This window comes from Spermophilus citellus (assembly GCF_964194105.1).
Source record: "Spermophilus citellus genome assembly, chromosome: 3".
Classification (NCBI taxonomy): Eukaryota; Metazoa; Chordata; class Mammalia; order Rodentia; family Sciuridae; genus Spermophilus; species Spermophilus citellus.
In genome coordinates, this window is record NC_138184.1 from 25,639,130 (window position 1) to 25,695,670 (window position 56,541).

The window sequence follows — 56,541 nt, forward strand, 5'->3', positions numbered from 1 at the left end:
AATCTTTCACTTTCACTAGAACAATGAATATCCTTGAACATCATTCTTTGGAGCACACATAGGAGTGCCCCTAGGTTCCAAGGAGTGGGAGAAATTCATTTCCATTTCCATCTTCCTCATTACAGGTAAAGTGCATTGCTGCTTCTATTACTAAAAGACATGCATAATTCAAGTAAGGCTTTACAAACCCATTGGATGTCTAATGTAGAAGTCACTCTTTGTCCCAACATAACATGGCACCCACCACCACTATTTCTGTGATCCCCAGGAGATGGAGTCTGCAGGCTGGTTTTTCTTGCTGTCCTCCTGACTTACCCTACACTGTCTAATGTGGGCTGGTCTCTAGAGCAGCCTCCTGTTTCTCGGAGACACTTGTCTCAGAATTTGGATTCTCTAGCAAATGGAAATGTTTGAGCTGGTGTGAATTGTTTAGGATGTTGCAATTGGAGGTGGGGCGGGTATGGCTACTGTAAGCTGTATTAATGTTTGGCTAAAGCTCAGGGCCCAAGAAATTGCTCTTAATTCCCCTTGTGATGCCTGCTCACAGTAAATAAAATAGCCTCAGATGCTACAAGCTAGACGGGATGATTTTTTTCATTATATTCTGCTTTTCTCAGATCACAACTAGGGAGCTGTGTGACAGGTGGATCTAGGCAAGGCTGGATTAAACATTAATGCAGCTGCCACTGCTGTCCAAAGGAACAAGTGCACCAGAGCTAATCTCCAGAGTTACCTGAGGAGTGGTGAACAGCAGCCATGGCTCAATTTGCCCAGGTTCTAGCTGAAATAGGTGACTTTGGTCGCTTCCAGGTACAGTTGACAATCCTGATGAGTATCCCCAACTTCCTGTCCCCCTTCTATATGTTTAGCCAGGTCTTCATGGTCCTGGATGAGGCCCACTACTGTTCAGTGGCCTGGGTCAAGAACCACACGCTCAACCTGAGTGCAGCTGAGCAACTGACACTGAGTGTGCCTCTGGATGCTGAGGGCAGACCTGAGTCCTGCCTCATGTTCCGGCCACCCCCCAATAACGCTAGCCTGGAGGACATCCTCAGCCACCGCTTCAATGAGACACAGCCTTGTGAGACCAGCTGGCACTATCCTGAGGACAAGCCCCAATCGCTGTTGAACGAGGTACGGCTGGCCTTGTGCCTATCTGTCCACTTGTCTTGGTCCCTCTGCCTGACCCTGCACTATCTGTTGCTATCTGTAACTCTTCCTGTGTGGCTGACCATTTGTATGCCTGTTTTAACTTTTGCAGTCACCTTCTTTTTTCTCTTTGTCCTCTGCCTTTTGGTCCATCTAGTCTCTATTTTCTCTGTATGCTCTGCCTGCCCAGCTCTCTGTTCAGTTTTGTCTGTCCTTTTGTCTCCAGGCTTGTCCTTCTGTCTGTCTGCCCAGTCACCTGCCTTTATGCCTGTGCCCTGTTTTCCTGTTCTGATGCTGCCTCTCTCTACCCCGTGTTCCTAGCTGTCTATTTGCCCTTGTCTTTCGGCTCTCCCTTGCATGTCGGCCTGATTACCTGTCCTGTGCTTTCCTAACTCATAGGTTGTTGCTTTCTCTGTCCACTTGTTTTCCATCCTGCTTGCTTGACTTGGCTTCCTACTTTCCGGCTTCTCTCTGTAGGTCCCTGCCTCTGGGATGCTGGAGAACACTCTCAACTCTTAAGACTCGTCCTGTGGATAATTAAGCACTTGCTCCTACTGACTTCATTCTCTTAGGAGAGACTTGGGTACATTTACAGAAAGATGCTCTCTCTAGCCACTTTGAAGTAAGAGGGGCCCTCAGAAACATCTAGCTCCTTGCTGTTGTGGCTTCCCGGTTGTTAAGGTTTAGACACAGAGTCCCTCTCCAAGGACCCCTGGTGGTCAGGGAAGATCTGGATCCCTTGTACTGGAGTAAAGGGCTAGGTGGCCTCTGAGGCCCAGAATTTGCTTTCTCCTGAAGACAACTTTCTAAATGAAGTGGTAATGTGAGCTGGGTAACAAGATGCTCAAAAATGTTGACAGAGAAGAGGTTTTTTTGCAGAAAGAGTATCAAAAGAAAGGCCTGGAAGCCAGAAACAGGTGGTTTTCAAGGAGTAGGTAACTTGGTATGCCTGGAATAGGGGTGGCAAATGTAAACTAGGATTTGTAGGGGATATTTTCAAGGATCTGGCACCTGTTTTGCTGTTGCTGTTTGTTAAAAAGTAACTTCCCCTTTAAAAAACCAGCAAATGACAAACAAATTTTCTTGATTGCTACCTGAGTTTCATCAAGCACTGGATCTACTCAAGGGGGAAAAGAAAAGGTACCTGTCAAGGAATGTTATAGTTTGGATCTCGAATGTCCCCCAAAACTCATGCTTTGAAGACCTGGCCCCCAATGCAGTTCAGAGGTATAACTTTGGGGAAGTGATTGGGTCATGAGGGTTCTAAACTCATTAATGTTCTTCTAAACTCATTAATGTTCTTCTAAACTCATTAATGTTCTAAACTCATCAATGTCCATTGATGGATTCCTAGCTAAATGGACTCCTATGGAATGGTACAAATTGTAGGAAGTGGGACCTAGTAGAAGGGAGTGGGTCCTTGGGGGCATGCCTTAGGGATCATGAAATAAATGAGTTTGCTCCACCACATGACCCTTATCAGAACATTCTGCCTCACTACAAGCCCATAGCCTTGAGTCCAAATGATTGAAACCATGAGCCACAATAAATCTTTCCTCCTTCAAGTTGATTTCCTCAGGTATTTTGTTATAGCAGATGGAAAATTGACTAACATGAGGAATATATTAATAAATGACAGCACACACCTGAAGCCCTTCTTTAGCTATAAGAGGCTCCAGGGCAACAAATATTACTGTGTCTAACACATTGATTAGGCCTTTCCATGTGAGTGAGAATACCCCATTTGACAGCCCTTTGGTCAAGGACAGCTTTTCTGAAGTCTTCTATTTGCTCTTGGCAAATTTCTCAATAGGAGAGGGGTCATCCCTGAGATCAATCTGTGTCTCAGCAAGCAAGATGGTAGATACATTATCTCAGGCACCCCATTTTCTTTTACTTCTAGTGCGGTCAGAGACCCCTGAAAAACAGAAAAGAAACACATTCATTTGTGGATGTTCAACTGCCATGATCTCTCATAATTGGCTTGTCCTACAGTGTCAAAAAGGTCAAGAGTCTGTGGCTCTCCACCAATCCTGTAACTGCATACTTTTCAAAAACAGCACATACTCAGGTGGAGATTTGTTTGTTGTGTTGGAGTCAAGTGTCCCCAATGGCACCACGGCTCCCAGCAACACACTCAGTGGTCTGCCTCACTGAAATTGTTTTGTATCCACTTGATCCGACATGCACAGACCTGAAACTGACTTCAGCTTCTTCAACAACCTGTGGGCAGCACTCAGAGGCCTCAATTCAGCCTCAGTCAGCAGCCTAGTCCATGCTGGCTGGGTTGGGCCTTGGACCTCTTACCCTTCCACTTCCAACCCTTCCAAGAACTGTGACTCTCAAGGGAGTGTACAACATTGGGACTTTGTGACCTGTGCCACAGGACAATCTAAGCTTGGTTCTAGAGCAGAGCTCCTTTGGAATGAGATCTTATGCTTCTGCTTTTTTTTTAATCTATGAAAAAGAGCTCTGCACACTGATGCAGAAGGTCCTCTCTAAGTGGACACCCCAGTGTCCTTAGTATAACCTGGGCTTCATATTCAAACCAAAATAAAAACCACACTAATCTGAAAAGAAAGAACATGTTTCCTTAAGGCCACATGCCCTTGAAGGTCATCGTACCTGTCTATTTCTTACCTTATCAGTGTAATATTTCCTGGCTCTGTCCATATAGAACTCTGAAGGGGAGGGAAACAGACTGTCAACGAATAGCAGAAACAGTAGCACTTTTCCTGGGATTGTGGACAACGTTGGAATGGCAAAGAATGAGAATCAGAAAAAACAGTCATTTTTAGGGTCTGGAGGTATAAAAATGTCTGGCATCTTTGAGGAATACTCAAAAAATGAAGTTTGGAAATTCTTGTAGGGTTACAGGTACAGTGCTGAAGAATATGGGATTTCTGCTAGAGATCCAAGAGGGCCTTGACGGTTTTAGAATAAGGAAGACATGCTCTAGAAATGAGGGTGGAATTCTGCAAGCTACTCTGGCTGTCCCTGAACAGAACCAAACACTATTGGTGTTAGGGCTGGGGAGGTGGATAAATGGCATCCCAAGTGCAGTCCTCTTCATCTCTGCGCCATTTGCAACATGATGACACTATGTGAGTTTGGGTGTACTTTGGCACCTCTCCAAGACACAGTCTCTGCTGCTGCTGAACAATGGACTAAGCGTGAGAATTTAATGATATAAGGGCTATAAACTAAAGGGAGGTAGTAGAATTGTGACTAGTGACTAGAGGTGCCAGACTTGGAAGACCCCCATAGCTTGGCATTCATGCCTGCAGAACACTATAGCCCTGAGAGCCTGGTAAGCACAGGGCTAGTATAGCCATCCTACAGAGCTTTACTGAGCACGGCCTGTGTAACAGCCACCAAGCCACGTATGTCACATGTGTTAGTTCCTTTAATCCTATCAGATGATACATACCATATAGCAGGTTTTATCACCAACTTTGTATGCGTTGAAAACCAAGACACAGATGGATAGACTAACAGGCTCAAGGTTACACAAAGTCACTCAGTTCTGACCCTAGAGTTTGGCAGTTGCAAACCTTTATTTATTTTAAATGGTATGTTGCTACAAAGGCAATCCATAGTTACTAGGCAAAAACAAACAGGATGGACCAACAGTTAAGAGCCCTTCAGTGTCCCATGTCATTCTCAGGGGTAATCAGTTAATCATTTGACATCTACTGAAAGTCCTTAAAAATTAACAGTTGTCCTTGAGAACGGAAGTGTGAGCACAGTGGTAACTCCTGGATTGTTTAATTTCTTGCTAAAGGTTATTTAACTGATGGTGATTGACTGGTCATCCATGTGCTGGCCTTGGTTCCTTTGCTCGTTTTCAGCAAACATTCCCTTAGACTCCACTCAGTTTCATTCCCGGCCTAGAGCAATAGAAATGTGTCAGTTCCACCAGCTGCCATTCAGCTGTGGGATGCAGGATTAGCTGCTAACCTCCCTCGGAGGAAAATAACAATAAGTCAGTGGCTGTTGTGGCAATGATCTGAAGTAATACGTATAAAGCGCTTAGCACCCTGTGCATGGCACAAAACAGGCACTCAAAGGCAATCTCACAGGAGGGAAGCTGGAGGAGGGTTCACATGGCACGTTCCCCTACAAACATTCATGTGTAAGCTGAGTTGTGTGCAAAGGGTGCAGAACGCCCATGAGGGGGTCATGTGTACTGTACGTGCACATGTAGCGGACATGTGTGCAGAGCTGTGTGGATCCACATATTTTCTCCACTTCATTTCCTAGACTGTGGATTAGGCTGTCTCTAAATCTCCAGGTGGGTAGGCAGCTTTTGCCCAGATGTATCTCCCACTATGTGTGTATGTTCCTCTGTCCCAATCAGGTGTGTGTGAATGCTCCTTATTGCCTGATTGCCTGTGTTTGGTGAGTGTTTCAGGGGATTTTGCAGCCAGATGAAAAAATTTGGAGAGGCCCAAGTGGGTCACAGGGATGTCTGAGCCGTGGGGAAGAGACCCTACTTGTCAGGATGCAACCATCAGTGGTAGGTCATAGGCTCTCAAATTTTATATCCTTAATGTGTCAGGGATTATACATGGTACCTTTAGGCTAAAAGAAATATGGTTCTATGTATTGTTAAGTCCAAAGAATAACACGTGTTTATGTCCTAACAATTTACTAGTGGTTTCAAAGAATAGTACACCTGAATTCAAAGAAAAAACATTTTATTTCATTCTTAAAGAAAGGCAACAACTTATTAATGGGGTGTATGTGACTCCTGAGCACACATAGCTTCCCAGCCCTTGGATACTGCCAGGTCCATTTTTGGTTCCCTGCTGATTTGTACATGGTTTACTTTTTTTTTTTTTTTCTACAGCTCTTACCCAAAACAGGACTTCACAGACATACAATGTCATTGACAGAAAAGAAGGGTGATCTCATGTTGAAGTACAAACTTATCCTGGGCTGGTAGTTTTGTGTGATGTCAGACAGATGTTAAATATCACTCTATTTGTTTCCCTTTGAATATACTCTGCTGTGCCCAGTGAGTTCACTGTGGTACCCTGGGGTACATTGGACACAGTTTGGAAACTATAGGCATGATCCCTAAGAGAGCTGTCAAGGGCTAGGTGGTGAAGAACTTGCCCTCAGCACTTCCCCCAGACTCACATCTGCCCGTATTTGCCTCAGTTCAACCTGGTGTGCCATCGGAAGCACCTGAAGGAGACCTCGCAGTCGGTGTTCATGTCCGGACTCCTTGCTGGGGCCCTCATCTTTGGGCCCCTCTGTGACTGGTATGAACCTTGACCCGCTCTCCCCTGACCTAGCATGTGTTTAGGCTCCTTAGGGCCCAAGTTTCCCCAAGTGCCCCTCATGCCGGCCTCCAGGAAGAGGCCTGGTTCCCACCACCCTCCATGGGGCTCCCAGAGAAGGGCCAAGTCTCCTCCCTCAGACAGCCCAGGTGAGGCCTGTGGGGTTTTCCCTGCTTCCTCCCCAGCAGGGCCCCTCCCCTTACCACACACAACTCTGCTTCTTTACCTCAGGATTGGCCGCAAAGCCTCTCTCCTGGTGCAGCTCCTCCTGACTGCCTTCGTGGGCCTGGCCACGGCCTTTGTGCCCAGCTTTGAGTTCTACATGGTCCTGCGCTTTGCTGTGGCTACCGCTGTCTCTGGATTTATGATAAGCACTGTTACCCTGCGTGAGTATCTGGCCCACGCCCGTGGGAGCCTTGTCAGGCACCCCATACCTGAGGCAGTCCCAGGGGAGCTTCTCGTGCAGGGACTGAGACCCCCATGCTGACCTGGCAGCATCTAGAGAGTAGCGGGGAGTGAAGGGGCAGGGTGTGGTCCAGTCTCAGCTTCTCTGTCCCCACAGTTTCAGAGTGGGTGAGCCCCTTGTGGAGGACTCGGGCCGTGATCCTGGCCCAGTTCACCTTCGCCTTGGGACAGATGGTGCTGGCCGGACTTGCTTATGGTATCCGCAACTGGAGGCTCCTTCAGATTGCTGGCGCTGTTCCTTTTTTGCTGTTCTTCTCGTACATCTGGTGAGGAGCCACTTGCCAGGAGCAAACCACCCCTAGGCCAGCTTTGTGGGGTGGAATGCAGTGGTCACACTCACCCCCTGGGGCGGTCGGAGGCTGGCCTGGGAGAGGAAGTCTCCAAGTATGGAGGTGCGGAAAGGCTAGGAAGGCTCCACGGGACTTCAGACCCCAAGGTCACAGCTGCTCCCGGCCAACAGGATTCTGCCAGAATCTGCTCGGTGGCTCCTCACCCAGGGGAGGATAGAGGAAGCCAAACAACTAGTTCAGAAGGCAGCCTCAGTCAACAAGCGGAAAATCTCCCCAGAGCTCCTGAACCAGGTACTTCCAGCAGGCCAGGGCTTGTCCCTGCCCCTGACGCTGACCCCCGCAGAGCCTCTGCATGACCCCTCACCCTGCATCTTCTTTCAGTTGGCCCCAGAGAACTCAGCCTCCTCAGGGAATGCCTTGGATCTTTTCAGACACCCCCACCTCCGGAAGGTGACCCTGATTCTCATCTGTGTCTGGTGAGTTGCCCAGGGCTCATGCCCCTTCCTGAGGACGGTGCCAATACGCTGCCCCTTCCGTGGCCACTTTTCCCATGTGTCCACCAAGCGGTGGGATGGTAGCTCTCAGGCTGTGTGCTCTCTCCCTAGCTGTGCCAGTGTCTCCTTTTGTGACACTGACCAAGGCAGACTATTCCTCTGGGTGTGATGGTGTTGCACACTCAGCAATGACAGGAACCCTTGGGTGCCTTACAGGTTTGTGGACAGTCTCGGGTACTATGGCCTCAGCCTCCAAGTGGGAGACTTTGGCCTGGACATCTACCTGACACAGCTAATATTTGGAGCCTCTGAGGTGCCTGCCCGCCTTCTCAGCATCTTCATGATGGAGAAGTTGGGCCGCAAGTGGAGCCAGATGGGGACTCTGATTCTGGGTGGCCTCATGTGTATTATCATCATCTTTATCCCAGAAGGTATGACTGGATGTTTCCCTCCCTCCCTGAACCCTGCTGCAGGGGCTGGACCAATGGCCATCACTCTCCTGTCGGGAGTAAAGGTTTCCCCAGGGTTTGGGTACAGAAGAGGTGAGGAGTTTGGGTGGACAAGGTGGCGGGCAGGGCCCAAGTGGTGGGCGGCCTACTTTCCGTGTGCTTGACCAGCATCTTCCAGCAGATATGCCCTTGGTGGTCACCGTGCTGGCCGTGGTGGGGAAGTTCGCTACTTCTGCTGGCTTTACCATCTCCTACTTGTACACTATTGAGCTCTTTCCCACTGTTGTCCGGTAAGAGCTGCTGATATGACTCTTGCTTTTCTGCTTCTAGGGCCCTGATTTTGGCCAGTCCTCTGCTACCCTCACCACCAGCCCACAAATAGTTAATGAGGCTGGTTCTGGGGCCCTGACAACCAGGGCTGTAGTGCAAGTCCCCAAGTATCTCTGGGCTGGCAGAGGATAGATATGGATGTAGGCCATGGCCTGGCCTTGTCAAGACAGGAATGTGGGAGAAGTTTCAGAACGAATGACCCAGGAGAAGAAACACTCAGATGAGGGAAGGGGTGGTTGGGAGCCATAGCCTTTGACCTTAGATGGGACAGGTCAGACAGGGAGCAGGCAGACAGGGAGGTCTGGAGGTGGGAGGTACATGCAGGGGCAGGAGCACTAAATAAGCCAGAGGAGACTGGAGACTGTGCTGGCCTTTGGCTGGGGGTGGGGGGGGGTGTCACAATTAGGGGTCTGGGGGTAGAGCTGTGGCCTCAGGTTGAGGCCAATTCTGCTCAAATTTTACTGGCCTTCCTGCAGGCAAACAGGCATGGGGCTGGTGAGCATCTTTTCAAGAGTAGGCGGCATCCTCACGCCACTTGTGCTCCTGCTGGGCGAGTACCGCAAGGAGCTCCCTATGCTCATCTATGGCAGCTTCCCCATCGGGGCAGGTATACTCTGTTTTCTGCTGCCAGAGACACGTGGCCAGGCCCTGAAGGACACCATCCAGGACCTGGATCAGGGGCCCAACACACGGTGAGCAGCTTGCTAGCTCTGAAGCCCAGGACCTGGGCCCCACATCAGAGGCCCCTCCACCAGAAACCCAGACCTCTTCTTCACCATTAGTCCATCATTGCTTAGTGGCCAATATGGATCCCTGTGGAACCCGACATCTTACTGACCTGGGGTCAGATTTCCCGTATTTTCAGGAGGGAGATGGTGAAGGGTGATGCCATGGGACCAATTTCTGGACAACCAATGACAGCCTTCTTTTCCCTGCAGATCTCCAACGGCCGTGCCCCCAGAGAAAGAAATGGAGGCTACGGGAAGTTCTACTCCAGGGGTGACCACTGTGAGCAGCACATATTTCTGATTGTGGTCTCTAAGAATCAGACCACCAGCAGCAGGAAGCTGCCTACCCATCCCTTTGTGTCCCCAAGAGGACACAGATCAGCCTTGTTTGTAGAGGCAGCACACAGGATACGGCCCCAGCCCCTGCCACTGCTGAGTCCAATCCTGGAAGCATCTGGGACGGGACTTCCCTCCTTCCTTCACCTCGCTCATTCCCAGAGCCCCACTCCAATGCCCCAAGTTAGGGTCTTGGGTGTGTCATGGGCTTCATTTGTTCTCTGATAGTTTGTGGGGCTGTGGCATCCTGGTCCCTCAGTCTGGAGCACCCCCTGCCCCCCAAACTCAGTCAAATCCAGAGCAGAGTACTAGATAGGGCCTTTCTGAGTAGTGGGATCAAGTGGAGAGGAAATAAATTTCGAGGTTGTGGACTCTACGCGGCAGGTAGATAAAGGGCTGTCAATGAGGAGAAGGTTGTAGTTTCTTCCAATGGCTGGACCAGGCCCCTCTGGCTAAGGTGCTAGGACCTTCAATCCTGCTAAGAGAAGACTGTCCTACATTCTCTTTGAAGTTGCCGCATCCCCTGCCCCACACTTAGCTCTTGCCTAACCTACGTGAGGCTCAGGGATGAGCTCTGCAGAGGGAGACTACATGGCTCTGCCCCTACCCACTGTGCTCTGCTGCTTCTGGCTCTTCGAGGGCCCAGGCAGGGAAGGGAGAAGGGCAGAGGTCTTTATACTTGGCCACCAGTCACTGTTTCCAGGCTTCTACTGATCTTCCAGTGCATTTTGACAGGCTTCTTACCTCTGGCTCTTCCGTGGGGCCATATTCATGAGCCTTTCAGAGATCTTCTCTGGGTCACTGTGTTGTTCCTTAATATGAGCAACCTCCTCACAACTGACCTCTTTAGACCCTTCTTCAGTTCCCACCATAGCATTGTTCCATATAGTATTACTGCTGGCATCCCCAGACTTTAGAAGACCACCTTGTTGGGTGGTGGACTCCCAGCAAGCTACTTCAAGCCAGGTTACCTTCCACAGCATCTTTCTGGCCCACAGAACACCATGTATCATTGCTCCACCAAGTGGTGGAAAAAGAGCTTGCTCATTCATTTTCCCCAATCCTTGCTCCAGCTCACCTCCTGCCAAGCAGAAGATTTTAGTTTTCTTTCTCACAGGAACCCCTTAGAAGGGTTTTGTATTAGTCTCTTTTCCATTACTATAATGAGATACCCGAGGCTGGGTGATTTTATAAAGAAAAGAACTATATTGAGCTCACAATTCTGGAGGTTCAAGGGCATGGGTGTGGTAAGAGCCTCATGGCAGATGGCATTGCAGTGGCAGGAGTGTGGGGGAGAATGAGAGATCACATCACAAGCCAGAAAGAGCAGAGGGGCCACTAAGCCCCATCTTTGGAAGGTGTTGTCATCTCTCACATTGCCACACTTTGGCCCAAGATCCCAAAACATGAACCCTTGGTGGGGACGACACTGAAACCATTTCCAAACCATGGCAGGTTCTTCCAGAAACTAACTCCCTTGCATTCAACTTTTCTTATATAATGTATAGAGGTGGTCAGTGATGGACCAGTTCTTTGTGCATCCAGCATGGAAGTGTCCAGAGCCTCTCTTTCAAATACATGGATATTTCATACAGTTTTGAAGTGATGGGTGAAAGTTCTATTCAACTTCCTACAGCATACAAACTCATCAAATACCAAGCTAAACTCTCCTTGTAGGGACACACACAGTCTTCCTTGATATAATGTGCCACCCAGGTTGAAATTTCCAATATGTGACGGCAAAACAAAACAAAACACACCCTGAATAGATTTAGGGAAAGGACCGTTTCAGAGTTGTAGGGAGTTTCCTCCCTAAGATTCTAGACACATGCTCCTCAAAGGAGGCAAAGTGCTTGTCATTCCTGGAAGAGCCTTAAAGGGGACCCTTTGTTGACACCAGTGTAAATGCAGAGATTCACCTAATGCTTTTGGGAGTCTTTCGGGATTTTTATTTTTAGGGATTATGGGTGCTTGGAGACAAAAGATCTTTCTCTATGTATTTATAAGTATCCCCAGGCTTATTCTGGTTAGTGGGTAAATGTTTGTCTTTTTGCAGTTGCTGATGGGAGGTCACTAGCTGGTACCTGTCGGACGCCTGATCTCGTCTTAGCCCTGAGGAGCACAGCAGAAAGGGGATCTCACTGTGCCAAGCAGTGGCCAGCATGTGCCAAACGGTGGCTGTCCTCCAGAGGGTGTTATTGAATACAGAATAACCCATATTTATGGCACATGTTAGCAATGAATCTACCAATATTATGGTTGGTTTTGTAGGGGTTGGTGCAGGACTTAGATCTCAAGCCTAACTTGCAGGAGTACCTCCCATTCTGGGTCTCAGCCTTCTTATTTTAGAATGCTAGCATGTATGAGGCCCTGGGTTCAATCCCTAGCACCCCACCACCCCACAAAAAAGAAAAAGAATGGACAATTTCATAGGTCCCTTTGCACTAATCTTCCAAGATTATAATATTGGGAGCCCTGACTGGGCATGGAGAGCAAAGGAGTCTAGCAATCTGCCCTTGTCAGGGGGACCTCTGAAATTAAAACCACCATTCTTCTCATCTTGTGTTCTCTGCTTCCATTTCCAAAGCCTAAGCTGTCCCCATATTTCCCCAGCCAAACTGCACCTCTGCCTTGACACTGTCCCCTATAAACTATCTTCCACCTCACCCAGTTCTATCCACAGGTACAACTTGTGTATGTTAGTCAGCTCTGTGTGACAAAATACTTGAGGAAAAAAAATTACAGGAGGCAAAATTTATTTTGGTTCATGGTTTTAGAGGTTTTAGTTCTTATTTGTGGGCGTGTGGTGAGGCAGAGGAAGCATGTGGCAGAATAAAGATACTTACCTGACAGCAGCCAGGAAGCAGAGAGAGAAGAAACAGCTGGGGACAAGCTATTGTCCCCAAAGGCACATCCCAAAGCACTGGCTCTCTTCAACTAAATCACACCACCGATAATTCCTTCATCTCCCGATAATGCCATCAAGTCACAAATCCAACAATGGATAGACACATTGATGAGGTTAAAGCCCTCATGATCCAATCACTTCCCCAAATTCCCACCTCTGAACATTGCTGGGGACCAGGACTTTGACATAAGTCTTTCACAAAAGTCTTCATATTCAGACCATGACACTGTGTCTCTGGAACTGCCACTCAAAAGCCAGCAGATGTCCCCACATCTTCAGCCCTTCCTGGAAGGTTTTGCATCCCCAGCCTCTTCCTCTGACTCTGAGCTTGCTCACAGCTGGGGAGCTGTGGGAAAGGGCTCTTTACTCTCCACTGCTTCTCCACCATTATGTCCCTGCCTTCTTGTAAATCCCCTGTTGTGGTGGCCTCTTTCTCTCCCTTGCTCCCACCTCTTGACCTCCAGATCACACAGTCCCATTCATCTAAAACTCTCCTGCCTGGTTCAGTCACCCCTTCTCCTCCAGCGCTGCCATCCTCGTAGGAAAATCCCTCTCCACCTCCAATTCTTAAAGACATTTCTGGCATATAAATGAATAGATGAAGGGCCCTCTAACTCAGACTTCCTGCCTTCTCACCACTGCATTCCATCTTGGTCTCTTTGTCTCATTATTCCCAACTGACCTAGCCATCGAGGGTTGCCACAGCAAAATATCATAGACATTTCCTTAAAACCAGAAATTTATTTTCTCAAAGCTCTAGATGCTAGAAGTCTAAAATCAGGGTGCAGCACGGTTAGGTTCTGGTGGGGGCCCTCTTCCTGGCTTGCAGATGACCACCTTCTCTCTATGCCCTCACACAGACTTTCCTGGGTATATGTGCAAGGAAAGAAATTTTTCTCTCTCTCTTTTTTTTTTTTTTTTTGTGAGGCCACTAATTTCATCTGGAGGGTCCCGCTCTTATCTATGGCCTTATCTAACCTTAATTAACTCCCCATGGTCCCATCTCCAAATACCAGAACATTGGGGGTTAGGGCTTTGATATGTGAATTTGGAAGCAGGGGAAGATACAAGCATTCTTCCTATACTGTTTTTGGTTTCATTGGGGCCCTCTGGTCTGCTGACCCTTTGCTTTCTCCCTACCTCTCTCTGTCCTCTCTACTCAGATGAGAGAATGGAGCCAACCTTTTAATTTCTATCGAGATAGAGAGCATTTTCATCTCTGGCCCTACACTTTAATTCTTTTACCCTGTGGTTGTGTCCCACTAGCAAAACCACAGCAGCATATGAGCTCAATTATCTGCCTGCTCTTTCTCTGCACCCCCCACCACTGGTCATTGCTAGAGAGTCACATGCTGGGCAAGTCTATTTTCCATGGATTCATGGTTGCCAGCCTCAACCAGATCTGTAAGGGCCCAGGACCCCTAGCTAGCTTGCTTTCCATCTCCAGTGGCCATTTCTAACCTCCACTGCGTGTGCTTCCCATCCTCCACTTCCTCACTGAAAGCACCTTCTCCTTTTAGAAATAGGGAGCCACCATGTGGCCATTCCCTAGACTGCCCACCACCTAATCTTTCACCTGCCCCTCACTGTTCCCTGCTGCTGCATGAAGGAACCATCGTGCACAGAGATGGCAGAGACACCACTGCGGGCAAGGCCCTTTCCTCTGCTCCCCCCTCCCATCCCCCCCAAGACCTGGGAGCTGCTGAAGGCAGGGCCTTTTCCTTATCAGCCTCTCTTCTCTATGACCCCCATCTTAGGCAAGGGGTCTGGGCATCAGGCAAGTTTGTGGGGACCTCTGAATTGAATTTGCTTTTGCCCCCAACTTTCCTTTGAGGTGAGAGATTTCAGCTCCTGAAGTTTCTCCTGATCCCACTGGTCTGATGAGTCACTGGCTCTCAACCAAGCCAGGATCACCATTGGCCAGAGAGTCCAGGCTACTTGCCTACAGAGGGGCCTGGGACAGGCCTTGACAGTCATCTCTATTGGGTTTGGGAACAGTCTAGCTTCCAAGTACCCAGGACATGGCCAGGGCCTCCCTGGAGCTGGCCTTTCCACTGCAGGTGGAGGTGGTGGCCTCCCCAGTGCCTGGTTGCCTCCCTCCTCAGAGATTTCGGCAATGGGGACCATCAGTCCTGAGCATTCAGCCCAGGTGAGTAGAAAGACCCTGATATTTACTAACTTTCTCAGTCTCTGATCAAGAAAAAAAAAATATGACCTCGTGATTTTTAAGTATAGATAATTAACATCTGTTGCTAGTATGAATAAACTCACATGTGTAAGAAATAGTATGTTTCTTTGGATTATGCACCTCTGCCTCACTGAGCTGATGGAACATTCTGTCCAGAGACTGGGCCAAAAGACAGGGGTCTGTTATAACCAGAACAAAGGGGACTCCTCACCCTGGCCATCAGCCTCATGGAAGACTGGTAGGTGCCACCTGCTTGGTCCCTTTGGCCCTAGCAGTGCTGCTAGGGGAATTCAGAGGAGGCTAAGGGGACTAGCACCAGCTGTTCAGGTGACCCACAGACGTCAGGGAGGCCTGGTAAAAGAGGGAGGATTGCAGTGCCTGCCCCAACACAGGACGATTGAAGCCAGAAGTAAATCTCAAAGTCACTGGAGGGAGGTTTCCCCGTGTTTAATATTTCAGTGGCTTTCCTCAAATATAGGGAATTCTTCAAAAAGTGTTTTCAATATATTTTGGTGCCCCAGTTTTGCCAGCATCCGGAGAACATGCTGTGTTTGCTGATCAGGGAATCAGGCAGCCCTGGGTTTCAGCCTTCCTTGCTTTTCCTGTCTCTCTGGGCCCTGTGCTGGGCAATGGGCAGTGGAGAGAGCAGGGCACGTGGGGTCAATGTCCTGCTTGGCTCAGGCTGTTCAGAGATACCAAGCTTCTCTTTTTCATCAAGGGTTTTTCAATTCCCCTGTAGGGCCTGCCTCCTAATGGGCCCTGTGCTGATTCCCCACCCATACTCCACACCAAGATTAGAACCATGATCCCACAAACTAGCAGAGGAGGCTTCTGGCTCATGGGGAAATGGTTCAGAGACAGGTGGCTCTGACCACTCTTGGCTGGGGTGTGTCCCAGACAGAGCAGAGGTGTTGGGGGCAGGGACAAGCTGTTCCCAGCTGTGGGATCAGGAAGGCTTGAAGGACAGCTGACAATCAAGTGGTATCTCGACAGATGGGAGAATTTCCCTCAGTGGAGGTAGGGCCCTCCTGGGAGGGTGGACGTTGCAGGTACAGGAAATACTTTGCACAAAGGCACAGAGCTGGTTCATGTGCACAATCTGTCTTGTCCCATTCTGTCCCTAGGGGCTGTGCCAGTTGTGCCCCTAGAGTAGAATGCTGCCCTCACCATTCCCAGCCCACCCTCTCCACCCCATTATGACACCATCCCCTAGCCACCGATGGAACCCAAGGGTTCGTTTCCAAGGGTCTGGCTGGCCTGGACTGTGGTCAGGTGGGCCCTGGCTTTGGCTGTGGTCCTATCTCCAGGGAGGAGGGCCTGGGAGGTAGTGGAGGGTGTCAATTATGATAACACCCGGCAGTTGTGGGGCCATGTTTTCAGCGCAGATGTGGACAGGAGCCTGCCTGGGCCTGTTCGGCTGTGGGGAGTCTGTGGAAAGAGCAGGCTGCCCTCACAGAAAGCGTGAGTTCTCAGGCGTGGCATCTGGCCATTTCCTGTCCTCAGGTGGAGTGCTCCTCCTGGCCATACCTCTCCTAGGCCTCAGCTTCCTTTGTATGTTGAGAGCCAATTGCCTGGGGCCTGCCCACCTGGCAGAGGACTGTTGGGATCAGTAGAGGGAGGGAGGGCTCTGGGGCCTTGTAGACTGTCAGCCTCTGTGGGTATTCAGATGGTGCGAGGGAACACTGAAAGGGACCCTGCAGCAGGAGGCTGGGATAGCTGGGGCTGGTTTAGAAACCAGATCTGTTAGGTTCCCTCCCAGTTTCCCTGGGCAGTCTCCTTCACCTGCCTCCTCCCCTCCCGTCCCATCTGCACCCAGTGCCTTGATTTCCTATGGTCCCTGTAACACATTCACACTTGCTAGCTTAAGACAACACACATGGATACCTTATAATACCAGGCTCTAGTCAAGGGGTCAACAGGGCTGACCTCCTTTCTGGAGGCCCTAGGGGATACTATTTCCTGACCTTTTCCAGCTTCTCCAGGCTGCTGCCTTCCCTGGCTCATGGCCACCTTCCATCTTCAAAGCCAGCAATGGCCAGTGGAATCTTTTGAATGCTGCCTCTCTCTGATTCTGACCCTGAATGCTGCCTCTCCTGCTTCTTCTTCCACATACATGGGACCCCAAGATTACCTTGGGCCCCCTTGGCTAATCCAGGATAATCTCTTTGTTTTAAAATCAGACCATGAGTAACCTTAATTTCATTTTCAGCTTCAGTCCTCATGTCACGTAAGTTGACATATTCATGGGTTCTGGGGACTGGGATGTGGACATCTTTGGCATGACCAATCCCCAGCCAACCAACTCCACTCTCCTGCATTCAGGCATGCTCTTCCTCTCGTGCTCTCTCTCTGCTCCTTGTACCCCTTCTATTCTTATTGATTTCAAGGAATTCCAGACTCTGGGGCTGGGAAGGAGATGTAGACAGTGAAAAGGGAAAGAATGATGCCAGGCGCCTCCTGTTGGCAGAAATAAGAAATAGCATGACCCATGCCGAAGCAGAGTGGCTCCTCAGTCTGAAGAAGTGGACCCTGTGCAGCTTTACCATGTGGGCATGCCGTCCCATTGGCCAGACTTCACAAAGAAGATGCTGAATTTATGGGAAATCTGTGGGCAGCTAATTCACTCTGTAAGAGAGAGAGAGGCATCCTTGGGGACTAGCCAAAGGACAGGTGTCTGCAGGCTGGATTTGTCCAGTGGGCAACAAGCTGGAGACCTCTTGCCTGGATTATGGTATAGCAGAGTCATGATCTAGGAGGGAGGCAGCCTTCTAGTGTGGCTGGAAGGAAACTAGGGGGGAAAGGGATGTGTCCTTGAGTGTGTGTCCAAGCAGAGAGTGAGCTCCTCTCCATTCCTGTCTACTCTGTCCCAGAGTGGAGTGCAGGGCTTACTGTGGCTCCTGAAAGTGATCCTAGCAGTAGCTGGGATGAGCAGGGTAGCATGGTAACATGTTAGGTGAGGACCACATGAGGACTGATGACCAGATTGGGCCACTCTTCAAGGGCCAGGTTTAAGGGGCGGGGATAGATTTGGTGTGTGCAGCTCGGTCTTCCTACAGCTTCTCACCCTCGGGCCCCACAACTGTGCAAACCCCAGCCAGGCAAGAGCCATGGTGTCTCAGCCAAGACCTTTCTTGAAAGACCTTTCTGGAGAAACCTTCCTGGATGACAGAGAGTCTGCAAGGAGATTGACAGAAATGAGAGAAAGAACTCGGAAGAGATGCCCCAGTTCATCATCTGAACTCTGTCTCTGTGTGTCTTATTCAGTACTCAAGAAACAAGTTTCTGCTAAACTAAAGGCCAGAGCACGGAACAAGTGTGAACACATGGAAGGATGTCCCTTCAGAGGACCTGGCCTGACAGTACGGGTGTTCAGCCTCCATCAGAATAAAAAGAAACAGCAGGACAGAGACGGGATAGTGTCCCATCATATCCGTGAAATGACCTCAAATCAATACAAACTATGAAGCCCAGGGCTGGTGTAAGGAAACACCATCACAAACAGCTGTGGAATGAAATAGTTTTCTCCTTTTGGGTGACACCCGGACACGTAAGATACAAGAGGCATATGACTAGTCCCAGTTCTTGGATACAAGCCCTGGGGAGAGAGCCCTCTGCTCAATGATGGGTACAAAAGGGTTACCTGGAATCCCGAGAAGACAATATGGAAACCTGGATGCCCAGCTGCATGACAAAGTAAACAATGCCTTAATGAAAACTGCAGCCAGTAACGAGGTCATTGTGAGATGAGTTCAGGAAAATACTGAGAGCAAGGAAGAGCAGGCAAAGGCTCACAGGACAAAGCACGCCCTAAATAACAGATGTCCCTGCCACCTCCATCCATCTCAGAGGGCAAGCGTTCCTGCAGAAAGGATGAGAATGTTCATTTTAGGAAAGGGTCCTTGTGCACCTGCGAACTCAGCGCCCAATCAAAGAACCAGAGCATTACTAATGACTTATACCCCCAGATCTTTCCTGCCTCCCCCAAGAGGTGATTACCCTGAATTTCATCCTTGCTGTCAAAAAATTTGCAAAGCATACCTAGACCACATCTAGCTTTGCTTGCTTTGGAACTTCATAAAAAGCTCCAACTCCCAACTGGTTTTTAGACTCCTCATGTTAATAGATGGAACTGAAGTTTATTCATTTTAACTGCTGTATTTCACTATGCAAATATATCACAATTGAGGCCTTCTGCTCTTGATGGGCATTTGAGCTTGTCCTCCCCACGCCCTTATTTGAAACGCGTCATGGACATTTTTCTTCTCATGAGTGAAAAATAGATTCTACCCAGTCAGTATTGTCAAACTCTCAAGTTTTGTCATCAAATCAGTGTAAAAATCTTATGGATTTGCTTTCCCCTCATTGTTAAAGAGGTTGAACATCTCTTTCTATGATTGCGGATCACATGAACTTCTTCTTCTTGAAATGCCTGTTCATGGCTCTTGCCCATTTTACTATTATCATCGTCTTATTGATCTGTGGAGGTTCTTGACATAGGCTGATCTCCATCCTTTTTAGTTTGTGTGTATACAAGTAGCTTCTCCCAGTTGTGGCTTTTTAAAAAACTTTTATTGTTGGTTGTTCAAAACATTACATAGTTCTTGATATATCATACTTCACACTTTGATTCAAGTGGGTTATGAACTCCCATTTTTACCCCGTATACAGACTGCAGAATCACATCGGTTACACATCCACGTTTTTACATACTGCCATACTAGTGTCTGTTGTATTCTGCTGCATTTCCTATCCTCTACTATTCCCCCTCCCCCCTCCCCTCCCCTCTTCTCTCTCTACCCCCTCTACTGTAATTCATTTCTCCCCCTTGTATTTTTTTCCCTTTCCCCTCACTTCCTCTTGTATGTAATTTTGTATAACCCTGAGGGTCTCCTTCCATTTCCATGCAATTTCCCTTCTCTCTCGCTTTCCCTCCCACCTCTCATCCCTGTTTAATGTTAATCTTCTTCTCATGCTCTTCTTCCCTACTCTGTTCTTAGTTACTCTCCTTATATCAAAGAAGACATTTGGCATTTGTTTTTTAGGGATTGGCTAGCTTCACTTAGCATAATCTGCTCTAATGCCATCCATTTCCCTGCAAATTCCATGATTTTGTCATTTTTTAATGCAGAGTAATACTCCATTGTGTATAAATGCCACATTTTTTTTATCCATTCGTCTATTGAAGGGCATCTGGGTTGGTTCCACAGTCTTGCTATTGTGAATTGTGCTGCTATGAACATTGATGTAGCAGTTTCCGTGTAGTATGCTCTTTTTAGGTCTTTAGGGAATAGACCGAGAAGGGGAATAGCTGGGTCAAATGGTGGTTCCATTCCCAGATTTCCAAGAAATCTCCATACTGCTTTCCAAATTGGCCGCACCAATTTGCAGTCCCACCAGCAATGTACAAGTGTACCCTTTTCCCCACATCCTCGCCAGCACTTGTTGTTGTTTGACTTCAGAATGGCTGCCAATCTTACTGGAGTGAGATGGTATCTTAGGGTGGTTTTGATTTGCATTTCTCTGACTGCTAGATATGGTGAGCATTTTTTCATATACTTGTTGATTGATTGTATGTCCTCCTCTGAGAAGTGTCTGTTTAGGTCCTTGGCCCATTTGTTGATTGGGTTATTTGTTATCTTATTGTCTAATTTTTTGAGTTCTTTGTATACTCTGGATATTAGGGCTCTATCTGAAGTGTGACGAGTAAAGATTTGTTCCCATGATGTAGGCTCCCTATTTACCTCTCTTATTGTTTCTTTTGCTGAGAAAAAACTTTTTAGTTTGAGTAAGTCCCATTTGTTGATTCTTGTTATTAACTCTTGTGCTATGGGTGTCCTATTGAGGAATTTGGAGCCCAACCCCACAGTATTTAGATCAGAGCCAACTTTTTCTTCTATCTGACGCCGTGTCTCTGATTTGATATCAAGCTCCTTGATCCATTTTGAGTTAACTTTTGTGCATGGTGAGAGAAAGGGATTCAGTTTCATTTTGTTGCATATGGATTTCCAGTTTTCCCAGCACCATTTGTTGAAGATGCTATCCTTCCTCCATTGCATGCTTTTAGCCCCTTTATCAAATATAAGATAGTTGTAGTTTTGTGGATTGGTTTCTGTGTCCTCTATTCTGTACCATTGGTCCACCCGCCTGTTTTGGTACCAGTACCATGCTTGTTTTTGTTACTATTGCTCTGTAGTATAGTTTGAAGTCTGGTATCGCTATACCGCCTGATTCACACTTCCTGCTTAGCATTGTTTTTGCTATTCTGGGTCTTTTATTTTTCCATATGAATTTCATGATTGCTTTCTCTATTTTTACAAGAAATGCTGTTGGGATTTTGATTGGCATTGCATTAAACCTATAGAGAACTTTTGGTAATATCGCCATTTTGATGATGTTAGTTCTGCCTATCCATGAACAGGGTATATTTTTCCATCTTCTAAGATCTTCTTCTATTTCTCTCTTTAGGGTTTTGTAGTTTTCATTGTATAAGTCTTTTACCTCTTTTGTTAGGTTGATTCCCAAGTATTTTATTTTATTTTTTTGAGGATATTGTGAATGGAGTGGTTGTCCTCATTTCCATTTCAGAGGATTTGTCACTGATATACAGGAATGCCTTTGATTTATGCGTGTTGATTTCATATCCTGCCACTTTGCTGAATTCATTTATTAGCTCTAATAGTTTCTTTGTAGACCCTTTTGGGTCTGCTAGGTATAGAATCATGTCATCTGCAAATAGTGATAATTTAAGTTCTTCTTTTCCTATTTTTATGCCTTTAATTTCTTTCATCTGTCTACTTGCTCTGGCCAGTGTTTCGAGAACTATATTGAATAGAAGTGGTGATAGGGGGCATCCCTGTCTTGTTCCAGATTTTAGAGGGAATGCCTTCAATTTTTCTCCATTCAGAATGATGCTAGCCTGAGGCTTAGCATAGATTGCTTTTACAATATTGAGGTATGTTCCTGTTATCCCTAGTTTTTCTAGAGTTTTGAACATAAAGGGATGCTGTACTTTGTCGAATGCTTTTTCTGCGTCTATCAAGATGATCATATGGTTCTTATTTTTAAGTCTATTGATGTGGTGAATAACATTTATTGATTTCCGTATATTGAACCAGCCTTGCATCCCAGGGATGAATCCTACTTGATCATGGTGCACAATTTTTTTGATATGTTTTTGTATCCAATTTGCCAGGATTTTATTGAGGATTTTTGCATCTAGGTTCATTAGAGATATTGGTCTGTAGTTTTCTTTCTTTGAAGTGTCTTTGTCAGGTTTAGGAATCAGGGTGATATTGGCCTTGTAGAATGAATTTGGAAGTTCTCCCTCTTTTTCTATTTCCTGAAATAGCTTGAAAAGTATTGGTATTAGTTCCTCTTTAAAGGTTTTGTAGAACTCTGCTGTATACCCATCTGGTCCTGGGCTTTTCTTAGTTGGTAGTCTTTTGATGGTTTCTTCTATTTCCTCAATTGATATTGGTCTGTTTAGGTTGTCTATATCCTCCTAACTCAATCTGGGCAGATCATATGACTTAAGAAATTTATTGATGCCTTCACTATCTTCTATTTTATTGGAGTATAAGGATTCAAAATAATTTCTGATTATCTTCTGTATTTCTGAAGTGTCTGTTGTGATATTGCCTTTTTCATCCTGTATGCTAGTAATTTGAGTTCTCTCTCTTCTTCTCTTCGTTAGCATGGCTAAGGGTCTGTCGATTTTATTTATTTTTTCAAAGAACCAACTTTTAGTTTTGTTAATTTTTTCAATAGTTTCTTTTGTTTCGATTTCATTAATTTCAGCTCTGATTTTAATTATTTCTTGCCTTCTACTTCTTTTGCTGTTGTTTTGCTCTTCTTTTTCTAGGATTTTGAGATGAAGTATGAGATCATTTATTTGTTGTTTTTTTCTTTTTTTAAGGAATGAACTCCAAGCAATGAATTTTCCTCTTAGAACTGCTTTCAATGTGTCCCATAGATTCCGATATGTTGTGTCTGTGTTTTCATTTATCTCTAAGAATTTTTTAATTTCCTCCTTGATGTCTTCTATAACCCATTGATCATTCAGTAACCTATTGTTCATTCTACAAGTTATGCATGATTTTTCCTTCCTTCTTTTATTGTTTATTTTCAGTTTCATTCCATTATGATCAGATAAGATGCATGGTATTATCTCTACTCCTTTATATTGTCTAAGAGTTGCCCTGTGACATAATATATGATCTATTTTTGAGAAGGATCCATGTGCTGCTGAGAAAAAAGTGTAACTGTTTGATGTTGGGTGGTATATTCTATATATGTCAATTAAGTCTAGGTTATTAATTGTGCTATTGAGTGCTATAGTTTCCTTATTCAACTTTTGTTTGGAAGATATGTCCAGTGGTGAGAGAGGTGTCTTGAAGTCTCCCATGATTATTGTATGGTGGTCTATTAGACTCTTGAACTTGAGAAGATTTTGTTTGATGAACATAGCTGCCCCATTGTTTGGGGCATATATATTTATGATTGTTATGTCTTGTTGATGTATGGTTCCCTTGAGCAGTATGTAGTGTCCCTATTTATCCCTTTTGATTAACTTTGGCTTGAAATCTATTTTATTTGATATGAGTATGGACACTCCTGCTTGTTTCCGAAGTCCATATGAGTGATATGATTTTTCCCAACCTTTCACCTTCAGTCTATGTATGTCTTTTCCTATCAAATGCATCTCCTGTAGGCAGCATATTGTTGGGTCTTGTTTTGTGATCCATTCTACTAGCCTGTGTCTCTTAATTGGTGAGTTTAAGCCATTAACATTTAGGGTTATTATTGAGATATGGGTTGTTCTTCCAGCCATATTTGTTTATTTGTGTTACTAAACATGGTTTGTTTTCCTCTTTGATTATTATTCCCCCCTTTACTGTACTACCTCCCACTGTTGGTTTTCATTGTTATTTTCAATTTCCTCTTCCTGTAATGTTTTGCCGAGGATGTTTTGAAGAGATGGTTTTCTAGCTGCAAATTCTTTTAACTTTTGTTTATCGTGGAAGGTTTTAATTTCATCTTCCATCCTGAAGCTTAATTTCACTGGATACACAATTCTTGGTTGGAACCCATTTTCTTTCAGTGTTTGAAATATGTTATTGCAGGATCTTCTAGCTTTCAGAGTCTGTGTTGAAAGATCAGCTGTTATCCTGATTGGTTTACCCCTAAATGTAATCTGCTTCCTTTCTCTTGTAGCTTTTAAAATTCTCTCCTTATTCTGTATGCTGGGCATCTTCATTATAATGTGTCTAGGTGTGGATCTCTTATGATTTTGCACATTTGGCGTCCTGTAGGCTTCTAGGATTTGGGATTCTGTCTCATTCTTCAAGTCTGGGAAGTTTTCTCGTATTATTTCATTGAATAGATTGCTCATTCCTTTGGTTTGGACCTCTATACCTTCCTGTACCCCAATGACTCTTAAGTTTGGTCTCTTTATGTTATCCCATATTTCTTGGATGTTCTGCTCATGGTTTCTTAACAGTCTTGCTGAGCTGTCTATGTTCTTTTCAAGTTGAAATACTTTGTCTTCATTGCCTGATGTTCTATCTTCTAAGTGTTCTACTCTGCTGGTAGTATTCTAAATTGAGTTTTTAAGTTGGTTTATTGCTTCCTGCATTTCTAGGATTTCTGTTTGTTTGTTTTTTATAACCTCTATCTCCCTGTATAGTTGATCTTTTGCTTCTTGGATTTGTTTATGTAATTCATTGTCGAAGTGATCTTTCATTGTCTGATTTTGCTGTCTAATGTCTTCCTTGAGACTCCAGATCATCTGAAGCATGTATATCCTGAATTCTTTATCTGACATTCCATCTGCTGCAGCTATTACCTCTTCTAAAGTTGAGTTGACCTGCATTGCTTGTGGTCCTTTCTTTCCTTGTCGTTTCATACTGCTTGCATTTCTTTCTGCTTGGTGAAACTGTTGTGTTATTGAATTTTCCCCCTATTTATTTATATTGCTCTTGTATAGTTGAAAAGTCTCTCTTGCAGGGGTGGGCGGCGGCTGTGCTCCTCCTCCAATTGGGGTGATCTGTCTACCACACTGGCGGGCCGCTGGGCCTGTTCTGCCAGTCGGTCGCAGGTCTGCCTACCTTGCAGGCGCGGGCGGTGGCTCTGCTCTGCCCTTACTCCAATTGGGGTGACGCGTCTACCATGCCGGCGGGTCGCTGGGCCTGTTCCGGGCGCAGGCGGCGGCTCTGCTCTGCCCCTACTCCAATTGGGGTGACGTGACTACCATGCCAGTGGGCCACTGGGCCTGTTCCGGGCGCGGGCGGCGGCTCTGCTCTGCCCCTACTCCAGTTGGGGTGACGTGACTACCACGCTGGCAGGCCGCTGGGCCTGTTCCGGGCGCGGGCGGCGGCTCTGCTCTGCCCCTACTCCAGTTGGGGTGACGTGACTACCATGCCGGCAGGCTGCTGAGTCTGTTCCGCCGGTTGGTCACTGGTCTGCCTACCTTGCGGGCGTGGGCGGCGGCTCTGCTCTGCCCCTACTTCAGTTGGGGTGACTACCACGCCGGCAGGCCGCTGGGCCTGTTCCGCCGGTCGGTTGCAGGTCTGCGTACCTTGCGGGCGCGGGCGGCGTCTCTGCTCTGCCCCTACTCCATTTGGGGTGACATGACTACCACACCGGTGGGTCGCTGGGCCTGTTCCGGGTGCGGGCGGTGGCTCTGCTCTGCCCCTACTCCAGTTGGGGTGACGTGACTACCACGCCGGCGGGTCGCTGGGCCTGTTCCGCCAGTCGGTTGCTGGTCTGCCTACCTTGCGGGCGCGGACGGCGGCTCTGCTTTCAAGATTTTCCTTTTTAAATAGTGGGATTCATTTTTAAATTTTATTGTTAGCATAAAATACCATGTCCTGATTCAGAAAATCCTTCCACATCCAAAAGTCAGAAAAACATTCCTCTATATTTTCTACTGAAAGTATTCATCTTGAAACTTAAATCCTTAATAGAACTGGAAATTTTATGACATGAAGAATCAAATTTTAATTATTTTTATTTTATTTTAATTATTTATATCTATCATTCTACTTTTTCTGTTTCATATGTTGAAACTTTGCCAAGATATATTTCTGGGCTTTCCATTTAGCTGTTCCTCAGTTAATACCACATTGTCTGTAATTAATATAACTATAACAAATTTGTATAATTTTTATAATTTTGATAATGATGGTAAATAACTCTTCTTTAACATTCTTTAGAATCCTCTTAGGTATTAATACACTTTTTTTTCCATATAAATTTTAGAAACATCTTGCCAAATGATTTTTTGAAAAATACTATTTGGATTTTTAAAATTTATTTTTTACATTTTGAGTTTGACCTGAGTTTTAGTGAATCTGTAGATTAATAGAGGGAAAAATTAACAACTTTTATTTACGACCATCAGCTCTCTTTTCTTTTTCTTCCTTATCACATTCCTGTAGGTTTAATTTTATACTCAGGTCTTGAACATATTTTAAGTCATTTTTTAAAAATTGTAGTAAAATGTACACAGCATAAAATTGACCACCCATTTATTGATTGGGATATTTTGTTGTTGTTGTTGTTGTTTGGTTTTAAGGTTTTTGAGTGCTTTATATATCCTGGAGATTAGTGCTCTAACTGATGTGCTTGTGGTAAAGATTTGCTCCTATTCTGTAGGCTCTCTATTCACCTCACTGATTGTTTCTTTTGATGAGAAGAAGCTTTTTAGTTTGAATCCATGCATTTTATTGATTCTTGGTTTTAATTCTTGTGCTATAGGAGTCTTATTAAGGAAATTGGGGCCTAATTCAACATGATGGAGATTTGGGCCTACTTTTTCTTCCATTAGGTGCAGGTCTCTGGTTTAATTCCTACGTCCTTGATCCACTTTGAGTTGAGTTTTGTGCATGGTGAGAGATAGAGGTTTAATTTCATTTTGTTATATGTGAATTTCCAGTTTTCCCAGCACCATTTATTGACGAGACTATCTTTTCTCCAATATATTTTTTGGTGCCTTTGTGTAATATGAGATAACTATAATTATGTGGGTTTGTCTCTGTATCCTCTCTTCTGTACCATTGGTCTACAGGTCTATTTTGATGTCAATACCATGATGTTTTTGTTACTATTGCTCTGTAGTACAGTTTAATGTCTGGCATTGTGATGCACCTCCTGCTTCACTCTTCTTGCTAAGGATTGTTGGTAGGCTTTGGATGATGTCCTCTATCTTCTTGCTTAAAATTGATCTGTTTAAATTGTGTAAATCATTCTGATTTAGTTTGGGCATATCATATGCCTCTAGAAATTTGCTGATTCTTTTGATATTTTCTATTTTAATGGAATATAAATTTTCAAAATAATTTCTAATTCTCTTCTGTATTTATGTAGTGTATATTGTGATATTTCTTTTTTCATCATGTATGTTAGTAATTTGAGTTTTCTGTCTCCTCTTCGTTAGCATGGCTAATGGTTTATCAATTTTATTTATTTTTTTCAAAGAACCAACTTTTTGTTTTGTCAATTTTTCAATTGTTTCTTTTGTTTTGATTTCATCTTTGATTTTAATTATTTCCTCTCTTCTGCTTCTTTTGGGGTTGATTTGTTCTTCTTTTTCTAGGGCTTTGAGATGTAATGTTAGGTCATTTATTTGTTGACTTTTTCCTTTTTTAAAGGAATGAACTCCATACAATGAAATTTCCTCTTAATATTGCCTTCATAGTGTCCCAGAGATTTTGATATGTTGTATCAGTGTTCTCATTTACCTCTAAGAATTTTTTTAATCTCCTCCTTCATATCTTTTGCAACCCACTGTTCATTCAATAACCTATTATTTAGTCTCCAGGTGTTGGAGTAGCTTTTATTTTTTATTTTATCATTATTTTCTAATTTCATTCCATTGTGGTCTGATAGAACACAGGGTAGTATCTCTACTTTTTTATATTTACTAAGAATTGCTTTGTGGCATAATATATGGTCTATTTTAGAGAAGGATCCATGTGCTGCTGAAAAGAAAGTTTATTCATTTGTTGATGGACAATATATTCTATATATGTCAGTTTAAGTCTAAGTTATTTATTGTATTATTGAGTTTTATAGTTTCTTTGTTTAGTTTTTGCTTGGAAGATTTATCCAGTGATGCAAGAGGTGATTTAAAGTCACCCAGAATTATTGTGTTGTGGTCTATTTGACTCTTGACCTTGAGAAGAATTTGATGAACATAGATGCTCCATTGTTTGGGGCATATATATTTATAACTATTATGTCTTATTGATGTATGGTTCCCTTAAGCAGTATGAAATGTCTATCTTTATCCCTTTTGATTAACTTTGGCTTGAAGTCTACTTTATTTGATACAAGGATGGAAACTCCTGCTTTTGTATATGCAGAACATGTGAATGGTATATTTTATCCCAACCTTTCACCTTCAGTCTGTGGACGTCTTTTCCTATGAGATAAGTCTCTTGAAAGGAGAATATTGTTGGGTATTTTTTTTAAAAAAATCCAATATACCAGTCTGTCTTTTGATTGGTGAGATTAGACCATTAACATTTAGGGTTATTATTGAGATATAACTCGTATTTCTGGTAATTTTTGTTTATTTTTGTATTTAACTTGACTTGGTTTCTCCCTTGGTTGGCTTTTCTTCTATTATAGTTCTTTCCTTTGCAGATTTTCATTGTTATTTTTCATTTCCTCCTTGTGGGGTATTTTGCTAAGAATGTTCTGTAATGCAGGCTTTTTTGCTGTAAATTCTTTTAGCTTTTGTTTATCATGGAAGGTTTTTATTTCATCATCAAATCTGAAGCTTAATTTTGCTGGATATAAGATTCTGGGTTGGCATCCATTATCTTTCAGAGCTTGGAATATGTTGTTCCAGGATCTCCTGGCATTGAGGGTCTGGGTTGAAAAATCTGCTGAGATCTGAATTGGTCTTCCCTTATAAGTAATATGATTTTTTTCTCTTGTGGCCTTGTATCTTGGCATAGATCTGATGTAATTGTGTACATTTGGTGTCCTGTAGGCCTCCTGTATTTGATTTTCTAATTCATTCTTCATACTTGGGAAATTTTCTGATATTATTTCATTGAAGAGATTGTGCCTTCCTTTGGTTTGAATCTCTGAACCTTCCTCTATCCCAGTAAATTTGGTCTTTTGATGGTATCCCATAATTCTCGGATATTCTGTTCATTGTTTCTTACCATCTTCACTGTGAGGTCAACTTTATTTTCAAGATTGTATATTTTGGGGCTGGGGTTGTGACTCAGTGGTAGATTGCTTGCCTAGCACATGCGAGGCCCTGGGTTCAATCCTCAGCACCACATAAAAAATAAATAAATAAACAAGATCCCTTGCAAGAAGAAATCATAATGGAAATTTTTTTAAATTTGAAAATGAGTAATAATACAATTACCACATGTCAACTACAACTGAAAAATCAATATTAAAAAAAGATTGTATATTTTATCTTCATTGTCTGAGGCCCTATCTTCTAAGTGATAGTGTATTTCTGGTAATTTTTTGTTTATTTTTGGTATTTAACTTGACTGGGTTTCTCCTTTGGTTTTTTAACTTGATCTAGTCTGTTGGTGATGCTTTCTATTGAGTTTCTTATTTGGCTTATTGTTTCTTTCATTTCAAGGATTTCTGTTGTTTTTTTTTTTCAGAATCTCTTTTTTTTAATATTTATTTATTTATTTTTTTAGTTTTCAGCGGACACAACATCTTTGTATGTGGTGCTGAGGATCAAACCCAGGCCGCACGCGTGACAGGCGAGCGCACTACCACTTGAGCCACATCCCCAGCCCCCATCCACAGGCCTTTTTGTTTGTTTCAGACAAGACGTCACTGAATTGCTGAGGCTGATCTCAAACTTGCAATCCTCCTACTTCAGCCTTCCCAGATCCTGGGATTACAGGTGTGTGCCACAACACCGGACTAGGAAATTATTTTCTAACAGATGCTCACCAATGCTATACAAGATAAGGGAAAGATCTCAAATGAGCCTGCTGCCATTGCAAAGGAATACCTATTACCTCCTTGATGCAAAGGGCTGTTTCTACAGTTTTCTACTCCCCTGGCCAGAGATTATTCAAATGGAGAAATGCGACATTAAAAGTTTTATGCAGGAGTAATATGCATTAAAAAAAAGTCTCAGACTCATTAACTCTGGTCCTTTTTTTTTAATTAATTAACACAAAATGCTATTTTATTAGTTTTCATTTCCTACAATGTGGGAATACCCACAATACATTTTAATTAATGAATGTGGCTCAACAATATGTTTCTTTTTTTTTATCTTTATTTTTTTTTAAATTTTTTTATTGGTTGTTCAAAACATTACATAGTTCTTGATATATCATATTTCACACTTTGATTCAAGTGGGTTATGAACTCCCATTTTTACCCCGTATACAGATTACACTTCCACTGATTTACATATTGACATACTAATGTCTGTTGTATTCTGCTGCCTTTCCTATCCTCTACTATCCCCTCTCCCCTCCCCTCCCCTCCCCTCTTCTCTCTCTACCCCTCTACTGTAATTCATTTTTCCCCCTTGTATTATTTTTCCCTTTCCCCTCACTTCCTCTTGTATGTAATTTTGTATAACCCTAAGGGTCTCCTTCCATTTCCAAGCAATTTCCGTTCTCTCTCCCTGTCCCTCCCACCTCTCATCCCTGTTTAATGCTAGTCATCTTCTCATGCTCTTCTTCCCTACTCTGTTCTTAGTTACTCTTCTTATATCAAAGAAGACATTTGGCATTTGTTTTTTAGGGATTGGCTAGCTTCACTTAGCATAATCTGCTCTAATGCTATCCATGTCCCTCCAAATTCTATAATTTTGTCATTTTTTAATGCAGAGTAATACTCCATTGTGTATAAATGCCACATTTTTTTTATCCATTCGTCTATTGAAGGGCATCTAGGTCGCTTCCACAGTCTTGCTATTGTGAATTGTACTGCTATGAACATCGATGTAGCAGTGTCCCTGTAGCATGCTGTTTTTAGGTCTTTAGGGAATAGACCCAGAAGGGGAATAGCTGGGTCAAATGGTGGTTCCATTCCCAGATTTCCAAGAAATCTCCATACTGCTTTCCAAATTGGCCGCACCAATTTGCAGTCCCACCAGCAATGTACAAGTGTACCCTTTTCCCCACATCCTCGCCAGCACTTGTTGTTGTTTGACTTCAGAATGGCTGCCAATCTTACTGGAGTGAGATGGTATCTTAGGGTGGTTTTGATTTGCATTTCTCTGACTGCTAGCGATGGTGAGCATTTTTTCATGTACTTGTTGATTGATTGTATGTCCTCCTCTGAGAAGTGTCTGTTTAGGTCCTTGGCCCATTTGTTGATTGGGTTATTTGTTATCTTATTGTCTAATTTTTTGAGTTCTTTGTATACTCTGGATATTAGGGCTCTATCTGAAGTGTGACGAGTAAAGATTTGTTCCCATGATGTAGGCTCCCTATTTACCTCTCTTATTGTTTCTTTTGCTGAGAAAAAACTTTTTAGTTTGAGCAAGTCCCATTTGTTGATTCTAGATATTAATTCTTGTGCTATGGGTGTCCTATTGAGGAATTTGGAGCCCAACCCCACAGTATTTAGATCAGAGCCAACTTTTTCTTCTATCTGACGCCGTGTCTCTGATTTGATATCAAGCTCCTTGATCCATTTTGAGTTAACTTTTGTGCATGGCGAGAGAAAGGGATTCAGTTTCATTTTGTTGCATATGGATTTCCAGTTTTCCCAACACCATTTGTTGAAGATGCTATCCTTTCTCTATTGCATGTTTTTAGCTCCTTTATCAAATATAAGATAGTTGTAGCTTTGTGGATTAGTCTCTGTGTCCTCTATTCTGTACCATTGGTCCACCCGCCTGTTCTGGTACCAGTACCATGCTGTTTTTATTACTATTGCTCTGTAATATAGTTTGAAATCTGGTATCGCTATACCACCTGATTCACACTTCCTGCTTAGAATTGTTTTTGCTATTCTGGGTCTTTTATTTTTCCATATGAATTTCATGATTGCTTTATCTATTTCTACAAGAAATACCATTGGGATTTTGATTGGCATTGCATTGAACCTATAGAGAACTTTTGGTAATATCGCCATTTTGATGATGTTAGTTCTGCCTATCCATGAACAGGGTATATTTTTCCATCTTCTAATATCCTCTTCTATTTCTTTCTTTAGGGTTCTGTAGTTTTCATTGTATAGGTCTTTCACCTCTTTTGTTAGGTTGATTCCCAAGTATTTTATTTTTTTTGAGGATATTGTGAATGGAGTGTTTTTCCTCATTTCCATTTCAGAAGTTTTGTTGCTGATATACAGAAATGCCTTTGATTTATGTGTGTTGATTTTATATCCTGCCACTTTGCTGAATTCATTTATTAGTTCTAGTAGTTTTTTTGTAGACCCTTTTGGGTCTTCTAGGTATAGAATCATGTCATCCACAAATAGTGATAATTTAAGTTCTTCTTTTCCTATTTTTATGCCTTTAATTTCTTTCGTCTGTCTAATTGCTCTGGCCAGTGTTTCGAGAACTATATTGAATAGAAGTGGTGATAGGGGGCATCCCTGTCTTGTTCCAGATTTTAGAGGGAATGTCTTCAATTTTTCTCCATTCAGAATGATGCTAGCCTGAGGCTTAGCATAGATAGCTTTTACAATGTCGAGGTAAGTTCCTGTTATCCCTAGTTTTTCTAATGTTTTGAACATAAAGGGATGCTGTACTTTGTCAAATGCTTTTTCTGCGTCTATCGAGATGATCATATGGTTCTTATCTTTAAGTCTATTGATGTGGTGAATAACATTTATTGATTTCCATATATTGAACCATTCTTGTATCCCAGGGATGAATCCTACTTGATCATGGTGCACAATTTTTTTGATGTGCCTTTGTATCCAATTCGCCAGAATTTTATTGAGGATTTTTGCATCTAGGTTCATTAGAGATATTGGTCTGTAGTTTTCTTTCTTTGAGGTGTCTTTGTCTGGTTTCGGAATCAGGGTGATGTTGGCCTCATAGAATGAATTTGGAAGAGCTCCCTCTTTTTCTATTTCCTGAAATAACTTGAAAAGTATTGGTATTAATTCTTCTTTAAAGGTTTTGTAGAACTCCGCTGTATACCCATCCGGTCCTGGGCTTTTCTTGGTTGGAAGTCTTTTGATTGCTTCTTCTATTTCATCTATTGATATTGGTCTGTTTAAGTTGTGAGTTTCCTCCTGACTCAGTCTGGGCAAATCATATGACTTAAGGAATTTATCGATGTCTTCACTATCTTCTATTTTATTGGAATATAGGTTTTCAAAATAATTTCTAATTGTTTTCTGTATTTCTGAAGCATCTGTTGTAATATTGCCTTTTTCATCCCGTATGTTAGTAATTTGAGTTCTCTCTCTTCTTCTCTTCATTAGTATGGCTAGGGGTCTGTCGATCTTATTTATTTTTTCAAAGAACCAACTTTTTGTTTTGTTAATTTTTTCAATAGTTTCTTTTGTTTCAATTTCATTGATTTCTGCTCTGATTTTAATTAATTCTTGCCTTCTGCTACATTTGCTATTGTTTTGCTCTTCCTTTTCTAGGGCTTTGAGATGAAGTGTGAGCTCATTTATTTGTTGGTTTTTCCTTTTTTTGAGGAATGACCTCCAGGTGATGAATTTCCCTCTTAAAACTGCTTTCATTGTGTCCCATAGATTCCGATATGTTGTGTCTGTATCTTCATTTATCTCTAAGAATTTTTTGATTTCCTCCTTTATGTCTTCTGTAACCCATTGATCATTCAGTAACGTATTGTTCATTGTCCATGTGATGTAGGATTTTTCCTTCCTTCTTTTATCATTGATTTCCAGTTTCATTCCATTATGATCTGATAAAGTGCATGGTATTATCTCAACCCCTTTATATTTACTGAGGGTTGCCCTATGGCATAATATATGATCTATTTTTGAGAAGGTTCCATGTGCTGCTGAGAAAAAAGTATATCCACTTGATGATGGTTGATATATTCTATATATGTCACTTAAGTCTAGGTTATTGATTGTGATATTGAGGTCAATAGTTTCTTTATTCAACTTTTGTTTGGAGGATCTGTCCAATGGTGAGAGAGGTGTGTTGAAGTCACCCATGATTATTGTGTTGTGGTCTATTTGATTCTTGAACTTGAGGAGAGTTTGTTTTATGAACGTCGCAGCACCATTATTTGGTGCATAAATATTGATAATTGTTATGTCTTGTTGGTGAATGGTTCCTTTTAACGGTATATAATGTCCTTCCTTATCCCTTTTGATTAACTTAGTCTTGAAGTCGATTTTATTCGATATGAGAATGGCCACCCCTGCTTGCTTACAAGGACCGTGTGCGTGGTATATTTTTTCCCCACCTTTTACCTTGAGCCTGTGTATGTCTTTTCCAATCAGATGTGTCTCCTGGAGGCAGCATATTGTTGGATTTATTTTTTTAATCCATGTTACCAGCCTATGTCGCTTTATTGGAGAGTTTAAGCCATTAACGTTTAGAGTTACTATTGATATATGGTTTGTACTTCCTGCCATGTTTGATTATTTATCTCTTTTTTTTCCCTAATTTAGTTTGTTTCTCCATGATTAGCTTTCCCCCCGTCCTCTGTCTTTACCGAGGCACTTCCCGCTGATGGTTTTGGTTATCGTTTTCCATTTCTTCCTCATGTAGAATTTTGCTCAAGACGCTTTGCAATGCTGGTTTTCTGGCTACAAATTCTTTTAGCTTTTGTTTATCATGAAAGATTTTTATTTCGTTGTTGTATCTGAAGCTTAATTTTGCTGGATACAGAATTCTTGGTTGGCATCCATTGTCTTTCAGTGTTTGAAATACGTTGTTCCAGGATCTTCTCGCTTTCAGCGTCTGTGATGAAAAATCCGTTGTCAACCTTATTGGTTTACCCCTAAATGTAATCTGCCTCTTTTCTCTTGTGGCTTTTAATATTTTCTCTTTGTTCTGTATATTGGATAGCTTCATAACAATGTGTCTTGGCGTTGGTCTACTGTGATTTTGTGTGCTCGGTGTCCTGTATGCATCTACAATTTGTATATCTGTTTCCTTTTTTATTTCTGGAAAGTTTTCTGTAATTATTTCCTTCAGCAAGTTACTCATTCCCTTGGCATGAATCTGTGCCTTCCTCTATCCCGATGACTCGTAAGTTTGGTTTTTTTAAATTATCCCAAATCTCTTGGATGTTTTTCTCGTGATTTTTTACTAGTTTATCTGAGTTGGCTAGACTCTTTTCAAGATGATATATTTTGTCTTCATTATCTGACATTCTGGCTTCTACTTGCTCCACTCTGTTAGTGATACTCTCGATTGAGTTTTTAATTTGGTTTATCATTTCCTTCATTTCTAGAATTATTGTTTGATTTTTTTTTATAATCTCTATCTCCTGATAAAGATGCTTAACTTCTTCTTTTATCTGTTTATGTAATTCATTTTCAATGTGCTCTTTAAGGTTCCTTTCCATCTGTCTAAGGTGTTCCTTGAGTTCTTTATGTGGCCATTTTTCTGATGACTCCAGGTCCTCCTGAATATTTAGGCTGTCTTTCATTGTTTGTACTCCTTTTCTTCCTTACTTTTTTATGCTCATGATACTTCTTGTTCTGTTTGACTGCTGAGTTACTGTTTACTCTTATAAATTTATTTGATGCTTGGGAGGAGAGGTATTAGAAGGGAAGGGAAGAAGTGACTAAAGAGAGTGAGTGTAGGCAGTTGGAATTCAAGAGAGGGGGAATAAGAAAATTGAAAAGAAATGAAAAGACAAAAGAAAGAAGTGAAAAGAAAGAAAGAAAAAACGAAAAAATAAAAATTTAAAACAAACAAAAAAATTATAATGATAATAAAAAAATGGAAATTGAAGTTTAAAAAAATAATAATAGAATAAAAAGAATTTAAAAAAATTGAAACCATTAATAAGAAAGTTAAAGAACAACAACATCAACTACAAAAAGTGAGAATAAAAAAATACTAATAATAATCATTAAAAAAAAATAATAATAATAAATGCAGTCATAGAGCTCGATTAACTTCTCTTCCAGTAGGTGGAGCTATGCCCACTGGGCCAGGCTTCTCCTCGTGATAGGTGGGAACCAATCACTGTGCTTCAGCTCTTCTTCCCAGACTGTGCGAGTCTCCAGTCCTGAGTGCCTAGGTCCTTCTCTTGTGGTTCCTCAATCCAGGCCCCACTCACCTGTGACGCTTACCACATTACTGGCTACACGCCAGGTCTGCTGCTCCTGGGAGCCCTGTTTTCATGGATGCCTGGGCACACCCTTTCTGTTTGCCTCCCTCGGACCCTAAGTTTGTAGGGCTTGGGGCTGAGGACCCCCAGCGAATTTGTTTGCCCTCAGGTAGCAACTCCCCTGGTAGCTGGTGCAAGGGACCTCTGTTGTCAGCCCTGGTGGGAGCGATAGCCGGGGGTTCTGTGCCACTAGTCCCACGTCACTCCTGATTCCCTGGGTCTGGCTATGGTGCTCAGTTGGCTTTTACCTCTGTGAGATCAGGTGGGCCGACTAGTTATTTCAGCAGGATCGTTAGTGCTGAGTCATGAGAAGCAGACGATCCGGGGCTTAAATGCAGCAGATTCGTGCTCAGTGTGTGTTTTCTGAGGGGCCCAAAGTGTATGCCCTAGCTCCACGTCAGCTCAGCATTGCCTAGTGATCCTGAGCAAATAGGCTTTAGATAATTTACAGCTCCCTATGCCTGCGCAGTTGAAGAGGTCAGAGACTTGACCTCTCTGCGCCTGCCGCCATGTTAGACCTCCTCAATGATATTCATGTTACCCTTACAGTTTCCTGGCATAAGCAAGATCTTGGGGTTATACAAACTGCTGCTTCTGTTTCCAGTCCAGTTTTCTAGAACTGAAACCCTGCTGCCGTCGCCTCCACCTCTGGTCCGCGCTCTTGGGCGCCGCGCTTGTCTGCGACCTTAGTAGCGCCGCCGCGGAGGGCCCAAGCGGCTGGCGCCACGGAGGGCCCAAGCGGCTGCCGCCGTGCCTCTCCAACCCCGTCCTCCGGAGCACGGGTCCCCTCGCAGGGGGATGCCGAACGACCCCAGAGCAGGCTCTGCCCCAAGGTGCAGCAGGGAACAGGCGACCGAGGCACTTGAGGCCGTGGTCCAGCTTTCGGAGGACAGGGCTCGGCACGCAGCCCAGTTCCAGTCTCTAGATGCGGCAGCTGGACCGTGTAGACAGGGCCATCAAGACAGCATGCAGAAAGCAAATGGCGGCTCCCGCAGAGTGGATTTTCGGCCCCGAAACTACAGCCCCGCCAACAATTCCAATCCACTAACTCTCCCTGTATAGACAATATTCAAAAAAAAAAAAAAAAAAAAAAGGGCGGGGTGTACTGAGCTTTCTTTGCCTCAGGTACTTACAATCCACTGCTGATTACCCATTCAGCTTCTCTGCCAGGAGCGAAGTCCTTTTCTGTCTCTTGATGGAAGTGTAAGGGCCCTATTTGTATTTAGACAGTTACGCAAAATGGAGGACGTAATGCTTGGGATGAAAGTTGGGGGGAAGGGGAAGGTAGGTGCTCTTGAAAAGAAAGAAGGAGAGGGAGATAGATAGCATAGAGGAGAATGGAAAGAGCAGTAAAACAATTCCCGTCAGGTCCCCTCTTCACGGAATTTTGCTAGAAGTTCCTCAGTAGATAGACTGCCACTGTTCCAATGGGTCTTTCTGATCCCATTAATGTGGAGACATTGGAATCGCTGCTTCCTCGCCGGTGGCCGTGTTGGATCCCCTCAGAATCTCTCTTTCTTGAAGTAATCTCTTGCTACCTATATTTGCTCTCTTATCTTTTTGTTGGTGTGATCTATGGTCGCCTGTATCTATTCTCTTATTTCTTCATTGGAGTGATCGATTTTTGCCTGTATCTGCTCACTTAGGTCATTCTTTAATTCCCAGATCATTTTAGTTATGTATATTATGAACTCCTTCTCTGACATTTCATCTACTGCACTATCTATGGATTCTATGGTTGTAGTATCTTGGTTTGTTTGGGGCACTTTCCTTCCTTGTTTTTTCATGATGTCTATGTGTCTTCCTCTCTTGCAGTGTAGATCCAAGGTAATATAGCTTCTGCCCTATTATCTTATAGTGTCCCTACAGGTTACCAAGACCTCACCTTTAAGGGGGAGATCAATATTACAGCATTCAATGTACCAACATGCAGCTATAGATCCGTTAGCTTCTATTTTTACATTTACAGTTTTGTAGCTACAATCAGAAATGATGAATTTGGTTATCTTCTACCATATAGTCAACAGGTTTGCATAATGGTTTACAGTTTCTAATGGTAGAAGGGGGACTGGGGATTGACTGAGATGTTTATGAGTAGGATGTGAGAATAAAGAGGTATTAGATTATGTGATTAGTGAGAGGGTAATCATAAGAAGTTGGCTGTTAGTAGGAGAAACAAGAGAGAGGCAACCCCGTGCAAGACTCCCTGTTACCTTAGCAACAGGATGACTGTTATCACCCTTGGTAGAGATAGCCTCTGGTGCAGCCAGGCCCACAGGGACCTTGGTGATGTCTTACCAGGTCCTTATTGTTGTCCCTTGATAGAAGTGGCAATATCCCAGTTTTTTACATATAGGCAGCCTCAAGCCTATGTGTACCCTAATGTTGGGCTGTAGAGCCACTCTTTGGTGAATAAGGAACACCAGCGTGGGGTGGGCCTCTCCGTGCAGGCATAGGACATGTTTCTCTCCTGGTCGCCAGACCATGCAGACTTTCTATTTCTTTAAGCCTTATAGAATCTAACAATCTGTTTTGATTAATTTTGTTTTAGGAATTCAATTTGCCTAAGTTTTCATATGTCTTAGCATAAAGTTAATATTAGTATTCAGTTAATATTTTAAATTTTGCTGTATTTGGATATTCTTTTTTGCATATATAGAAGACTCACTTGTACCTTTTTATTTTTTAATATAATTTTAGAGGTTTGTCTATTTTATGAATCTATTGAAGAACCAAGAATAGGACCTTTTTGATCATCTTATTATATTTTTTTCAATTTCCTTTATTTTTGTCTTAACCTTATTATCTCCTTTACTTAGTTTGAATTTATTCTTTTGTTATTTTTTAAATTTCTGTGATGGTTTAGTTGAGCAATTTTCAGGCTTTATGGTTTCCTATCAAAAGCAGTGAAAGCTATACATTTTTCACAAAGTGCCACTTTTTATTACCATCCACAACTTTTGACATGTGGAAATTATATTATTACTCATTTGCAATTTTTAAAAATTTCCACTATGATTCCTTCTTGCAAGGGATCTACAAGGTTTTTTTTTTTCACTTAAAATATATAGATATATCTATATCTATATTTCATGTCCATGGACTGAACTACTCCTCTTGTTAAAATGGTGATTCTTCCCTGCTGACCTATAGATTCTATACAGTCTCAATCAAAAGCACAGCAAGTTGTTCTTTAGATAACAAACTGGTCCTAAATTTCACATAGTAAATCAAAAGACCTAGGAAAGCCAACTTAATAGTGAGGAACAACCAAGTTAGATGACTCAAAACTACCTGATGTCAAGACTTACTACTATAAAGCCACCACAGTCAAGATTGCATGGTATCGAGAGTACATACACAGATTTCTGGGACAGAATGGACCCATGCAAGTATAGTCCACCAGTCTTTGACAAGACCCAAAAGCCATCCAATAGAGAAGGGGCAGTCATTTCAACAAATGGTAGTGGGATAATTGGAAGTACCTATGTAAAAATATTAACATAGATAGATGTTATGGTAGTGGGATAATTGTGGAAGTACCTATGTAAAAATATTAACATAGATAGAGATTTTATACTTTGTTATAAAAATTAACTAAAAATGATCAGAAAGCTAAAGGTAAAACAAAATATAAAACTTTGAGAAGAAAACATAGCAGAAAATATAGATGACCTTGAGTTCCACAATGAGGTTTTATTTTTTAATTTTTTAAAAATATTTTTTAGTTGTACATGGATTCAGTATCTTTGTTTATTTACTTTTATGTGGTGCTGAGGAACCCAGTGCCTCACACATGGGAGGCAAACACTTTACTGCTGAGCCACACCCCAGCCCCAACACAATGAGGTTTTAGGAAATAACACCACCAAAGACAGAATTAAAGAAAATGTAGATAATTTAGACTTTATTAAAGTTAAAAACTTCTGCTCTGCAAAAGACACTGTTAGAAGAATGAAAATTCAGGTCACAGGCTGGGAGAAAATGTTTGGGAAACATTCCTGATAAAGGACTTATATAAAAATGTACAAAGACTTCAAAACTCAAATTTAAAAATAGGCAAAAGATCTGAAGAGATAAGCCATCAAAGCAGATTACAGATGATAAATAAGCATATGAAAAGATAGTCAACATTATTTGTCACTAGGGAATGCAATTTACTACACAATAAGATACCACCACATATCTATTAGAATGGATTTTAATCCACTAAACGGACTATTACCAGTTTCTGGTCAGGAACCAGATAAACATGAATGCTTATTCATTGCTGGTACAAATGCAGAGTGGTACAGACAGTTTGGAAGACAGTTGGCAGTTTCTTAACGAAGTTAAACATACTCTTGCCATATGATCCAGCATTCATGAGATATTCACCCAACAGCTTTGAAAATTTATGTCCACATAAGTTTTTGTATTTATACAGCTTTAGTCACAATTGCCAAACAGTGGAAGCAACCAAGATGTTCTTCAATAGAGATGAAAGGGTGAGAAAACTCTGTGGTACATGGATACGAAAGAGGAGTACTCAGTGATTTTCTAAAAGTGCTATTAAGCCACAAAAAGCATGGATGAACCTTAAGTGTATATCACTAAGTGAAAGAAGCCAGTCTGCAAGGACTGACTGACATTGTGGAAAAGGCAAAGTATGCAGTAAAACTTCAGTAATTGCCAGGGGTTTGAGAAGGGGAGAGGAGTTGAATAGGCAACACAAGGGGTTTGCTACAAAAGTATCCTACAAAAATACCACAAGGGCTGTGATCCTTTTGTAGGATATTTTTTGGGGGGTACTGGGGATTAAATCCAGGTGCACATAACCACTGAACCACATCCCCAACCCATTTTATTTTTTATTTAGAGACAGGGCTTGCTAAGTTACTTAGGCCCTCGTTAAGTTGCTGAGGCTGGCTTTGAACTCGTGATCCTCCTGCTTCAGCCTCCTGAGCTGCTGCTGTATGATAGTTTAACGGTAGATATATCACCCTTTGTATTTGCAAAGCCCAAAGGGTAAAACTTTTTGTTTGTTTGTTCTTTTTACTTATATAAGGCAGTAGAATCAATTTTGATATATTCATACAAGCATGGAATATACGTTATTCTAATCAGGATCCCAGTCTTGTGGATGTACCAATGTTGAGATTCACTGGTGTATTCATATATGTAACAGGAAAGTTACATTAGATTCATTCCATTATCTTCCTATTCCTATCCCCATCCCTTCCCTTCATTCCCCTTTGTTTAACCCTCTGAACTTCTATTACCCCCACCCCCCAGGGTGAAACTTAATGTATACAAATTTTTACAAAAATCATTGAGGAGGTGGGGAAACCCTAGGATGGAGCTGCAGATTGTGACAAATGAATCTTAACTGTATTTCAAAAGTAAAAAAAAAATACATACAAATTTTAAATCAAGCTCTTAAACAGTTTTTGACTTCTGATTTAATTGCGCTGTTTCAGAAGACAGGTCTATATATACTTTGAAATTTGTTGAAGCTTGTTTTATTGCCTACTACATAATAAAGTTTTGTAAATGCTCCAAATAACCTGAGGAAAAAATTGTTTTCTCTAGTTATTAGATGAAGAATCTTATAAATGACTATTAGGGTAAAGCTTTCCAATAATGTTATTCAGTCTATATGTTTGCTAAATTTTTGAATATTTGACCTCTTGAAAGAGATGTATTAAAATCTCTCATTTTTATATTGGAGCTGTGTTTCTCCTTTTCTACTTATTACTGTACTGTATGAAGTCTTTGAAGACATTTATTAGGCCAGATATTTTAAAAATTAACAGTCTTGGTGTATTGAACATTTATCTTTAGGTAGTGAATCTATTCCAAATGATGCTGTATCTTAACGTTTATTTTGTTTGCTAGTAAAAGAGGTACATCAGCTGACTTTTGATTCATGTTTGCCTAATATAATTTTTTTCCATCCTTTTACTCCCTGCCTTTTCATGACCTTGTTTTAAGTGTGTCTTTTTACAGGGTGACCAAATTGTTATCCACATCACAACACTTTTGAGAGGGAAAGCAGCAAGATGGATGACAATACCAGCCCAAGAAGGATACGCAGAGTAAGTTCTATGGAAACTGGGAAACAATAGCCATGATTTAAAAAAAAAAAAGAACACTGACTTAATTTTTTTGCTCTTTTATTTTTTTTACTTGATTAGCATTTTTAATGGACACATAGCAATTGCACCTATTTATGAGGTGCAGTGTGGCACTTTACCACATGTATACAATGTGTAATGACTAGATCAGGGTAATGGACATATCCATCACCTTAGACATATATCATTTCTTTGTACTAGGAACATTCAAAATTTTCTCTATCAGGTATCTTGAAATATTCAATTAATTGCCAGCAACTACAGTGCTCCTGCTATGCTGTAGAACAATATACGCTATTCTCCTATCCATCCTCTTTGCACTTCTCTCTCCCCCACCTGTCCGAGCTCTGATAACTACTGCTCAGTTCTCTACTTGTTCAAGATCAACTTTGCCTTGAGCTAAATGAGAACATGGAGTGTTTGTCTTTCAGTGCCTGACTTATCTCACCTAACGTAATGTCCTTCAGTTCTACTTATGTCATTGCAACTGATGGAATTTTGTTCTTTTATGGCTGAATAATATTCCATAGCGATACTCCATGGAACACACATGTACTGCATTTTGTTTATCCATTCATTCATTGGTGGACACTGGTCTGATTCCATATCTCAGCTCTTGAGTATAGTGCTACCATAAACCTGGCAATGCAGCTGTCTCTTGTCTCTTTGGCATACTGATTTCATTTCCTCTGGGTACATACCCAGTAGTAAATTGTATGCAGTTCTGGTTTTAGTTTTCTGAGGAACTGCATACTGTAATAATTTTTCACAATGGCTGTAATAATTTGCTTTCCTACCAGCAGTGTAGAAGAGTTCCCCTTTCTTGCATCCTCATTGACTTGTAATTTTCCTTTTTTATCTTTTGATTATAGGCATTAACTGGAGGGAGGCATACGTCATTATGGTTTTGATTGGCATTTCCATGATGAAGTGTGATGTGGAATGTTTTTTCATATACTTTTGGCCACATGTTTTCTTTCAGATCATTAGCCCATTTTTAATTGGACTAATATTTTGTTGTTGTTGTTGAATGTTTTTAGTTCTTTATATATTCTGGATATTAGCCCCTTAATAGATAAATCTTTTGCAGGCTTTTCTCCCATTCTGTGAATTTTCTCTTCACTCTGCTGAGTGTTTTTTTTTTGCTGTGCAGAATATTCTTTAGTTTGATATGATCTAACTTGTCCATTTTTAAATTTTGTTTCCTGTGCAATTTGAGGCTTTATCTAAAAAATATACATGTATTTTTCCAGACCGATGTCTTAAAGCGTTTCCTTTAGTAATTTCATAGTTCAGCTCATACATTTAGATTTTTTTATTAGTTTTGAGTTGATTCTTTGTATAAGGGAGACATAGAGGTCGATTTTCATCTGCCTTGGATATTCATATTCCCCAGCACCATTTAGAGTATCTTCTTTCCAATATATGTATTGCTGCCTTTACTGAAAATTAGGTGGTGGTAAATCCATGAATTTATCTTTTGTCTTCTCTATTCTGTTCTATTGGTCTATATATCTATTTTTATGCCATTAACATAGCTATTTTGGTCAGTGTGGCTTTGTGTAGTATATTTTGAAGTCAGATATTATAATACCTCCAGCTTGTTCCTCTGCTCAAGATTGCTTTGACTATTCCATGTCTTATATGGTTCCATATGAATTTTCTTTTTCTATGAAGAATGTCATCAATATTTTGATAGGAATTACATTGAATCTGCAGATCACTTTGGGTACTATGGATGTTTTAACAATATTCTCTTTTTAAACTTTTATTGTTTTTTAATTCTTTTCATTTTGCATCCTCGATGTTAGCAGAGATCCTGTTGTTAAACAAACACTGGTCAGATTTAAAAAAAAAAAAGTGGAAAAATTAGGCTCATCTGAGTCATACTTCTGTATGATAAATCTCCTAGTTCAACATATGGATCTAAATAAAACCTTGCCTGGGGTAGGGAGGAGGAGTGGTAAAGGAAGGTTCTGGGAAGGAGATTGAGGAGACTGGGTAACCAATCATACATTGTGTGAATGTATGATTAGGGCATAACGAATCCCATTATGTATAATTATAATGCACCACTAAAAAATTTTTAATAAACCTTGCTTAGATTCTGACCTATAACAAGGTCAAGCACAGTATGATTTCACATAGGCTAACATAGGCCTTAAAGGGGAGCAAGTTCCAGTTCAGTGAAGAGAAAGAATCCACTAGGTGTCTCAGCAGGAGATTCAGCATTGAGGGGGTATACCACCCAATGAGCCTGGTCAGACAGGACATGCCCCCCACCCCAGTTTCTATTGAAGCTAAGTATGGGTGCCCATATCCCCATCACTCAATTTGAAGTAAAAAACCTGGAAGTTCTCAACAGTGCATTCTGATGTCACAGACTTGGGAATTCATTCCTCTAGATCTATAACTAGATCAGGACCTGGGCCAAGGATTTTTTTTTTTTTTTTTTTTTTTTTTTGCTTGCAGCAATCGTTTTAATATTGGGGTCTTCCAGTAGTGACCTGGAGGACTTCTGGTTTGGCCCATAGTCTATCTGGAGAGCCCATGGAGCTATAGGGTATGGCAGTGTTGCCCTTGGAGTGACAATGCTGGATCAGTTTCTCCTGGGTGAGATATGGGTGACACTCGACCTGATTAGTCATTGGTTTACATTTGAGTCCAGGCTTGTTCAAGATTATTTCCATCTGGAAGTGGTTGAAGTTGGAGACACCAAGGAATTTCACCAACCCCTCATCTACCAGCTCTTCTATGACCTCCCAGGCATCCAAGAATGTTACTTTACTGATAAGGTTGTTGCCTTTATCATCTTTGGGGAATAAGTCTTTCCCAGACTGAAATTCCTGGGGCCAGTAAGGAAGATACCCAGATAGTCCAGTTTCAGAGCCTGTGGGGGTCTTCTAATAGGTTTCCTTCACAAGGTTTCTCTCAAAGAAGGTGCACCACAACTTGCTAACAATAAAGAAGTTCTCCTGTGTCACCAGCTTCTCTTGGATCTTCTTCTGGATGGCTTCTCTCACCTCATTTTCATAGAATACGCACAGTCTATGTGGCAATATCTTGCATCATTGGCCACCTTCTTTGACTCTGCCTGGGGGAGACTTCTAGGTGCCTAGACCCAAAATGGACATCTTGGCTTTAGTGTTGAGCTCCACAAAGGTGGCCATGGTAGGTGCAGAAATGGTTCTCTGAGAGCAGATAGATGTCTAGTGTTAACAATATTCTTCTAATATGTGAAAATTGGACATCTTTCCATTTTTGTATGTCCTCTTCAATTTCTTTTATCAATATTTTGTAATTATCATTTTAGAGATCATTCATTTCCTGTATTAAATTTATTCCTATGTATTTTATTTTACTTTATTTTTGTAGATAATGTAAATAGAATCATGTCAATTTTTTTTCTCCATTTCATAATTGTTGTATAAAAATGCTACTTATTTTTGTAGGTTGCTTTTGTATCCTGTGACCTTACTGAACTTGTTTAGAGGTTCTAACAGTATTTTTTGGTGAAGTCTTTAGGTTTTTCTCTATATAATATCATGTCTTGTGCAAACAGGGATTATTTGATATCCTCCTTTTCTATTTGGATCCCTCTTGTTTCCTTCTCTTTTCCTATTGCTGTGGCTAAGACTTCTAATGCTATATTGAGTAAGAGTGGTGAAAGTGAACAACCTGGGCTTGCTCCTGATTTTAGAGGAAATATTTTCAGTTTTTCCCCATTTAGTATGCTATAGGCTGTGGGATTGCCATATATAGACTTTATTATGCTGAAATACATTCCTTCTATATCTAATTGTTGAAGATTTTTATTATGAAGGGATGTTCAATTAATATTATTAAGTGCTTTATCTGCAACTGATGAGATGATCATACAATTTTTATTCTTCATTTTGTTGGTGTGATTATTACATTTACTAATTTGCATATGTTGAATCATTCTTGTGTCTCTGGGAGAAATTCCACTTGGTCATGGTGTATATTCTTTCTTATGTGCTGTTGGATTTGATTTGCTAGTGTTTTGTTTAAAATTTTGTATCTGTGTTCATTAGGGATATTGTTAGAAGTTAGCTTTTCTTGTCTTGTTTTGGTATCAGTGTTAAACTCCGATGCAAATAAAAGACTTGCGACTCCAATTTTAAATCAAATTAAAGCAAGCTTGTATTGGTGTACTGGAGCTAGCCAGGACTGTCTTTCCCGAAAACCCTGGGCTAGATATTAGTATCCTAGCTCTCTAGGAACAAAGTTTTATAGCACAAAAATTTGAAAAAGGGGGGTGCCTTGAGAATTTACAGATAACAGGATTTTGACAAGCATAATACAAAGGCAAATAGTGGTTAATGATCTACATGGCTTAACATTTAAAGGTAGGGAATAAATTTAGATCCCAACATCAGAATTTATATGAGGCGCCACTGAGGTTTCAGAGAGGGTTGTTATTTGGTCAGGGGGAACCAGGACTTACTGTTTTCTGTATTATTGATAAACTGCCATTATGACTGGCATAAGATGAAATCTTAGAGTAGTTTGATTTGCATTTCTCTAATTACTAGTGACGTTGAGCATTTTTTCATATATTTGTTGATCAAATGTATATCTCCTTCTGAGAAGTGTCTGCTCAGCTCTTTAGCCCATTTATTGATTGGATTGTTTAGTTTTTTGGTGTTAAGTTTTTTGAGTTTTTTATATATCCTGGAGATTAGTGCTCTATCTGACATGCCTGTGGCAAAAATTTGCTTCAAAAATATAGGCTCTCTGTTCACCTTGTTGATTGTTTCTTTACTGAGAAGAAGCTTTTTAGTTTTAGTCCATCCCATTTATTAATTCTTGATTTTATTTCTTGCACTTTAGGAGTCTTGTTAAGGAAGTCAGGGCCTAATCCGACATGATGGAGATTTGGGCCTACTTTTTCCTCTATTAGGTCCAGGGTCTCTGGTCTAATTACTAGGTCTTAGATCCACTTTGACTTTTTTTTTAATATTTATTTTTTAGTTTTAGGTGGACACAATATCTTTATTTTGTTTTTATGCGGTGCTGAGAATCGAACCCAGTGCCTCACTCATGCTAGGCGAGCACACTACCACTTGAGCCACATCCCCAGCCCCCCACTTTGACTTTTGTGCATGGTGGGAGATAGGGGTTTATTTTCATTTTGCTGTATATGGATTTCCAGTTCTCCCAGCACCATTTGTCGAAGAGGCTATCTTTTCTCCAATGTATGTTTTTGGCACCTTTGTCTAGTATGAGATAACTGTATTTTTGTGGGTTTGTCTCTGTGTCTTCTATTCTGTACCATTAGTCTACTTATCTAATTTGGTGCCAATACCATGCTGTTTTTGTTACTAAAGATTTGTAGTATAGTTTAAGGCCTGGTATTGTGATGCCTCCTGCTTCACTATTCTTACTAAGGATTGCTTTAGTTATTCCAGATCTGTTATTTTTTCAAATGAATTTCATGATTGCTTTTCTATTTCTATAAGAAATGATGATGGGATTTTAATTGGAATCATATTGGCCATTTTGATGATATTAATTTTGCCTATCCAAGAGCGTATGAGATCTTTCCAACTTCTAACATCTTCTTCAATTTCTTTCTTTAGTGTTCTATAGTTTTCAGCATAGAGGTATTTCATCTCTTTTGTTAATTCCTGAGTATTTTATTTTATTTTTTTGAGGCTATTGTGGACTTCCAGTTTTATTCCATTGTGCTCAGAGAAGATACGTGTTATGATTACATTTTTTAAAAATTTTTCTGACATGTTTTTGTGTCCTAACATGTCATCTATCCTGGAGAATGTTCCTTCTGCTAATGAGAATAAAGTGTATTCTGCAGCTGTTGAATTAAATGTTATTTAAATGTTTGTTAGGTCCATATGGCCTACAGTTTAACTCTGATATTTCTTTGTTGATTTTTTGTCTTGGTGATCCGTCAATGGATGAAAGTGCGTGTTTCAGTCACCATATTGTATTTGTCTATCTCTCCTTTTAGATCTAACACTGTTTGCTTTATGTAATTGGATGTTCCAGTATTGAGTACATATATACATATAAATATTTCTTCTTGACCAATTGATCACTTTATCATTATATAGTAACTTTCTTTGTCTTTTTATAGTTTTTGAATTAAAGTGTATTGATGTAATTATAGCTGTTCCTTCCAATTTTTAATTTCCATTTGCATGGAATATCTTTATTTCTTCATTTCAGCCTATATGCATTCTTACTGGTGAATTTTCTTCTAGGCAGCATATCTCTGGATCTCATTTAAAAAAAAAAAAAAACGTATTCAGTCAGTCTCTATCTTTTTGTTTTGTTTTTTGGCAGTGCAGGGAATGGAAACCGGAGGCCTAGCACATGGTAGGCTAGCACTCTACCACTGAACTATTCCCCCAGGTCCAGATAGTCTTTTAAATGGAGAATTGAATTTGTTTATATTAGAGGTTATTATTATGGTTTAGATGTGGTATCTCCCAAAATCTCATGTGTGAGACCATGAAAGAAAGTTTGGAGGAAAAATGATTGTGTTGTAGCCTTAACCTAATCAGTGAATTAATCCCTTCTGGGTTTAACTAAGTGGTAACTGGAGTCAGGTGGGGAGTGGCTGGAGGAAGTATCTCATTGGAGGCATGGCTATGGGGTATTAATTTTGTTTCTGGTGAGTGGAGTCTCTCTCCCTGCTTTCTGATCATCATGAGAGCTGCTTGCCTTTGTCACACTCTTCTGCCATGATGATATGCCCCAACCTTGAGCCCAGAGAAATGGAGTCAGCCATTATGGACTGAACCTTTCTGAAACTGTGAGCCCCTAAATAAACCTTTCGTCCTCTACAATTGTTCTGGTTGGGTCTTTTAGTCACAGCAGTGAAAAAGCTGACTAAAACAGAAATTGGTAACAAGAAGTGGGGTTGTTGCTATGACTAACCTGACCATGTGGTTCAGAAGCTTTTTAAGTTTTTTGAGATTGGTGGGAGGAATTTTAAGATGTTTAGCAGTGTAAGCTGGAAATGCTTTAGATTGTTGCAAGCAGAGCTTAATGGCCAATTCTGGTGGGAACTCAGAAACCAGAATGCTAATAGGACCATGAACAGTAAGAATGGGGCTCAAGAGGGTTCAGAGGAAGACTTTCTTGGAATTTGGAGTAGAGGCCATTTTATTATGTTCTGGCTAAGAAGTCATCTGCATTTTGCCCTTCTCCTGAGACTTTCTGTGATGCTGATTTTAAAAGTGATGGACTTCTTAATCTGATGGAAAAAATTTCTAGCAGCATAGCATTCAGGAGGTAGCATGGATATTCCTGGTGGCTTTTAGCCAAATTTATTGTATTATTCAGGATCAGAAAGTAGAGCAGAAATATTTGAAAAAAAAACTTGGACTTAAAAGATGGGAGTAAAACTAGGGCTAAGAAATTTGCAGTTGTTAAAGACATTATTGCCCTTAAAGAAAAACTAAAGACTTTGCCCAGAGACAAAGTCTTAAGAAAGATGGCTTGAGGCATCTCAGGTGCTAGCAAGATCACATCCATCTCTGGCTAAAGAGAGTAGAAGTGAAAATTCTCTTTGAGACAAGACCTTTCTTGCACAAAGGGGGCTAGGAAGTTTTTTCAACATGCTTAATCAATCAGGCACTCAAGGGCTGATGCAGCCAGGATTCCTGGAGGCCTGCTCAAAATGGTGGCAGACCTTGGCATCAACAACATGTTGCTGGATCTGGAATGCAGGATGCTGGAATTAGGGGGTCCTGAAGGCTTCCACCAAGTTTTCAAAGGAAGGTATGGGAGACCAGGAAAGTTCAACAGAGTTGGAATCCCTGCAGGCAGCCCCTTACAGGGCAATGTGTAGAGATTTGAGGAGGAAGCCAAAGCTGTAGTGGAGACCCCCAAGATTAAGAAATGCCAGTAACTTGGGACATTATCCTAGGAAAGCTGCAGAAATTGAGTAGACAAGTGAACAGAAAGGCCACTTGGGCTGTAACCAACAAGGCCACAGGGTGGATCTGCAGAAGCCCTTTGGACAGAGCATCACAACGCCATGCACTCGAAGTGCCCGAAGTGGAGCTACAGGACCTGTTTGACCAATTAGATTTTGGTCTTCCTTTGGTCCTATCCCTTGTTTCTATGCCTGTAATTTTGTGAATGGAAATGTCTATTCTGTACCATTATATATTGAATGCTTGTAAATTGCTTTTAATTTTCTAGGACCTTACAATGTAAGATTGCCTTGAGCCTCAGAGAAGAACTTTGGACTTAAACTTTGAGCAATCTTGGAACTGTTAGAGTATGGGCACTCTTGGGAATGGACTTAGAGAATTTTTACATTGTCAGATGAGTGTGAGCTTTGGGGGGCCAGGGGGAGAATGTTATGGATTAGATGTGGTATCCCCAAAAGCTCATGTGTGAGACAACACAAGAAGGTTTGGAGCAGAAATGGTTGTTAGAGTCTTAACTCAATTAGTGAATTATTCCCTGATGGGATTAATTGAGTGGTAACTGGACTCAGGTGTGGAGTGTGGCTGGAGGAAGTGGTTAATTGGGTGTGTATCTATGGAGTATATATTTTGTATATGAAGAATGGAGTTTCTCTCTGTGCTTTCTGATCATCATAAGAGCTGCTTCCCTCTGCCACACTCTTCCACCATGATGTTCAGCCTCACCTCGAGCCCTGAGGAATGAAGCCTCAAAATTGTTCTGATCTGATCTTTAAGTCACAGCAGTGAAAAAACTAACACAATTATTGTTGATAAATAAGAGCATGCGCCTCTCATTCTGTTAAAGTTTTCTTGTTGTTTAGTACATCTTTAATTCCTTTCTTCATCTTATGTTCATCTTTGTAGTTTAGTGGTTTTTCTGTATTGATAGTTTGACACTTGTCTCTTTCTCTTTTGTGTGTCTGTTCTAGTGTTAAATTTTGTACTTTGATGTAACTTTGTGATGATAGTTGTCATTCTTTTGCTTCTAATTTAAGACTCCCTTAAACATTTCTGGTAAGGCTAGTCTAATGGTGATAATTTTTTTTCAGGTTTTGTTTATCATGGATCAGCTTTACTTTTTCAAAGGATGGCTTTGCCTAGGTATAGTATTGTTGGCTAGATTTTTTCCCTTTAATTTCAGGACTTCTAATATTTCATTCCATTCTCTGCTACTCTGAAAATATTCTGCTGAGAAAACTACCTTTATTCGAATGGGGATTCCCTTATAAATTACTTGATCATTTTCTCTTTCTGCTTTTAGAATTCTCACTTCTTGTATTTTTGACAATAATATACCTCAGAGAGGGTCTTTTTGGTCAAATCTATTTTGGACCCTTTGGGCTTTCTGGACCTGCACGTTTATTTATATCTTTTCCAAGATTTTAAAAGTTTCCAGCAATTATTTAACTAAATATGTTTTCCATACCTTTTTTCTTTTTTATATCCTTCTAGAACCTCAATAGTATAAATGTTGCTTGTTCTCTGGTGTCCCAAAATCTCAAAGCCTTTTTAATTTAATTTAATTTAATTTTTAAATTAATTTAAGCCTTTTTTCTTCTTTTAATCTGAGATATTTCAAAAGATTGCATTCAAGCTCACAAATTCTTTCTTCTTTCTGATTGAGTCTATTTTTGAGGCTCTCATCTGTATTTTTTATTTATTGAGTTATTCAGCTCCATAATTTCTGAATGGCTCTTACTTATGATCTCTATTGCTTTTTCTGAATTTCTCACTTATATCACAAATTGCTTTGCTCCCCTCTGTCTAGTCCAAATTACCTCTATTCTCCCTTCCCCACCATACCAATTGTGAATTAGAATCCACATATCAGAGGAAAATCTTTGGACTTTTGTTCTTTGGGATTGGCTTGTCTTGCTTAGCATGATAGTCTCCAGTTCCATCCATTTACTGGCAAATGCCATATTTCATTCTTCTTTAAGGCTGAGTAATATTCAATTGTGTACATATACACCATAGTTTCTTTATCCATTCATCTGTTAAAGGGCACCTATGTTGGTTTTATAGTTTGGCTATTGTGAATTGAGCTGCTATAAACATTGATGTGGCTGGGTCACTGTAGTAAGCTGATTTTAAGTCCTTTGGGTGTAAAACTAGGAGTGGGATGACTGGGTCAAATTTTGGTTCCATTCCAAGTTTTCTTAGGAATCTGCTTTCCATAGTGGTTGCACCAATTTGTAGTCCCACCATAAATGTATGAGTGTACCTTTTTCTCTACATCCTCACCAACATCTATTATTGCTTGTATTCTTGATGATTGCCATTCTGACTAGAGTCAGATGGAATCTCAGTATAGTTTTGATTTGCATTTCTAATTGCTAGAGATGATGAACTTTTAAAATATATTTGTTAATCAATTGTATTTCTTCTTCTGTGAAGTGTCTGTTTAGTTCCTTGACTGATTTATTAATTGGGTTTTTTTTTTTTGGTGTTAAGTTTTGAGTTTTTTTTAAAAAAATGTATCCTGGAGATTAGTGCTCTATCTGAGGTGTGTGTTGTTAAGATTTTTTTCCCTATTATATAGGCTCTCTCCTCACAATATTGATTGTTTCCTTTGCTGTGAAGAAGCTTTTTAGTTTGATTTCATCCCATTTATTGAGTCTTGATTTCACTTCTTGAACTTTGGGAGACTTATTGAGGAAGTCATTTCCTAAGCTGACATGGTGGAGATTTGGGCCTGCTTTTTCTTCTATTAGGTGCAGGGTCTGTTCTAGTGCCTATGTCTTTGATCCACTTTGAGTTGAATTTTGTGCAGGGTGAGAGTTAGGGGTTTAATTTCATTTTGCTACATATGGATTTCCAATTTTCCTAGTACCATTTGTTGAAGAGGTTATCTTTTCTCCAATGTATGTTTTTGGTGCCTTTCTCTAGTATGAGATAACTGTATTTAGTGGTTTTCTTTCTGGGTCTTCCCTTCTGTATCATTGGTCTATGTATCTGTTTTTGATGCCAATACCATTCCATTTTTGTTACTATGGCTCAGTAGTATAATTTAAGTTCTGGTGTTATAAAGTCTTTGGCTTCATTTTTCTTGCTAACAATTGCTTTGGCTATTCTGGATCTCTCATTTTTCCAGATGAATTTCATGATTGATTTTTCTATTTCTATGAAGAATGTCATTGGGATTTTTGTAGGGATTGCATTAAATCTGTATAGCACTTTTGGTAGTATGGCCATTTGACAATGTTAATTCTGCCTATCCAAGAGCATGGGAGATCTTTCAATCTTCTAAGGTTTTCTTCAATTTCTTTCTTTAGTGTTCTATAGTTTTCATTATAGAGGTCTTTCACCTCTTTTGTTAGATTGATTCCTAAATTTTTTTTGAGGTTATTATGAATCAGGTGGTTTTCCTAATTTCTCTTTCAGTGGATTCATCACTTTTGTGTAGAAACACATTTGATTTATGGGTGTTAATTTTATATCCTGCTGCTTTGCTGAATTCATTTATTAGTTCTAGAATGCTTCTGGTGGAATTTTTTGGATCTTCTAAATAAAGAATCATATCATCGGCAAATAGTGATAGTTTCAGTTCTTCTTTTCCTATTTGTATCCCTTTAATCTTCTTCTAATTGCTTTGGCTAGAGTCAAGGACAATGTTGAACAAAAGTGGTGAAAGAGAGCATGCTTATCCTGTTCCAGTTTTTAGAGGGAATGCTTTACATTTTTCTCCATTAGAAGGATATTGACCTTGGGCTTAGCATAGATTGCTTTGACAAGGTTGAGGTATGTTTCTACTACCTCTAGTTTTTCTGATGTTTGGAACATGAAGAGATGCTGTATTTTGCCAAATGCTTTCTCTACATCTATTGAAATGATCATATGATTCTTGTCTTTAAGACTATTTTTTAATATTTATTATTTAGTTGGAGTTGAACACAATATCTTCATTTATTTATTTTTATGTGGTGCTGAAGATTGAACTCAGGGCTTTGCACATGCTAAATGAGTGCTCTACTGCTGAGCCACAACCCCAGCCCTCTTTAAGACTATTGATGTAATGTATTACACTTATTGATTTCTATATGTTATTCCAACCTTGCATTCCTGGGATGAACTCCACTTGATTGTGATGCACTATCTTTTAAATATGTTTTTGTATGCAATTTGCCAGAATTTTATTGAGAACTTGCATCTATGTTCAGCAGGAATATTGGTCTATAATTTTCTTTCCTTGATGTGTCTTTGTTTGGTTTTGGTATCAGGGTGATACTGGCTTCATAGAATGAGTTTGGAAGGGTTCCCTCCTTTTCTATTTCTTGGTATAATTTGAGAAGTATTGGTGTTAATTCTTCTTTGAAGGTCTTATAGAATTTGGCTGATAATCTCTCTGGCCCTGGACTTTTCTTAGTTGGTAGGCTTTTGATGGCATCCTCTATTTCATCACTTGAGATTGATTTGTTCAAATTGTGTATATCCTCCTGGTTCAGTTTGGGTAGTTCATACATCTCTAGAAATTTGTTGATGTCTTCCAGATTTTCTATTTTATTGAAGTATAAATTTTCAAAATAGTTTCTAGTTATCTTCTATATTTCAGTAGTGATATTTCCCTTTTTCATCATGAATTTTATTAATTTGGGTTTTCTTTTTTCATTAGCATGGCTAATGATTTATCAATTTTATTTATTTTTTCAAAGAACAAACTTTTGTCAATTTTTTGAATTGTTTCTTTTGTTTCAGTTTCATTGATTTCAGCTCAGATTGTAATTATTTCCTGTCTTCTGCTGCTTTTGGGGTTTATTTGTTCTTTTCTAGGGCTTTGAGGTGTAATGTTAAGTTATTCATTTGTTGAATTTCTATTCTTTTAATGAATGAGCTCAAAGCAATAAATGTTCCTCTTAGAACTGCCTTCATGGTGTCCCAGAGAGTTTGATGTGTTATATCATTATTCTTATTTACCTGTATTTTTTATATCATCCCTGATTTCTCTGTCATCCGTTCATCATTAAATAGCTTATTATTTAGTCTCCATGTGTTAGAGTAGCTTCTATTTTTTATCCTATCATTGATTTATAATTTCATTCCTTTATGATTTGATAGGAGGCAGGGTATTATCTATTTGATAAGAGTTGCTTTATGGCATAAGATATGGTCTATTTTAGAGAAGGATCCATGTGCTGCTGAGAAGAAAGTGTACTCACTCATTGATGGATAAAATATTCTATATATGTCTGTTAAGTCCAAATCATTGATTGCATTATTTAGTTCTGTTTCTTTGTTTAGTTTTTGTTTGGAAGATCTATCCAATAGTGAGAGAGGTGTCTTAAAGTCACCCAGTATTATTGTGTTGTGGTCTATTTGATTTTTGAAGTTGAGAAAGGTTTGTTTGAGGCACTTAGATGCTCCATTGTTGGGGGCATAAATATTTATGATGGTTAGATCTTGTTGATGTATCATTCCTCAACCCCAGCTCTTGGTCAAGGCCACCAGCTACTGACCTTGGCCTCTGCTCTTGGTCACGGATGCAGATATTTGTTATTTAAGGAAAGGCTCTGTCCTACCTCTTGCAATTCCAGTGGTACATCAGTATGCATGTAAACAAAGTTTCAGTTGTGGGGAAACTGCAAGAGAGTTCCTCAGAACTTACCCATGGCCATAGAAGCACAAACTTTTTCTAAAACATTAAAAATTTTATTTACACTAAAATCCAGGGATGGTTTAGTCAGTGTGGGTGGGAGACAACACTCTATATGAACTAAGAAACTTTAGAAGAAAAGGAGGAAACCATGGACTCCACGTAGTTCCAAGCCAGAGGCCATGTTCTGGTTAGTGGCTCCCATTGCTGGTGTCTGATGTCTGGGAATTAGTGACAGGAGACTGAATTGCATCCCTTTTTCAAACAGATTTCAAGAGAAAAGGACTCTGGGACAGAGAATGAATTCCAGGTTTCCGGAAGCTCGAACAGGCATGGGACCTCAGGGTCTTCCTATTCCTGCTCCCTGGACGCTGTGTTACGCAGATTGAGGGCCATGGATACCAAGAAGGATGACAAGTTTGCTGATGTCCTGGATGCAGTGGGGGAGTTTGGCACATTCCAGTGGAGGCTAATAGTCCTCACGTTTATTCCCAACATCATGTCGTCCTTCTTCATGTTTGCTGACCACTTTGTGTTCTCAGAAGAGAAGCCCTATTGCAACACCAGCTGGATCCTGGCATTGGACCCCAACCTCTCAGAGGCTGAGCAAATGAACCTGACCCTGCCCCGAGCACACAATGGAAGTTTCCTGACATGTCTTATGTACTTGCCCGTGTCTTGGGATCTGGAGTCCATCATTCAGTTTGGCCTCAACATCACAGACCCATGCGAAGATGGATGGATCTACCCTGAGTCCAAGAGGCGATCATTGATCAGTGAGGTTTGTTTTGTCCTGGGTTGTCTGAAGCTGTCCCCACACCATGCTATAGACATGGCCCACTCTTACTGAGCAGGTGGGGAAATTGAGGCTCAAAGAGGGTCAGCAATTCTTTGAAGTTTCCCTGCAGAGGTGGGACCTGGGCAGAAAATCAGGATTCCTAACGTCCACCCTTGACCATGCCTTGCTTAGACAGGAAGCTAGAGTGCATTTGGGG

At 41.2% G+C, this 56,541-nt stretch overlaps 1 protein-coding gene and 1 pseudogene across 2 annotated transcripts; one reads left to right on the forward strand and one right to left on the reverse strand.

The window, feature by feature from the left end:
- Positions 1-756: 756 nt before the first annotated feature.
- On the forward strand, positions 757-56,031 carry SLC22A13 (solute carrier family 22 member 13; the record flags this gene model as incomplete). Its single annotated transcript, XM_081288169.1, has 12 exons — positions 757-1,134; positions 6,316-6,419; positions 6,669-6,823; positions 7,000-7,168; positions 7,363-7,483; positions 7,574-7,668; positions 7,903-8,117; positions 8,317-8,425; positions 8,942-9,157; positions 9,404-9,473; positions 41,862-41,950; positions 55,815-56,031. The coding sequence occupies 12 exons, from the start codon at positions 757-759 to the stop codon at positions 55,933-55,935; spliced, it is 1,842 nt and encodes a 613-aa protein (XP_081144295.1). The 3' UTR covers positions 55,936-56,031.
- On the reverse strand, positions 44,151-45,159 carry LOC308645181 (aldo-keto reductase family 1 member B10-like; annotated as a pseudogene). The gene has a single exon. The product of its transcript is annotated as an aldo-keto reductase family 1 member B10-like (transcript).
- Positions 56,032-56,541: the final 510 nt, after the last annotated feature.